Source organism: Dendropsophus ebraccatus, chromosome 2 (assembly GCF_027789765.1).
Source record: "Dendropsophus ebraccatus isolate aDenEbr1 chromosome 2, aDenEbr1.pat, whole genome shotgun sequence".
NCBI classification, from domain to species: Eukaryota; Metazoa; Chordata; class Amphibia; order Anura; family Hylidae; genus Dendropsophus; species Dendropsophus ebraccatus.
Window position 1 is genome coordinate 143,926,363 of NC_091455.1, and position 66,347 is coordinate 143,992,709.

At 44.2% G+C, this 66,347-nt stretch overlaps 1 protein-coding gene across 1 annotated transcript; it reads right to left on the reverse strand.

The window, feature by feature from the left end:
- Positions 1 to 27,361: 27,361 nt before the first annotated feature.
- On the reverse strand, positions 27,362 to 49,517 carry SFRP4 (secreted frizzled related protein 4). The gene is made up of 6 exons (XM_069960347.1): positions 48,678 to 49,517; positions 37,067 to 37,147; positions 36,812 to 36,877; positions 35,299 to 35,497; positions 30,615 to 30,678; positions 27,362 to 28,387 (listed from the first exon to the last, which is right to left on the reverse strand). Exons 1-6 carry the CDS (start codon positions 49,117 to 49,119, stop codon positions 28,208 to 28,210), a joined length of 1,032 nt encoding a protein of 343 aa, XP_069816448.1. The 5' UTR covers positions 49,120 to 49,517; the 3' UTR covers positions 27,362 to 28,207.
- Between the last annotated feature and the right edge of the window lie 16,830 nt (positions 49,518 to 66,347).

Here is a 66,347-nt window from a genome sequence, read left to right on the forward strand (position 1 = left end):
TTTACATTGTTGATCGGGCCCTGCTCAGCCCGTGGAATAGGACCCTTAGACTCTGGATTGGTATTGGCACTGCTTTGCAAGGACTCTTCTGATGATTGCTGGCTCTGGGTTTGACTACTGACTGCTGTATACCTTGAAATTTGAATGATTTCCATTCCAAAATGAAATCTCAGCTGGTATTAACCTGAACACTGGGTGCTACTGGGAGCTGCAACCTTTCATCCAAACCTGGTAAGATTGCTACCTCTGCCACTGGCCATACCCTGAAAGGGACCAGACTTCTTTGGATGCCTTGACATGCCATGACATGCCTTGACATCCTTGCAGAGGAAAATTCACGCAGGAGAACTGGTTTATTTGACTTGAACTTAAAGTGACACATATTGTTGTCACTTGAACTAATAGGGCAGGGGTGGGGAACCTTTTCCATGTCGAGGGCCAGTCGGGCATTAATAAAATCATTCGAGGGCCGCCTACCGTGTGTGGCAGTTAGTAGCGTGGGTTTGCAGCACCCGGGGCAAGGCAAAGTATTGTTCCCCTAGTGCCCCTGCTATTGTAGTTAACCCCCAGTGATGCCCCTGCTATTGTAGTTTACCCCCAGTGATGCCCCTTGTAGTCTAGTTAACCCCCAAGTCATGTCCCTGGTAGCCTAGTTAACCCCCCCCAGTGATGCCTCTGGTAGGCCTAGTTAACCCCCATCAGTCATGTCCCTGGTGGCCTAGTTAACTCCCATCAGGCATGTTCCTGGTGGCCTAGTTAACCCCCCATCAGGCATGTCCCTGGTGGCCTAGTTAACCCCCATCAGGCATGTCCCTGGTGGCCTAGTTAACCCCCATCAGGCATGTCCCTGGTGGCCTAGTTAACCCCATCAGGCATGTCCCTGGTGGCCTAGTTAACCCCCATCAGGCATGTCCCTGGTGGCCTAGTTAACCCCCATCAGGCATGTCCCTGGTGGCCTAGTTAACCCCCATCAGGCATGTCCCAGGTGGCCTAGTTAACCCCCATCAGGCATGTCCCTGGTGGCCTAGTTAACCCCCATCAGGCATGTCCCTGGTGGCCTAGTTAACCTCCATCAGGCATGTCCCTGGTGGCCTAGTTAACCCCCATCAGGCATGTCCCTGGTGGCCTAGTTAACCCCCATCAGGCATGTCCCTGGTGGCCTAGTTAACCCCCATCAGGCATGTCCCTGGTGGCCTAGTTAACCCCCATCAGGCATGTCCCTGGTGGCCTAGTTAACCCCCATCAGGCATGTCCCTGGTGGCCTAGTTAACCTCCATCAGGCATGTCCCTGGTGGCCTAGTTAACCCCCATCAGGCATGTCCCTGGTGGCCTAGTTAACCCCCATCAGGCATGTCCCTGGTGGCCTAGTTAACCCCCATCAGGCATGTCCCTGGTGGCCTAGTTAACCCCCAAATAAAAAAAATAAACATCCCACTCACCTTACCTCCGCTCCCACGCTGCCCATGTCCTCTTCTGTCCCAGGTCCTCTGTGCCGGTCTTCTCCTGCAGGCGGCGCGCGATGAAATGACGTCATCGTGCGCGGCCCGCAGGAGACTGAAGACACGCGCCGCTCTGCTGGGGAAGAAGCCGGCATAGACAGCATCCTCCTGTGTCCGGCAGCTGTCACAGACACCGGAGGATGCTGTGTATGCCGGCTCCTTCCTCCTCCAGAGCGGCGCGCATCACAGGGGAGCTGCGGGGTGCGGGCCGCATCGGGAGGTCTCAGGGGCCGGATGCGGCCCGCGGGCCGGAGGTTCCCCACCCCTGTAATAAGGGATACAAAGAGGGCCACACAAGGGAAGGTAAAAGGGTGCTTGAAGGGGGATTGCAATGTGTTTAATGGTTTATTAGAAAGAATATAGATTTTATACGACCCACCAATGCCCACTGCCATCCGGGGGAAAATAGATTATATACCACTGAGCCACTAACGTCCACTGCTGTCCAGGGAAAAATGTTACAATTTTTTAATTTAAAATGTTTCAATATTTGGCATTGTCACAACAATAGCTGTTGTACAAAACACTACTTTGTAATATACCCACTACTGTAGCTACAATGGTTTGGCTGTTTTATTGCAATTCGTTTGGATGAGATTCGCGAATATCCGTGAAACAAATTTGTGACTGCTTCACTCAGCTCAAAATATTGGTAGTTGCATCTTCCTGTGTAAACGTGAATATTTTGGCAACTATCATAAAATAATTAGGCCGCACAAACGATACAGCAATCACATGGCCCTGGCAAACAATTGATTGAGCCATGTAAAGGCCCTGCTTATTGGCGCCGATCTTGCTGATAATAAAAAACACTACATGACATGTCATTTTCTGATGATACATTTGGCTTTAATATAGAACACATCACAAGAAACATTCTTTTCTTATTTACTAATAAAATCAACTTTGATTTTACACAATTTTTTATACAGAACAATTGTACTGTTTGTAGAAATATATCAAGTGTTTACCAGCAGAGAGCGTCAGACGATAGAGGATATAGGAACTGCTTGATGCACAAGTCTACAAGAATTTCTTGTTATCATTAATGGAGTATTGCTATCTTATAAAGAGATAGAATTACATGTAAATATAAATGCTTGAATTATTGTCTATATATAAATTTGTACACCTACAAGGAATATTTAGGACCCTAAAAATAAATCAAAATAATGGCAATTTGAAAATAATATGAAAACCTTTATTGTTACACCATCTTATATAGTCCCAACTGATCTCAGGGAGACGAAATACAGATAACACTGCCAGCTGCTGGTTAAACCTCTCAATACAGTGAAATTCTAGGTACATTGCTCCCTGGGATATACAAATATGGAAAAAAGAGCCCATGGAGCCTCATTTAAGAGTCTAGCCTGATATTCCAGACCAACACAGGACTAGCCTGATATTCCAGACCAACCAAGGGGTGGCCCTTGTTGGAAAACCACCAACACTACCATATTAAGTGGCCCTATGAGTCACTGTAAAGACACGGCAGAAACCAAGGCCAGGTATCCATGCACAGACAGCTGTTTCTCCCTTGTCTTTACATTGACCCATAGGGCCACTTAATATGGTGGTTTTGGTGGTTTCTCTACAGGAGCCACCACTTGGCTGGGTCCTTCCCGGAGGGATATCGGCTAGTCCAGTGTTTTAAGACTCTTAAATGAGCCTCCACTGGCTCTTTTTTGCATATTCATATTTCCCAGGAAGCAATGCACCTAGGATTTTCACTGTATTGAGTGCTTTAACATGCAGCCGACAGTGTTATCTTTGGCTGGTCTCCTTGACATCAGTGATCTTTTTCCGGTATGGCTCTACTAGGCATTGCGCCCACCTAGCCAGAATCCTGCTCTACAATGATGTGGGACAACACCCTGAAACAGATGTCTGTGGATGGATACCTGACCTTGGTTTCTCCTTTGTCATTAGATTGACTCATAGGACCAGTTAATATGGTGGTATCGAGGTTTCTCTACAGGAGCCACCCCTTGGTTAGGCCCTTCCCAGAGAGATATCTGGCTAGTTCTGTGTTTTAAGACTCTTAAATGAGGCTCCACAGGCTCTTTTTTGCATATTGGAACTTATCCTGTCAATAGAAAGTGCAAGTGCATCAAACAAGTAAACCAATTCACTCTTACAGTGATAAAGTGCTAGTGCAACAAAACCATCATGCTACTAGTATGCTGAAAAGGGCTATGGGATATACTATTACATAGATACACAGCTAGTTACATCAATATACAACCTTGTGTCCCAGTCCATTAGCCCCTACCTTACACTCCAACGGCTTGTCACTTCCTGCTTCCTCAGGAATTAATTAGGGGGAGGCTCAGGGGACATTATTTAGCAGCCCTGGGCCTTCGTATCTGGTGGTCTTCACACTGTATCTCTGTACATAACCGTGCGGAATGGTAAGTAGCATCATCCTGAACTGCCCCCCAAACTTTGGCTGAGCATGCATGGTGGACTGCACATGGATCGGCGGCCATCTTATCAAGGGGCAAGAGCATGGGAATCTAGTATAATATATTGCAGTAGGCTGTACATATGCAAATGTGTTTTAAAGTATAACAGTGGTGCACAGATTGGTCTGAGCAGATACTAAATTGCAGCAACCAGCTGTATAATTTTATACTTGCAGAATAATCTGCTGAATGTGCAGTCCGGCAGAGATCAGATGGACTTGAGATATAGCCTACTGCAATATATGATATCAGGTGCCCATTCTCCTGCCCTTTTATAAGAAGGCCACCGGGAATAGTGCAGTGACGTGTAGGGGTGTTTCCGACTTACGGCCTGTTTTTGTTCTGCCCAGCGCCGGATGGAGGTGTGGAGGTATATTGATGTTACTAGATCAGTGCTTCTCAAACTGTGAGGCGGGCCTCACCAGTGAGGCGCCCCCTAGTTGTTGGTGTGGCCCAGCTGGGGAGACAGTTTTCATAAAATAACTATGATCTGCACAGTTCTTTTGCTGTTTGCAGAAATTTAACAACATTATTCATTTATTTTGTACTTAATTTATTAGTATATAGAGCTTGGGAGACAGGTGAAAGGTAGCCCTAGCATTATTGTCAACTTTTAAATGGACTTTTACCACAGATAGTGAGGCCCAGGTGCCCTCCTGGTCAGTCTGGTGAGGCCCAGGCATTGCTTTGGTCTGTTGGGTGAGGCTCCAGTAGAAAAAGTTTGAGAAGCACTGTACTAGATAACTGTGCATCTATAGTATATACTATACCCTGTTCAGCATACTAGTAGCATGATGGTTTTGTTGTACTAGCACTTTATGACATGTGCAGCAACCCAAGGGGGCCAGGTGTTGGGTGGCAGGGCTGGTTACTAAATGAGGCACTTGTCACGGTGGTCAGCAGTGGTATGTTTGCCAACCCCTGGATAGACTGACACAAGACTTTTTGAAACAACACTGGTGTAGTGCAGGTGTCGCACGCTAATGGCCGCCATTTAATGGCAAATAATTGCCGTTGTTTTGAAATAATGGCTGTTATTTGACATTAACCCCTAGACGACCCTGGACGTAGGGTTACGTCATGGAAGTCTGTCCCCAGACGACCCATGACGTAACCTTACGTCATGGGTGTTATTCCCGCTATGAAGCGCGCTCCGGAGCGGAGCGCGCTTCATAGGAGGTGGGGGCCGGCTGCAGTGAGCAGCCGGGACCTCACCGGTAATGACACGCTGCAGCGATCGCGCTGCCGCGTGTCATTAACCCCTTAAACGCCGCGATCGTGGTGCGACCGCAGCGTTTAAGTGTAAGTGACAGGGGGAGTCCCCTGTCACTTACCGATCGGGACCCCCGCAGTGTGACTGCGGGGGTCCCGATCGTTGAAACGGACTGCTGGAGGTCTCTTACCTGCCTCCATGCGGTCCGATCGGCGATCTGCTACACTGAGCCTGCACAGGCAGGCTCAATGAGCAGAGCGCCGATAACACTGATCAATGCTATGCCTATGGCATAGCAATGATCAGTGTATAAATCAAAGTAATGTATGTACAAGTCCCCCAAAGGGACTTCAAAAGTGTAAAAAAAAAAAGTTCAAAACACTAACACACTACCCCAAAACCCCTCCCCCAATAAAAGTCTAAATCACCCCCCTTTCCCATTATATAAATAAAACATATAAAAATGAATAAATAGATAAACATATAATATACCATAGCGTGCGTAATTGTCCGATCTATTAAAATATAACAAGCGTCATTGCGACCGGTAAACGGCGTACACGAAAAGAGGGGAAAAAGTGCGCAGATTACCGATTTTATGTTACATTATATATTAAAAAAAATCAATAAAAAGTGATCAAAACGTCCGATCTTCACAAATATGGTATTAATAAAAACTAGAGATCATGGCGGAAAAAATGACACCCCATACAGCCCCGTCGGTGAAAAAATAAAACCGTTATAAGCGTCACAATAGGCCCATTTTATTCATATTTAATTGCCAAAAAAAAGGATTTCATAAAAAAAAATATATATAACATTAGAGAATCTGTGTAACCTGCATATGGCTGTGTTCGGACTGATCTATAGAATAATAGTGTCATGTCGCTGTTACCATATAGTGCATTACGTAGACACAGGAACCCCCCAAACGTTACCATATTGCATTCTTTCTTACGATTTCACCTATTTATATCTTCATAAATAATATATTTTGAAATTCCATCATACATGTTATGGTAAAATGAAAGACGCCATTACAAAGTACAACTATTCCTGTGACAAAAAAGAGGAACATGGCTTGTAGATAGAAAACTGAGAGTGCTAGAGCTCTTAGAAGGGGAGAAGGGAAAAACGGAAACACTAAGATCAAAATTTGCGCGGTCCACTGGGTCATTTTGGGCCTGGTCCTCAAAGGGTTAAATGATCCACTTAATTTCAACAGTGTGTGAACATAGCCTTCCTGTGTTTTCAATCCACTCCTGGTTCTGGTAGCAAAATACTGAGCAAAAAAACTGTGTGTGAACATAGCCTTAAAAATGATACAATAATGAGGGGGAAAAAAGGCAGGTCTCTGGACAGGTGAGTTACCCTAGACCACAGCGCCAACATATTTGGGTTCACAGATTCAACAATATCTGAGTGTTTCTTTCAGTCATAAACTGCCTACAGAAAACTGATCTGCAATCAGAGACACTGAACAGCAGGAGGCCAGGCTGCATTGAGTATTCATGAAGAAGAGGGAGGAGGAAGGAGTGGTGGGGCGTGCCAGGGCGTGTTTGACTCTTCATTACAGTAAAAGACCTGAGATTGTGCATAATCAACGGCATGGACAATTAACTTAACGGTACCAAGCTCACATGGGGATCGCCAATTGCAGCACACTGTCAGCACCTTAGGTAGGGCTCGGGAGCTGACAGATTCCCTTTAAACAGTTAAAGTCTTTACTAAAGAAGAACTTTGTTGTGCAATACAGGTGTGTGTGTGTGTTTATATATATATATATATATATATATATATATATATTTATTTATTTATTTATATTTTGCAGAAGGTACCGTTATTGCAGTTAACAGTTCTTTTACATTTTAGGTATCTCAACAGTACAATAGATGTTTGTAATTTGAGTTAACTAATACACAGCTGGCTTTGCTGAGATACAGAAGAAGATAAGAGTTGCTATGTCAAGACACAGCATGGTTGCTGGTAGAGATATAGATAAGAATTGACACAGTCTCTGTATACTATAGACACTTGTAGTTGGTTAGACCTTGACGAGAACAACTTAGCTGGGATTAGCAGTAGTTGTAGTTTTGGGAAGTCTGCAGGCTATAGACCGGTGACCTATCCAGACATGAAGTACTAAGCTGTGGCCATTAGAAGAGAGTCCCTTAACCACAGGAATGAACATCCATCTGAGCTATCCTGTGGGCATGGAGTGACACACGATCAGGGATTACAGGACAACCAAGTGGGTAGAGCTAGCTGTTGAGGGTACCCCTTAGGACCCTAGCATGTTGGCAGTAGACATCAGTTAACTCTTGGTAGTTTACCTTCAGCTGTGTAAACACAAGGTGCAAAACACAGTGAGACCTGGTGGTGGGAGCAGCATTCTACAGGCTATAACCCACACTACTGATCTATACGTGAGGCTACAAAAGCAGTGGACACCCGCTCTGGGACACTGCACATGCGTTTATGCTGTAGGAGGGAATTTGTTTACCTGTTTAATGCACTAGCACTTTATATTAACAGGATAAGTCCCAGTAGCATGGCCTTCCCAAGTCTTGTTTTTAATGTTGTAATTTGTGATGGTGTAACAATAAAGGTTTTTCATATTATTTTCAAATTGGCTATATTTTGATTTATTTTGGGGGGACTAGATATTCCTTGTAGATTTATTAGTTTATGGTAGTTTATCTGTACCAACTAGTAGTGATTGTTTGAAACATATGTTCCTCTTGGAAGTGTAGGTGTTATACCATATATAAATTTAGCAGATGTTCCTGGTCCTGCCATTATGGAACACATGCATGCCCCTAGTTTTATTGTGCACCATCTTAAATTTGGCTTAGTTTTTGGTGCATTTCTGGCACATTTCTTGTGCAGTCATACCAGGCCCAGTTTTATGCAAAACCATGGCTACATTTTGTCAGATACAAGACTGTATTCTTTTTGTCTACTTTGTTTAAAAAAAATCTAACAAACAGCAGATTCTGCACCATAATTGTGACACGCATTCTTTTATTTATTACCCCTAATCCCTGAAATTGCTGTGGACGGGATCTAAGATGTATTAAATGTAGATGAATTCCAGGTGCAGTTTATATCCAAGATGAACTTTGTGACTTGATTCATTTTGTGTGGCAGGCATAAGAGCAGCTACATGTTCCATGTGCATTAAAGCATCTTTGATATAAGATTTGGATGCTTGTAAAGTCTATTGTTTGTTTTTATTTTTAGGCGTCCAACACAATCTTCTCAATTTTAAACAGATTTGTGGCCAAAACTTATTGGACAGTATCAGTGATTGTCATAGAAACATCTTTAAAATTCATAAAGTTGGTAGACTGACACATTTTACAGATATATCAAAATTGTTTTTGATCTCACTGACCTTACAGTTGCCAAATGCTATTTGTGTACAACTCCCTTTTTATTGTGTTTTACAGTTAATATTCTCTGAAAGGGGACTATGAAATGAACTCTCTCTTTATCTAGCTATCCTTTCTTATTCTTGCCAACTATGATAATAACGATAACTAGTTCTTGTTAATTTAACCCCTTAACCCCTTAGGGACCAAGCCTATTTGAGCTTTAATGACCAGGCTCATTTCTCAAAATCTGACTTGTCTCACTTTATGCGCTGATAGCTCAGTGATGCTTTAACATATGCTTGCAATTCTGAGATTGTTTTTTTGTAACATATGGTACTTTATATTAGTGGCAAAATTTTGTCACTATCTTTTGTGTTTTTTGTGAAAAACATAAAAATATCATGAAAAATGTGAAAAATTTGCACTTTACAAACTTTGAAATTCTCTGCTTCTAAAAAAAGAAAGTCGTATCACATAAATTAGTTACTAGGTCACATTACCAATATGTCTTCTTTATTCTGGCATAATTTGGTAAACATATTTTACTTTTCTTGGGTGTTACGGGGCTTAGAAATGTATCAGCAAATTATCAATTTTTCATGACATTTCCAATTTTTTTAGGGACCAGTTCTTTTTTTAAGTGTGTTTAGGAGGCTTGTATACTTAAAATCCCCATAAATGACCCCATTTTGGAAACTACACACCCTAAGGAATTAATCTAGGGGTATAATGAGCATTTTAACCCTTCAGGGGCTGGAGGAAAGTATTCACAATTAGGCCGGAAAAAAATGGAAAATAGAAATTTTCAAATAATATGTTTGTTCAGATCAAAGTATCTCATTTTTACAAGCAATAGGAGAGAAAAAGCACCCCAAAATTTGTAACGCAGGTCCTCCTGAGGACAATGGTACCCCATATGGGGGCTCAGAAGGGAAGGAGCGCCAATTAGCATTTTCAGTGCAGATTTTGCTGTACAAATTTTCAGGCGCCAAGTGCGTTTGCAGTGCCCCTGTAGTGCCAGCAGTGTGAAACCCCCCCCATAAGTCACCCCATTTTGGAAAGTTAACCCCTTAAAGAATACGTCTTGGGGTGCAGTGAGCGTTTTGACCCCACAGGTATTAGAGGAAAGTATTCAAAATTAGTAAAAATGAAAAACTAGAATTTTTCCAATAATATGTATGTTTAGTTTGAAATTTCTTAATTTCACAAGGAACAGGAGAGAAAAGGCACCCCAAAATCTGTAACGCAGGTTCTTCTGAGTAGGAAGGTACCCCATATGTGGGCATAAACCACTGTATAAGCACACAGCAGGCCTCAGAAGGAAGGGAGCGCCAATTAGCATTTTCAGTGCAGATTTTGCTGTAGAAGTTTCTGAGCGCTAGGTGCGTTAGCAGAGCCCCTGTAGTGTCAGCAGAGTGAACCTTCCCCATAAGTCACCCATTTTGAAAAGTGCACCCCTCAAAGAATACATCTTGGTGTGCGGTGAGCATTTTGACCCCACAGGTATTAAAGTAAAGTATTCAAAATTAGACAGTAAAAATAAAAAACTAGAATTTTTTCAATAATATGTTTTGTTTAGTTTGAAATTTCTCAACTTCACAAGGAACAGGATAGAAAGCGCATCAGAAATCTGTAACGCAGGTTCTCCTGAGTACAACGGTACCCCATATGTGGGGATAAACCACTGTATGGGCACACAGCCGGGCTCAGAACAGAAGGAGCGCCAATTAGCATTTGCAGTGCAGATTTTTATGAAGAAGTTTCCGAGCGCCGGGTGTGTTTGCAAAGCCCCTGTAATGTCCGCAGAAGAGAAACCCCCCAAAAGTCACCCCATTTTGGAAAGGGCACCCCTCAAAGAAGTCATCTTGGGGTGCAGTGAGCATTTTGACCCCACAGGTATTAAAGGAAAGCATTCAAAATAAGAAAGTAAAAATGAAAAAAAAAGAATTTTTTCAATAATATGTTTGTTTAGTTTGAAATTTCTCAATTTTACGAGAAAACGGAGAGAAAATGCACTACAAAATTTGTAAAACAGGTTCTCCTGAGTACAACGGTACCTCATATGTGGGCATAAACCACTGTATGGGCACGCAGCAGGGCTCAGAAGGGAAGGAGTGTCATTTTGCTGGTGCAAAACCGCAGCTAGTATCGGTTCTTAGAATAGCGCAGTTGCTAAAAAATTTTTTTTCAAATGAGATTACAGGTAATCTGGGGTAGTGACGGGCAACCTGGGAGTGTTTACTTGCTATCTGGGGTGGTGACGGGCAATCTGGGGTGGTACGAGCAGTCTGTGGCAATCTGGGGTGTTTATGGGCAATCTGGGGGTGTTTACTGGCTATCTGGGTTGGTTACGGGCAATCTGGGGTGGTTACTGGCAATCTGGGGGTGTTTGCTGGCTATCTAGGAGTGTTTACTGGCTATCTGGGGTGGTAACGGACAATCTGGGGGTGTTTACCGACTATCTAGGGGTGTTTACTGGCTATATGGGGTGGTAACGGACAATCTGGGGGTGTTTACTGCCTATATGGGGTGGTAATGGACAATCTGGGGGTGTTTACTGGCTATCTGAGTTGGTTACAGGCAATCTGGGGGGGGGGGGTCACAGGCAAACTGGGGTGGTGATGGTCAATCTGGGGGAGGAGTGACAGGCAATCTGGGATGGGTATGGGAAATCAGGGGTGGTTACGGGCAATCTGGGGTGCTTTCGGGCAATCTGTAGTGGTTATGGGTAGCCTGTGGCAATCTGGGGTGGTTACAGACAATCTGGGGGTGTTTACTGGCTATCTGGGGTGGTTACGGGTAATCTGAGCGGTTACAGGTAAACTGGAGTGTTATGAATAATCTGGGGTGGTAACAGGTAATCTGGGGTGGTTACAGGTAATGCAGAGTGGTTACAGGTAATGCGGGGTGGTTACAGGTAATGCTGGGTGGTTACAGGTAATGCGGGGTGGTTACAAGTAATGTGGGGTGGATACAGGTAATGCGGAGTGGTTACAGGTAATCTGGGGTGGTTACAGGTAATGCAAGGTGGTTATAGGTAAACTGGGGCACTAGACTTTTTATCCCGTCACCGATTTTTGGTGATGGGACAAAAAGTGCCGGCAGCATTTGGAACAAGTGATCAGTGGTATATAGTATATACCGCTGATCACTTGTACCAGGACCACATCGGCTAGTCCCTGATCATTGCCCCATGCTCTCTGCCACCTCTGGTAGTGGAGAGAATGAGTTTGATGTTTTTTTAAGGGTACAAACACACTTGCTGCATCCGCAGCGAGTTTCTGGCTGCGTATTGTCAGCAAGACTTGCTGAGGATCCCGGCCATGTGTACTCAATGGCAGACAAACTCGCAGCAGGGATGTACATCCCTGCTGCGAGTTTGTCCGCAGCTCGCCCCGTTAACTCCCCGGCCGCCAGATACTATATGTCACCTGATCCCGGCTACGAGGCTCCCCACGTCTTCACGGCCCATTCAGCCAATCAGTGCTGCGGTGGTGCAGAGCACTGATTGGCCAAGTGGGACGTTCCGGGAAACAGCGAAGGACCAGATGATGTATAGTTGGGACCAGGTGATGTATAGTCTCCGGCGGCCGGGGGTTTACGGGTCGGCCTTTGGACAAACTCCGAGTTTGTCTGCCATTGAGTACACAGGGCCAGGATCCTCAGCAAGTCTTGCTGCGAACACGCAGCGAGAAACTTGCTGCCGATGCGGCAAGTGTGTTTGTACCCTAAGGAATTAATCACTGTGAACACTAAGGTTATTCCGGGGGGGACAGGGAGGGGACATGTATTCATCTCCTCTCACTGTGGATTAACGGTGAGAGGAGATAAAAGCATGCAGTGCCCGTTACCGGTGGCCGATCGTCGGTGCGGGGACTGGCCGGGACTGAGCCCACATTCTGCCCCAACTTCTCAGCGACCTCCGGTAGGTGAGAGGAGGGGGCTGCGGGCATTACTGGCACCGCTGCACTATTCTGCACCATCGCCATAAAGAGCTGATGGCAGCAGAATAGAGCCCATTAGTGATCGCCGTAAAAATTCATATCGGGGGTCACTAATAGCATAATACATGTATTCTCTGGGTCACTAAGGTTATGGCGATACCACATTTGTGTAGGTTTTTTAACTATTACCACTTTGGCGCAATAGAAACTATCTTCCTAGCCAAAACCCACAAAAACTGTCGCCACATTGCAAGATCCATAGCGTTCTTATCTTTTGCGCGAAAGAGCTGGTTTTGGGCTTATTTTATGCGGGAAGATCTTTAGTTTCTATTGATACCAAGTTTTATATGTATATGACTTTTTGATCTCTTTTTTTAACGTATTTTCTAAAGCAGATTGATAAAGTACAGCTATTCTGGTACTTTTTTTTTTTTTTTTTTACAGCGTGTGTCGCGCGATATAATTATTGATATTGTTTTATAGATTGAGTCGTTACGGACGTAGCGATACCAAATATGTATATGATTTGTGTTTTTGATCACTTTTATGTAATGTTTTATAGTGTATGGGGAATGTAATGCATTTTTATTATGGGCTGGGGGGGATCGTGTTTGGTGCACTTTTTTTTACTTTTTTACACTAGTGTACATTACTGTACACTAGTGTAAGACTTACATTACATTATACAATACACTGTACTGCTTCTGCAGTACAGTGTATTGTATCATGTGACCATCCTGCTGACAGGCAGAAGCACAGCCACCCCTGTCAGCAGGATGGCTTATCCATGGTAAGCCCGGGGGCCTTCATTAGGCCCCCAGAGTTACCATGGAGACTTCGGGGGACCGGACGGCGCCGCGGGACCTCCGATCACGAAAGTGGACCTGCAGCGCCGTCCGGTACACACCGGAACCCGTTAGATGCCGCTGTCATTCTTTGACAGCAGCATTTAACAGGTTAAACTGCCCACAGCGGAGAATCCGGGCGGCGATTCATTCCGATGCGTACGCCGTTAAAAGGCCCATTAGTGGCCACCGTGAAAAGGCAGCACGGCGGTGACTAAGGGGTTAAGGACCGGGCTAATTTTCGTTTTTGCATTTTCGTTTTTTCCTGTTTATATAAGGCCATAGCAGTCACATTTTACACCTACGGACACACATGAGCCCTTATTTTTTGCGTCACTAAATAAACTTTGCAATGACAGGCTAAATTTTTGCATAAAAAATGCTGCGAAACCAGAAAAAAGGTATATGCGCGGTGAAATTGAAAAAAACGCAATTCTTTTTCTTTGGGGGGGGGGTCTTTTTTTACGCTGTGTGTCCTATGAAAAAACTGATATGTTATATATGTTTCTCAAATTGGTATGATTAAAATGATATTCAACTTGTATAACTTTTATATTAATTTATAGCTCATAAAAATATCTATCTATCATAGATAGATAGATAGATAGATAGATAGATAGAGAGATAGATAGATAGATAGATAGATAATAGGACATAGATAGGAGGGAAAGAGGTAGATGGAAGGGAGGATAAAGAGCTAGAGAGACAGAGGAGAGAGAAGCATTAGACTTACAGCAGGGGCACAGGATCCTGGAGCTGCACGCATTGCTGAGGAGGAGGAGGGAGGACGCACATGGCTGGGCAGAGGTCACAGGTCAGCACACTGATGGGACCTGAGCACACAGCAGGGTGCAATGTGGCAAGTAAAAAGTCAACATTCCACACGTGGTGGGTGCCGGGGCGGGGCTTGTCGTGGGGGCGAAGCTTACCGGGATCAACCTGGAACATTACTTTGCCAGGTTCCTAGCCCGTCTATCTTCTGGAGCGCCCCAAACCAACCCCTATGCAAAGAGGGCAGGTGGCCAGCTAGGAGGGCGCTCTGGCAGACAGACATTAATTTCTGAGTTTTTGTTTTTTCCTCCTTGTGCTCAAAAGGCCATAGCACTTGCATTTTTTCACCTAGAAACCCACTAATTGTACTTTGCAATGACAGGCTGAATTTTGTCATAAAGTACACTGCGAAATCAGAAAAAAATTCAATGTGTGGTGAAATTGAAAAAAAAAACGCTTTTCTTTTATATGAAGGGTATTTTTTTACGCAGTTCGCCCTGGGGTAAAAATGACTTGTTATATATGTTCCTCAAGCCGTTACGATTACAACGATATGCAACATGTATAACTTTTATATTATGTGATGGCTTGTTAAAAAATTCAAACCATTGTTAACAAATATATGTTCCTTAAAATCGCTCTATTCCCAGGCTTATAGCGCTTTTAACCTTTGGTCTATGGGGCTGTGTGAGGTGCCATTTTTTGCGCCATGATGTGTTCTTTCCATCGGTACCTTGATTGCGCATATGTGACTTTCTGATCGCTTTTTATTACAATTTTTCTGGATTTGATGCAACCAAAAATGTGCAATTTTGCACTTTGGGATTTTTTACGCTTACGCTATTTACTGTGCGAGATCAGGAATCTGATAAATTAATAGTTCGGGCTTATAGCGCTTTTATCCTTTGGTCTATGGTGATGATGTGTTCTTTCTTTCGGTACCTTGATTGTGCATATACCACTTTTTTATCGCTTTTATTACAATTTTTCTGGATTTGATGTGACCAAAAATTCTTTGGGATCTTTTTGCGCTTGCGCCGTTTACCAAGCGAGAGCAGGAATGTGGTTAATTAAAAGTTCGGGCGATTAAGCACGCGGTGATACCAAACATGTTTATTTTTTTTATTTTTTTATTTTTATTTATAACATGGGAAAAGGGGGGGGGGTGATTCATACTTTTATTAGGGGAGGTTTTTTTTTTTTATTAATGACACTTATACTAGAAGCCCCCCTGTGGGACTTCTAGTATAAGCACACTGATCCCTCATTGAGATCTATGCTGTTTAGTAATTCAGCGGCGGTTCAGAGCGCGGCCGCCGTTGCCTAGGGGTTAAAGGATAAGTCTGGTGAAAATTTTTATTAAAGTATTGTATTGTCCCCCAAAAGTTATACAAACCAGCAATATACACTTATTACAGGAATTGATTATGAAGTGCTTTTTCCCCTGCACTTACTACTGCATCAAGGCTTCAATTCCTGGATAAAATGGTAATGTCACGACCCGACTCCCAGAGCTGTGCGGGCTGTGGCTGCTGGAGAGGATGATGGCAGAGGGATGCTCAGTGTCCCTCCAGTGACCCTCCAGTACCCTTTGTCCCCCTACCATCATCCTCTCCAGCAGCCACAGCCCGCACAGCTCTGGGAGTTGGGTCGTGACATCACCATGTTATCCAGGAAGTGCAGCCTTAATGCAGTAGTAAGTGCAGGGAAAAAAAGCACTTTATAGGCAGTTCCCATAAGTGTACACTACCGTTCAAAAGTTTGGGGTCACATTGAAATGTCCTTATTTTTGAAGGAAAAGCACTGTACTTTTCAATGAAGATAACTTTAAACTAGTCCTAACTTGTGTTTCTGGAGCATCACATTTGTGGGGTCAATTAAACGCTCAAAATGGCTAGAAAAAGAGAACTTTCATCTGGATCTCGACAGTCTATTCTTGTTCTTAGAAATGAAGGCTATTCCATGCGAGAAATTGCTAAGAAATTGAAGATTTCCTACAACGGTGTGTACTACTTCCTTCAGAGGACAGCACAAACAGGCTCTAACCAGAGTAGAAAAAGAAGTGGGAGGCCGCGTTGCACAACTAAGCAAGAAGATAAACTCATTAGAGTCTGAGAAACAGACGCCTCACAGGTCCCCAACTGGCATCTTCATTAAATAGTACCCGCAAAACATCAGTGTCAACATTTACAGTGAAGAGGCGGCTGCAGGATTTTGGGCTTCAGGGCAGAGTGGCAAAGAAAAAGTCATATCTGAGACTGGCCAATATAAGAAAAAGATTAAGATGGGCAAAAGAACACAGACATTGGACAGAGGAAGACTGGAAAAAAAGTGTTGTGGACGGATGAATCCAAGTTTGAGGTGTTTGGATCACAAAGAAGAAAGTTTGTGAGACGCAGAACAAATGAAAAGATGCTGGAAGAATGCCTAAAGCCATCTGTTAAGCATGGTGGAGGTAATGTGATGGTCTGGCGTTGCTTTGGTGCTGGTAAGGTGGGAGATTTGTACAGGGTAAAAGGGATTCTGAATAAGGAAGGCTATCACTCAATTTTGCAACGCCATGCCATACCCAGTGGACAGCGCTTGATTGGAGCCAATTTCATCCTACAACAGGACAATGACCCTAAACACACCTCCAAATTGTGCAAGAACTATTTACAGCAGAAGCAGGCAGCTGGTATTCTATCGGTAATGGAGTGGCCAGCGCAGTCACCAAATCTGAACCCCATTGAGCTGTTGTGGGAGCAGCTTGACCGTATGGTACGCCAGAAGTGTCCATCCAACCAATCCAACTTGTGGGAGCTGCTTCTAGAAGCGTGGGGTGCAATTTCTCCAGCTTATCTCAACAGATTAATAGCTAGAATGCCAAAGGGGTGCAATGCTGTAATTGCTGCAAAAGGAGGATTCTTTGACGAAAGCAAAGTTTGATGTAAAAACAATGTTATTTCAAATACAAATCATTTTTTCTAACCTTGTCAATGTCTTGACTCTATTTTCTATTCATTTCACAACGTATGGTGGTGAATAAGTGTGACTTTTCATGGAAAACACTAAATTGTTTGGGTGACCCCAAACTTTTGAACGGTAGTGTATATTGGGGATTTGTATAACTTTTGGGGGGGAATACAATACTTTGATAAAACATTTTGCCAGACTTCTCCTTTAAAGATGAGTTAGTACTAAAATGCTTGAATGCTCAAATAAAGCTAAGTCCTACACTATCTTTTTCCCTGCTCCAAAAGCTCTCCCTGTCAGCTAACAGACTGGAAGTGAAGCATTAGGTGACCTGGGTCTATATATACACCGAGGACACCTGATGTGGTTGGCCATTTACTGCTGGGCTAGCAGCCAAACATGCAGTGAGGCCACATGCTATTTTACAAAAGTGACAGCCTGGCCTGTTCCCTCCTTTTTTTTCCTAGCAGTCTGCATGCCCAGCCTTTTCCCTCCAATTTCTCCTAGCAGTCTGTATCCCCAGCCTGTTCCCTCTCACCGCTCCTCCTAGCAGTCTGCATCCCCAGCCTGTTCCCTTTCACTCCTCCTCCTAGCAGTCTGCATCCCCAACCAGCTCCCTCCCATTATTCTTCTTAGCAGTCTGCATCCCCACCCTGTTCCTTCCCACTACTCCTCCTAGCAGTCCGTGCGATGCCCTAGCCCCTAGGGGCCACTCCGCAGTGTAGATGGTGTTAACAGGCAGGAACCGGGGCAGCTGTAGGGTATAGGGTTGTCACGGTGTAGGCACGAGGGTGATACAGCTGGAAACCAGACTCTTGACCATGCGGGAATACTGGGCATGCGATTCCTCGTTGTCCTTAGTCAGGGCACCAATAATCACACCAATGCCAAGGTTCAGAAACAACGGTAGTTGTATATTTATTGTAACGGTGGTAACTAGTAGCCACAGTCTCTCCGGTGCAACCGGGAATAAGGCAGACTTGAATAAAGCAGAGTAATGGGTGATGCTGCAATAGGCTGTGAGAGTAGCGTGCTGAATGATGGGAGTAGTAGTGAAACTGAAGTTGAGATGCTGGGTGGAATGAGACTTGAATGAAATACTTGCTGTTGATGATTAGAGAAGATGATGAGAGGAATGACTGAAGAATCGACACCCAGATGAGAATCTTAAGACTTGAGACAGGAACACAGCCAGTGGACTGGTGCAGCAGAGCACACGCAGGCCTCTCTCTTAGCAGGGAGAGAGGACAAACACACTTGTCTTCTGAAGGTGGAGAACAAGACAAGACTGACAGGAACAGCAGAGCAACACACCCTATCCCCTCTGGGGCAGGAGATAGACTGAGGTAGAACAGGAAGTCACATGGTAACCCCAGCCAAAAGCTTGATGACCATTGGAGTTACCATGGAAGCAGGGGCACAGTCACGTGACATCCAGCCATTGCATCATCACATCATCAGGCATACACAGAGAAATATACATGAGAAGTACCATACTTGAACACTGGGGGGTGGCATAATCCCATTAGACACTGATACCTGAATATACATGCAATAAATGAATGGAATAGCAGATCTGAATACTGAGAAGGGTAACACAATACACGCAGTTTGCAGTGGACCATAGCTTTCCAGAACAGAAATGGTTATAATAGTGTGAACATAAGAAGGGCTGTTCTGGGACACTGCATCTGCATTCCAGCCCCCCTCCTACTACTCCTCCTAGCAGTCTGCATCTCCGTCCTGTTCCTTCCCACTACTCCTCCTAGCTGTCTGCATCCCCACCCTGTTCCTTCCCACTACTCCTCCTAGCAGTCTGCATTCCAGCCTGCTCCCTCCTACTACTCCTCCTAGCTGTCTGCATCTCCATCATGTTCCTTCCCACTCCTCCTCCTAGCTGTCTTCATCCCCATCCAGCCCCCTCCTACTACTACTCCTAGCTGTCTGCATCCCCATCCAGCCCCCTCCTACTGCTGTCTGCATCCCCATCCAGCCCCCTCCTACTACTACTCCTAGCTGTCTGCATCCCCATCCTGCTCCCTCCTAATACTCCTCCTAGCTGTCTGCATCCCCATCCAGCCCCCTCCTACTACTACTCCTAGCTGTCTGCATCCCCATCCTGCTCCCTCCTAATACTCCTCCTAGCTGTCTGCATCCCCATCCAGTCCCCTTCTACTACTCCTCCTAGCTGTCTGCATTCCAGCCTGCTCCCTCCCACTACTCATCCTAGCTGTCTGCATCCCCATCCTGTTCCTTCCCACTACTACTATCAGTCTACATTCCAGCCTGCTCCCTCCTACTACTCCTCCTAGCTGTCTGCATCCCCATCCAGCCCCCTCCTCCTCCTACTACTCCTAGCTGTCTGCATCCCCATCCAGCCCCCCCCCTCCTACTACTACTCCTAGCTGTCTGCATCCCCATCCAGCCCCCTCCTACTACTCCTCCTAGCTGTCTGCATCCCCATCCAGCCCCCTCCTACTACTCCTCCTAGCTGTCTGCATCCCCATCCAGCCCCCTCCTACTACTCCTCCTAGCTGTCTGCATCCCCATCCAGCCCCCTTCTACTACTCCTCCTAGCTGTCTGCATTCCAGCCTGTTCCTTCCCACTACTACTAGCAGTCTACATTCCAGCCTGCTCCCTCCCACTACTCCTCCTAGCTGTCTGCATCCCCATCCTGTTCCTTCCCACTACTACTAGCAGTCTACATTCCAGCCTGCTCCCTCCTACTACTCCTCCTAGCTGTCTGCATCCCCATCCTGTTCCTTCCCACTACTCCTCCTAGCTGTATGCATCCCAATCCGGCCCCCTCCGACTACTACTCCTAGCTGTCTGCATTCCCACCCTGTTCCTTCCCACTACTCCTCCTAGAAGTCTGCATCCCCACCCTGTTCCTTCCCACTACTACTAGCAGTCTGCATTCCAGCCTGCTCCCTCCTACTACCTCTCCTAGCTGTCTGCATCCCCATCCAGCCCCCTCCTCCTACTACTACTCCTAGCTGTCTGCATCCCCATCCAGCCCCCTCCTACTACTACTACTCCTAGCTTTCTGCATCCCCATCCTGCTCCCTCCTACTACTCCTCCTAGCTGTCTGCATCCCCATCCTGCTCCCTCCTACTACTCCTCCTAGCTGTATGCATCCCCATCCAGCCTCCTCCTACTACTAGTCCTAGCAGTCTGCCCCCTCCCACTCCTCCTCCTAGCTGTCTGCATTCCCACCCTGTTCCTTCCCACTACTCCTCCTAGCTGTATGCATCCCAATCCGGCCCCCTCCGACTACTACTCCTAGCAGTCTGCATTCCAGCCTGCTCCCTCCCACTACTCCTCCTAGCTGTCTGCATTCCCACCCTGTTCCTTCCCACTACTCCTCCTAGAAGTCTGCATCCCCACCCTGTTCCTTCCCACTACTCCTAGCAGTCTGCATTCCAGCCTGCTCCCTCCTACTACTTCTCTTAACTGTCTGCATTCCCACCCTGTTCCTTCCCACTCCTCCTCCTAGCTGTCTGCATCCCCATCCAGCCCCCTCCTCCTACTACTACTCCTAGCTGTCTGCATCCCCATCCAGCCCCCTCCTACTACTACTACTCCTAGCTTTCTGCATCCCCATCCAGCCCCCTCCCACTCCTCCTCCCAGCTGTCTGCATCCCCATCCTGTTCCTTTCCACTCCTCCTCCTTCTAGCAGTCTACATTCCAGCCTGCTCCCTCCTACTACTCCTCCTAGCTGTCTGCATCCCCATCCTGCCCCCTCCCACTCCTCCTCCTAGCTGTCTGCATCCCCATCCTGTTCCTTCCCACTACTCCTCCTAGCTGTCTGCATCCCCATCCAGCCCCCTCCTACTACTCCTCCTAGCTGTCTGCATCCCCATCCTGCCCCCTCCCACTCCTCCTCCTAGCTGTCTGCATCCCCATCCTGTTCCTTTCCACTCCTCCTCCTTCTAGCAGTCTACATTCCAGCCTGCTCCCTCCTACTACTCCTCCTAGCTGTCTGCATCCCCATCCTGCCCCCTCCCACTCCTCCTCCTAGCTGTCTGCATCCCCATCCTGTTCCTTTCCACTCCTCCTCCTTCTAGCAGTCTACATTCCAGCCTGCTCCCTCCTACTACTCCTCCTAGCTGTCTGCATCCCCATCCTGCCCCCTCCCACTCCTCCTCCTAGCTGTCTGCATCCCCATCCTGTTCCTTCCCACTACTCCTCCTAGCTGTCTGCATCCCCATCCAGCCCCCTCCTCCTACTACTACTCCTAGCTTTCTGCATCCCCATCCAGCCCCCTCCTACTACTCCTCCTAGCTGTCTGCATCCCCATCCTGCCCCCTCCCACTCCTCCTCCTAGCTGTCTGCATCCCCATCCTGTTCCTTTCCACTCCTCCTCCTTCTAGCAGTCTACATTCCAGCCTGCTCCCTCCTACTACTCCTCCTAGCTGTCTGCATCCCCTATCCTGTTCCTTCCCACTACTCCTCCTAGCTGTCTGCATCCCCTATCCTGTTCCTTCCCACTACTCCTCCTAGCTGTCTGCATCCCCATCCTGTTCCTTCCCACTACTCATCCTAGAAGTCTGCATCCCCATCCGGCCCCCTCCTACTACTACTCCTAGCAGTCTGCATTCCAGCCTGCTCCCTCCCACTACTCCTCCTAGAAGTCTGCATCCCCACCCTGTTCCTTCCCACTACTCTTCCTAGCAGTCTGCATTCCAGCCTGCTCCCTCCTACTCCTCCTCCTAGCTGTCTGCATCCCCATCCAGCCCCCTCCTCCTCCTCCTACTCCTAGCTGTCTGCATCCCCATCCTGTTCCTTCCCACTACTCCTCCTAGCTGTATGCATCCCAATCCGGCCCCCTCTGACTACTACTCCTAACAGTCTGCATTCCAGCCTGCTCCCTCCCACTACTCCTCCTAGCTGTCTGCATTCCCACCCTGTTCCTTCCCACTACTCCTCCTAGCTGTCTGCATCCCCACCCTGTTCCTTCCCACTACTACTAGCAGTCTGCATTCCAGCCTGCTCCCTCCTACTACTACTCCTAGCTGTCTGCATCCCCATCCAGCCCCCTCCTACTTCTACTCCTAGCTGTCTGCATCCCCATCCTGCTCCCTCCTACTACTCCTCCTAGCTGTATGCATCCCCATCCAGCCTCCTCCTACTACTAGTCCTAGCAGTCTGCATTCCAGCCTGCCCCCTCCCACTCCTCCTCCTACAGTAGCTGTCTGCATTCCCACCCTGTTCCTTCCCACTACTCCTCTCAGCAGTCTGCATCCCCATTCTGTTCCTTCCCACTACTCCTCCTAGCAGTCTGTATCCCCACCTTGTTAGTTCCCACTACTCCTCCTAGCAGTCTGCATCCCCACTCTGTTCCTTCCCACTCCTCCTCCTAGCAGTCTGCATCCCCACCCTGTTAGTTCCTACTACTCCTCCTAGCAGTCTGCATCCCCATCCTGTTCCTTTCCACTCCTCCTCCTTCTAGCAGTCTGCATCCCCATCCTGCCCCCTCCTACTACTCCTCCTAGCTGTCTGCATCCCCTATCCTGTTCCTTCCCACTACTCCTCCTAGCTGTCTGCATCCCCATCCTGTTCCTTCCCACTACTCCTCCTAGCTGTATGCATACCCATCCGGCCCCCTCCTACTACTACTCCTAGCAGTCTGCATTCCAGCCTGCTCCCTCCCACTACTCCTCCTAGAAGTCTGCATCCCCATCCGGCCCCCTCCTACTACTACTCCTAGCAGTCTGCATTCCAGCCTGCTCCCTCCCACTACTCCTCCTAGAAGTCTGCATCCCCACCCTGTTCCTTCCCACTACTCTTCCTAGCAGTCTGCATTCCAGCCTGCTCCCTCCTACTACTCCTCCTAGCTGTCTGCATCCCCATCCAGCCCCCCCTCTTACTACTACTCCTAGCTGTCTGCATCCCCATCCAGCCCCCTCCTACTACTCCTCCTAGCTGTCTGCATCCCCATCCTGCTCCCTCCTACTACTCCTCCTAGCTGTATGCATCCCCATCCAGCCTCCTCCTACTACTAGTCCTAGCTGTCTGCATTCCAGCCTGCCCCCTCCCACTCCTCCTCCTAGCTGTCTGCATTCCCACCCTGTTCCTTCCCACTACTCCTCCTAGCAGTCTGCATCCCCATTCTGTTCCTTCCCACTACTCCTCCTAGCAGTCTGCATCCCCACCCTGTTAGTTCCTACTACTCCTCCTAGCAGTCTGCATCCCCACCCTGTTCCTTCCCACTCCTCCTCCTAGCAGTCTACATTCCAGCCTGCTCCCTCCTACTCCTCCTCCTAGCAGTCTGCATCCCCATCCTGTTCCTTCCCACTACTCCTCCTAGCTGTCTGCATCCCCACCCTGTTAGTTCTCACTACTCCTCCTAGCAGTCTGCATCCCCATCCTGCTCCTTCCCACTACTCCTCCTAGCTGTCTGCATCCCCATCTTGCCCCTCCTCCTACTACTCCTAGCTGTCTGCATCCCCATCCAGCCCCCTCATATTACTACTCCCAGCTGTCTGCATCCCCATCCAGCCCCCTCCCACTCCTCCTAGCAGTCTGCATCCCCACTCTGTTCCTTTCCACTACTCCTCCTAGCAGTCTGCATCCCCACCCTGTTCCTTCCCACTACTCCTCCTAGCAGTCTGTATCCCCACCCTGTTAGTTCCCACTACTCCTCCTAGCAGTCTGCATCCCCACCCTGTTCCTTCCCACTACTCCTCCTAGCAGTCTGCATCCCCACTCTGTTCCTTCCCACTCCTCCTCCTAGCAGTCTGTATCCCCACCCTGTTAGTTCCCACTACTCCTCCTAGCAGTCTGTATCCCCACCCTGTTAGTTCCCACTACTCCTCCTAGCAGTCTGCATCCCCACTCTGTTCCTTCCCACTACTCCTCCTAGCAGTCTGCATCCCCACTCTGTTCCTTCCACTACTCCTCCTAGCTGTCTGCATCCCCACCCTGTTCCTTCCCACTACTCCTCCTAGCAGTCTGTATCCCCACCCTGTTAGTTCCCACTACTCCTCCTAGCAGTCTGTATCCCCACCCTGTTAGTTCCCACTCCTCCTCCTAGCAGTCTGCATCCCCACCCTGTTCCTTCCCACTACTCCTCCTAGCAGTCTGCATCCCCAGCCCCAAAATCTGCAATTTTACCACAATTTGCATGATTGCAGTAAAATTTCTACCTTTTTACTGATATTTTACAAAATAGCAGTAACAATATGTTATGCAGAAGGCTGTGGGCAGGATCCCAAGCCTGCTCCCTCCCACTACTCCTCCTAGCAGTCTGGATCCCTGCCATGTATCCTCCCACTACTCCTCCTAGCAGTCTACATCCTCAACTAGCTCATCCCATTGGCAAGTTGGATCCCTCATTAGAAATACCATATGCTGCACCCTTAAGGTTATGCTCAAACTCTTCTATTGCTCCTTGCCCACAGGCCTCTTCATTACAACATGTACTGTTGTGGCACTGTTGCAGTACTGTTACATTTTCTTACCTTGCTTTTGCAAAATGATGGGGGGGGGGGGGGGGGGGAGAATCTGCAATTTTACCACCGTTTGCATGATTGCAGTAAAATTTCTACCTTTTTACTGCAATTTTACAAAATACCAGTAACAATGTGGTGATACCACGATGGTACTGCTGTACAGCAACAGTACGCTCTATGGGCAGGTATTGAGTGAGATGCAAGTGTGGCTGGGTGGCCCACATCCCTATCTGTTTCCTAATGGTCCACACATTGATAAAAAGAGACCTGTGGGTGGGGAGACATGAAAGAGTGATACAGCAAACCAGTGTCAAGGCTGAGAGGGCAGAAGAAGACAGTGACTTCACATACATTGGAGCTGAGATAATGAGTGCAGATCATGATGAATGGATGGCATGTGAAATAGAGCAAAGTTTCTCAACTCCGGTTCTCAAGTAACCCCAACAGGTCATGTTTCGAGGATTTCCTTAGTATTTCACAGGTGACATAATTCTAGCCAGTGCATCATGTTCACCAACTCACCACTGCAGTTCTCTATATTCAACACCCTTAAATAATGGCCCCTTGGGGGTACTTGAGGACTGGGCTTAAGAAACACTTACAGTATATAGGGGAGACCCAGAAGACTGCTCTGGAAGTAATTTAACTGGTTTCTGCAGTTCCAAAACTGTAGAAAACTTCTAATAATGGTAAACTGACCAATTAACCCGTGTGCAATAGGGAGTTTATAGCCAAGGGGAAAGTTAGTCAGAAAATAGTATATATACACATTTAGGTTTACAATTTTTATTACAAAGCCAGGAATAAATTTGAAAAGAAGAAGGTCTTAGCCCCTCCCCCCCTTGTTTATTTAATCAGTCATGACAACATCATGTGGCAGAGAGTTCCAAAGGCTCACTGCTCTTACAGTTAAGAATCCCTGTCTATGATGATAGTGAAATCTTTTTCTTTTTTCTGGACATAGAGGATGCCCTCTTGTCATGGTTACAGGCCTAAGTGTAGAAAGATCTACTGTCCATTTATATATTTGTACATTGTTATCAGATCACCCATAAGACGTCTTTTTTCTAAACTAAATAGCCCCAAGCTTAATAATTTGTCATTTAGATTGTCCCCCTCGGCACCCTCTTCGGTAGCAGTTGCATCTTCGCTCAATTAGTATGCCTGCGATGCCTGCGATCCTGGGTGCAGGATCTTCCAGGGAATTCAAGATACATTCCCTGGATTTCCAGGCAATGTATCTTGAATTCCCTGGAAGATCCCGGCCGCAGATTCCCGGGAGTGCAACTATGCACCCGGGATCGCAGGCATCGCACTGGAGTGAGCGGCTTTCGGACCGAAAGTCCGAAAGTTCCGCTCATCTCTAGTGTTCAGCTCTCGTCCCTTTTTTTGGGGGGGGGGTCTCCTTTCTGTTTTCCAGATATTGGTATTCTAAAGACTACTTCGGATTTGGTCGACTATGTCGATGATCAATGGATTTTCTTAATAAAATGGTCAACGAATTGTGGGGATGCTTTTATTTCAGTTTTATAAAATTCAATCGCGCATTGTCTTTTTTTTCCCCGTTATTCTTTAGTAATGGATGTCGTTAGATCAGATGGCTGCTACTACTAAGCTGGGGTTTAGTGTTAGCCAGTAAAATGGCTAACACTAGCCCCCACATTATTACCCCAGTACCCACTGCCACAGGTGTACTGGGGAGAGCCAGGTACCAGTAGTCCCAGTAAGTAAAAAAAAAAAATAGCACTCACGGACTTGACGGTTGAAGGCTGACAATATCAGGCTGTGGAGGCCCAAAATAAATGGCCCTCCCCACCCTGGTATTTCTAGGCTGCTACTGTATAGTTTTTTTACCTGATTGGTTATGTTAAGGAGGTGAACCATACACGGTTTATTTATTTTTTTTAACTGGGGTACTGGGGTAATAATGTGGTGGTTGGTGTTCGTCTGGCTTAGGATGCCATCTATCAGACGACTTCCACTACTAAGTCTATAAAGTAAAGAAAAAAAGGACAATACACAATTGAATTATTTTTAATTGAAATAAGAACTCCCCTTTGTTAACCATTTTTATGCGGGCCGAGCTCCAGCTCCTGTAGTGACCTCTCAGTTAATCAGTGGCACTGCATGAGAGCCAACCCAGAACTCAGCAAGCTCAGTGTGCTGGGTCTGGTAAAGACATCAGATGGAGAGTATGAAAATTTAACCCCCCCCCCCCCCCCTCGAGCCCACCCCAGCAACAAGGGGAGACACTTAATCCCTCTCTTGCTGGCGCAGGTGTGTTTGGGACTGGACACCGTCCAGTCATCCCTACTGGTAAGGTCTGGCTCAATCTGCCTTTATCTCACACTAGGATCACAGAGCTGTGGTACAAAGGAGCTAAAGGCTCCTTACACCACCGACTTCCTGCACACACAACACAGCTTAGCAAAACACAGAAAAAAGTTGCAAATATTATAGCAAATGAGTGATTTCTCAAACATTTGTGACAATTTTACACTAAAGCACTGGGATTTCATGAGCCAAATATACCCCACAACAGAGGCAAGTCTAATAATGGAGTGTTATATTACAATATTAGATGTTTATTATCATAATTGTTAAATATATTTAAACAACAGAGTCCAGCCTGAAGTAAAATAGTAATAAAACTACAATATAGGACACATAAAAGATTAAAGCGACTCTGTACCCACAATCTGACCCCATACCCCCCCCCGCCCCCAAACCACTTGTACCTTCGCATAGCTGCTTTTAATCCAAGATCTGTCCTGGGATGCATTCGGCAGGTGATGAAGTTATTGTCCTAAAAAACTACTTTTAAACTGGCAGTCCCGTGCCCAATGGACGTGGCCTAGATTGTGTATGCATTAGGCTGGCACAATAGCTTTGTCCCTCCTCCCCGCCCTCCTCATCATTAGGAATGCTCCAGGAGGAAAATCTCCTATTCAGCAGCTGTGTGAATACTGAACATGGGCTGGAGAAAATTTTCCAGTGGCATTCCTATTGATGAAGAGAGTGGGGAGGAGGGACGGAGGAGTGGTGCAAAGTTAGGGCACAGATACTCCTGTTGGGCATGGGGCTGCAAGTTTAAAAGTAGTTTTTTAGGACAATAACTGCATCACCTGCCGAACGGACCCCAGGACAGATCCTGGCTTAAAAGCAGCTATCCGAAGGTACAAGTGTTTTGGGGGGGACAGATTGTGGGTACAGAGTCACTTTAAAGCATACTCAAGTTCCTGACAAAAAAATCATGTGTGAACATACCAATATGCTTAAGCAGAAGTGCAATAAAAACATTCATTCAACTTGGTGTATACAAGGCAAAGTAAAAAAAAAAAAACACAGACGCCATCCTTGCACCATGAGCATCAAAGAATTATGTAGATTAAAGAATATTTTCTCATGAATATGGTGCACATGGTTTGCCTGTACAATTCCACAATTTTTCTTCAAACAAACAGCTTTTTTTTCAATACAAACCTTACATTTGTGGGTTGTAGTGGTCAAAGTATAGAAAGCAAACATTGGTAAGTAAAGTGCAGCAAATTAAAAAGTCAATGCAGAATCCTGCAGAATTGTTTCCTTGTGGATAAGTTTAGGAATTGTATGTTCTGCTACTGTAGCCAGCTACTGACTCTCAGGCAAATGAAATGTCTTCTGGAAACATAGAGCAGTTTATGCCTGCATATCTCTCTGGTTCTTCTTGGTTTTAACATTCTTTTTGGAGATTCCCGGAGGGGGGTTATGGTTCTTTGTGCTTGTCTTTGGTGGTCCACTACGCCCAGTTCGTCCAACATTCTTGATCTTTTCCTGTGTTGTTTTCACTTTCTGCTCTTGTAAGGTTTGCTCCCATCTCTTGAAAATAAACAAAATAGCATTATTCATTCCATGCACATCATACAAAGTCCCAAAAGTGGAAGCTAACATTTCAAAATAAAACTTTACCTTTAATGTATAATAGTATAACACATCTGCATCATGCTGGCATTGGTTTGTGACTGGTTCATACACCTCTACCTGCACTTATTTATAAAGATAGTACCATATAGGACCATAGTAACAATGAAGCACTTTGCTCCTCTGCCTTTTGTGTCCCAACCCCCTCCTAATAGTCTGCAAGCTCATGCATGCGAGCAGGGCCCTCATTCCTCATGCATGGATAATTATATGTATATTTCTGTAATGTCTGATTTTTGTCTATGTATGTACCCCCAGAATTGTAAAGTGCTGCGGAATCTGTTGGCGCTATTTACCAACTGAAGTCTACTGTTATAATTATATATATATATATATATATATATATATATATATATATATATATATATGGAATAAAATATTATATACATATACTTGTTCCAAGCATCCACTACTCTTTCAGTAAAGTAATATTTTCTCATATTATTTCTAATTTCCCCCCAACTAACATCAGATTGTGTTCTTTTTGTTGTGTTCAGTTTCTCATATAAAACTATTTTTTATTTAACCAGTCCACAGAAAAAGCAGTCAGGACTGCTAAGTTCGGCTTCAAAATTCTGTCAGAGTAATCTCTCTGTGTAAAGGCACCCTTAGTTGGTGCTTAGTGACGGCAGTGTACAGCAGTTCACAATTGTATCATCCAAAAGAAATGATCAAAGCACTCCTCACATGTTCTCAAATAATATTCTTTATGGAGCAGTGTTCACATTGCAGAGACAGACACATTGCAATGTGAACACTGCTCAATAAAGATTAACCCTAAGAGGACCGGGACAATTTCAATTTTTGCGTTTTCGGTTTTTCCTCCTTGTGCTTAAAAGGCCATAGCAGTTGCATTTTTTCACCTAGAAACCCACATGAGCCCTTATTTTTTGCACCACTAATTATACTTTGCAATGTCGGGCTGAATTTTTTCAGAAAGTACACTGCAAAAGCTGAAAAAATTTTAATGTGTGGGATTTGGGATTTTTTTTTTTTTAATTAATATTTTGGGCGATTACGCACATGGCGATACCAAACATGTTTATTTATTTATTTTTATTTATAACATGGGAAAAGGGGGGTGATTCAAACTTTTATTAGCGGAGGGGGCTTTATATTAATAATAACTTTTTTTTTTTTACTCTTATACTAGAAGCTTCCCTGGGGGACTTCTAATATAAGTACACTGATCCCTCATTAAGATCTATGCAGTATAGTTATACTGCATAGATCAATGACAAATACACTCAATTACTTTTGGCTGCTGCAGCCGAATGCACCTGAGTGCCGAGCCTGGATTAGCTCTATTACGGCGCAGACCCTGATCGGCGCCGGACATGGGGATCGCTCCTCTGCGACAACGTCGCAAGGGGGCTATCCCCCCCACTAGACACCAGGGAAGGCGGACAGCTAGTATTCAGATGCAGCTGTCAACTTGGACAGCTGCATCTGAATACTTAATTAGTGGGCACGGCGATCGGACCGTGCCTGCTAATAGCCGCAATCCTTGGCTACAAGCGGCACCCGGGAACGCGGCAGTTCACTCTTTGAAGTCCTCTTGGGGACCCAGGATGTACGGGTACTCCCAGGGTTGTCTAGGGGTTAAAGGGCAACTCCGGTGCATTTTTTCTTTCAAATTAACTGCCATTAGAAAGATATATAGGTTTGCAATTTACTTCTATTTAAAAATTTCAAGTTGAACGGCATAAACACGAAACCCTTCAACATAAAAGGAATTGCACTTTTTTTTTCCAATTTCACTGCACATGTAATTTTTTCTAGTTTTGCAGCATATTTTATAGAAAAATGAATCTGTATTTGCAAAGTATAATTGGTGTTGCAAAAAATAAGGGCTCATGTGGGTCTGTAGGGAAAAATATGCAAGTGCAGTGGCTTTTTAAACACATCCTTAAAGGGTTAGTCAAACAGAGAAAAGGGTTAAAGGGTTAATCAAACAGAGAAAACAATGACAATGTATTTTTTATCTAGAAATGAACATTGAAAGGCAGAAAAGTGCAGTGTACTGTAAGTTTTATTTCTGGACAAATGTCCCGCTAATGCACCACCTGATATCATGTACAAAATGTTAGGATTATCTTTATAACATGAAAGACAGTAACACTACCTTAAATCTCTTGTTTAATTGATCTTTCCACTTTTCGACTAAACAGCCATCAAGAAGCATCATCCTAAGAACAGAAATAAAGGTTCATATAGAGTATATAACAAAATATCTATTTAGAGGTGTCTTAGGTTACAATAATTGGCTCCAGGATGACCATTGTATGTTGAAACTATTGTATTTTGAGACCAGAACTCTATGGAAAACTAGAAGTAGATTCTGAAGCACCAAATTCTCAAAATAAAAAAAATGATAATTAACGAAAAAAATAACCAAACAGAATTAGTAATAATCACATAGGGGGAGATTTATCAAAGGGTGTAAAATTTAGACTGGTGCAAACTACCCACAGCAACCAATCACAGCCCAGCTTTAGGCAGTGCTGAAAGGAAAGCTGAGCTGTGATTGGTTGCTGTGGGCAGTTTGCACCAGTCTAAATTTTACACCCTTTGATAAATCTCCCCCAAAGTAGTAAGTCTTAACAATAGTCAGAAGCAGCTACTGGACATTGTAAGTGAAGTGCACACTTTTGCAGATATGGACTCTTTGTAGCACTGTATGTTAAGTCTAGTCTCAAGTTACAATTATCCAGGAAAGACCATTACAGTATGTAGCGAAAATATTGTAACCTAAGGCCATTGTAACTTAAGGGATCACAGAAAATCAAGAGAGTCATAAGAGGAACTAAATCAGATAACATATTTTTGTATTGCCTTTAACATTGCCCAGAATGAAAAAAACAAAATGCCGTATTTTCCAGAGTATAAGACGACTGGGTGTATAAGACGACCCTCAACTTTTCCAGTTAAAATATAGAGTTTGGGATATACTTGCTATACAAGACTATCCCTATTCCAACCCACCCCAAATAAAAATTAATAAAAAACATCAGACAGCAGCGAGATCTAAGAGTCAGAGAAGGAGGTACAGTAATACAAGTAGGATACAAGGGCAGGCCAAATGGGTGAAAGAGGTGTTCTACGTTATCTCTTTTTTGCATACCCCACACAACTGCCCTTCATATGGTCGCCTCATACGGCAGCGATGTAGACTTTTTTTAACTCCAATCTTATGCAGTGACTACAGATTCTCAGTTTTTCAGCACCTGCCCTATAAGACGACACCCGGGGTATAAGACGACCCCTGGCTCTTGAGAAGTTTTTCCTGGGTTAAAAAGTAGTCTTATACACAGGAAAATACTGTAGCTCTTATGCTCTGCCTCTGACATTGTCAAACTATATAGCATCTATGGCAAACCACCACAAAATTCTTCCAACCTACTGTATGTGGAAACACACCATTACTCCCTCTTCTCTTGAATGCATCTTCCACTATATCCTCAAAGATCCTACAGGAGGCCTGATCCACTCCAAGGGTCTCCACCTGATCCTATTACTAATTAAAAGGTGTATTTTGTGCCACTGGATCCAAAACACAATTTAATTTCTCACTGAAATTAAACAATCAGTCAAACACACCATCCCAATGGAATACCACTAGAACTACTAAAGGATAAAGTAGTTTTGGATAAAGATTTTTGTGTGTCAAATGAGTCGCTTTTAACCACTGAAGAAAAACAATAATTCATGACCCCTGTCCGATATATAACATTGACACAGACATTATACAGAAGAACTACACAACTCTAGGTACCTTAAAAAATAGGCCCTAGCTCTCTTCCTTCCTCGGGGTATATGCACACTTAGTAAATGTTGTGGATAACTCCACGCAGATTCTGCTGCTTGTCCCCCCTCGCTCCCCCTTGAAGTTCCGCCCGTCCCATAGGATCCACTCTATGCTCGGGCAGATTCTGTTGTTCGCCAAAGAGTTGACATGTCAATTCTTTGGGCGGACAGAGGAAACCATCTGACTATAAAATGGTGTCTATGAGACGGAGAGAGAGCCAAGCGGGAGCGCGCGGGGACGAGCAGCAGAATCCGCATGGAGTTATCCACAACATTTACTCAGCATATACCCTAACACACTGACTAAGCTGCCTACCGAACTGGCAGAAAGGGGTTGGTGCAACTATAATAGCCACAATATAATATATGGCTATGTTATGTGTTTCTTGTCTTTTTCACAGTGTTCAATGCCATATATTGTTATATAACTATCTTCTAAGACGCCTCAAAATTATACAAAATGGCTTCTTCTATGAGGCAAGCACCGAAAAGGCACCTCATAATTTTACAGATTGGGTCATTACAAAAACGGCAATACAAAATATATATAGTTTTTATGTTACAATTCATCTTGTATCGGAAATATGTAACTTTATTATTTGGGGAATAGGGTGGGAAGATTTTTTGTATTATATTTTATTTAATTTAACATTAGTTCCACCAGTGCACCTTCCCATGACCACTGGTACAATACACTGCGCTGCTACTCTAGTGTATTATGCCTAAAACTGACGGGCTATCTGTTATGCCATGCTTTAAGCACAGCTGTAAAGAGACATATACATGGCAGGCCTGGAGGACTTCAGAAGACCCCCTGGCTGTCACAGAAACCCATAAGGGGCCGGTGATCGCATTGAGTTAACGTTATAAACACCATGATTGGAGGTTCCTCTGGCAGTTAATGTAGCAGCCCTGCAACACTTTATTGTAACTACGCTGTAAAAAGGCATATAGCTTGGAATAAGGTGACCGCCGTAAAAAGGTATATTGGCGGTCACTGGAGAATTAGCCTACTTTCACACTGTATTATGCAGCATTAGAAACATATGGCCACTTTCTTCCAAAGACAGAACCACTCTTGTCTCCAGTTTGGGTGGGGTTTTGCCACTCAGTTCCATTGAAGTTAATAGAGCTTAATTGCAAACCACACCTGAATTGGAGACAAGAGTGGTGCAGTCTCTGGAAGGAAGTGGCCATGTTTTTCTAATGCTACATAACCCCTTGGGGCTGGGTTCACACTACGTATATTTCAGTCAGTATTGTGGTCCTTATATTGCAACCAAAACCAGGGGTGGATTAAAAACACAGAAAGGCTCTGTTCACACAATGTTGAAATTGAGTGGATGGCCGCCATTTAATGGCAAATATTTGCTGTTATTTTAAAACAACGGCCGTTATATTGAAATAATATGTTATTTACTGTTATATGGCGGCCATCCACTCAATTTCAACATTGTGTGAACAGATCCTTTCTGTGTTTTTAATCCACTCCTGGTTTTGGTTGCAATATGAGGACCACAATACTGACTGAGATATACGTAGTGTGAGCCCAGCCTAAAAGGTGTAGTTCACCAATGCATTTTTTGTTTTAAATCAACTGCTGCCAGAAAGTGTCAGAGATTTGTTATTAACTTCAATTAAAAAAAATCAAGCCTTCCAGTACTTATCAGCTGCTGTGTGTCCAGCAGAAAGCGCTATTCTTTCCATTCTGGAGAGCAGGAGGGGTTTTCTATAGGGATTTCCTACTACTCTGGATAGTTCTTGTCACAGACAGAGGTGTCAGCAGAAAGCACTGTGTCACACTGGAAATAATACACCACTTCATGGAGGACATACATCAGCTGATAAGTACTGGAAGACATGAGATTTTTTTAATAGAAGTAAATTACAAATCACTTGCACTTTCTGACCTCCGCTGATTTTAAAGAAAATTGTCTTACATGAAAATCCAAGGACCAGATCCAGTCTAGTGAGATTAGGACAACCTTTCCAATAAAGACTGAAAAAGGCTTTCTTGGCACTGGATCCAATCCCACTGGGCTCCTAAAGTGTACCTGTCAGGATGGGTGCTTCCGGGTTAGCGATGATATCGTCTGCTAATCTAGACGTTTGGGTCTCCATGGATACAAAAATGCAATCAGATGATAATTTACATGACCAGCATTGGATCTGATGGTGGTCACAACATTATTTCTTGATTGCATTTCCGTATCCATGAAGACACAAACTTCCAGATTAGCAGAGGATCTCCCTACTAATTCAGAAGTTGACAGGTCAACTTTAATAATGGTCTGTTCGATTAAACCAAAAGTATGCTAGCAACCAGACAAAAGAGAAAGGAGCAGCACTCCAGTAAATCATATGCCATGTTGGATTTATTTGCCTGTATTTCACAAGCAATAATATTTAGTTGTTCCATGGAGCCGTTAGACAACAGCTTCATAAAGGAGCTGAAATGTTGCTGCTTGTGGAACAAATGGAAAAAATACAAACACAAGCTGATTCATAAATTCACAATTTTTTTTGTTCATCATAGATAAATTTCAACCCCCAAAAACCCCGCAACAAAAGAAGGCCTGTGTTGTTATATTGACTGTCTGTTACGAATGACAAGTTATAACATTTATAGTGTGCACTGAGTAACCACAGTAACACACTGATGGTCAAGATGGATATTGTTTATTCAAAGATGGCAGCCAGTTTATATATCCTGGGAGGGCGTTGTTCTTTTACTAAGGCTTGTGTCAGTACTTCATTGGCTGAGGTATGAAAAGAGTTACTTGTGTAGCACTAGTGTTTACTAGGCATGTAAACATCTCTACGTGTTTAGAAGGTCAGCGCCATATTGTAATGACTACAATGATATACAAAATATAACATCTTTAACAGTAGTTGAAGTGATCAATATCGATCCCATACATACTAAGTCATAACATTGTCATATTTTTTGTTGTTAAGACTTTTGAGTAAGATTTCTATGGTGGGATAACAGCATTTCGCACCTTGAGCGCCACTGGTAGCACATGATAAGTACATCTTGGTTAGGAAGTAACTGTGGACACTGGCAAGATGAGTTTGTGATAAGAGGAACCTGAGAACGAGGAATAGTTGTTGAAGATTTCAATGTCTCTTTAACCTCCACCACTGTAGTTATTTCATTGCAGTTGCTTCTAGTGACACTTTTTACTTTTGCATGGATTACTAGAAAAGAAAAAGTTACATTAAACATTTAGAGATTTTGTAAATTAACCATAGAGTACTTGAAAGTGAATTTGTCAGTAGATTTCTTGTTCCAAAATGTTAACACTGACAGATAGAGGTGCTTCCAGAATGCAGAAAATGCTTTTATCCTCTGATTTAAAAAAAAAAAAAAAAAAAAAGTTTGAGAGTAACTGCAATGCTGGAATGTCTCCTGTCTCCCCTCCATGCTTGATTTACACCTGGAAGCCCCAGGTGTCCCAAGCAGGTTCATGTATGGAAGGGGGGAGCAAGTAGGTGTTACGGTATGTTCTCACTACGGAATATGCGCCTACACTTCAAGCGGATTACGCCCCGCGGCCTCTGATTGAAGTTCCGTTTGAAGTTTACACCTATCTAAAACGATCACTTGATTAATCATGTAGGGCTTTGACAGGAAGGAGAGTGTAATGGTGCATTTACTCAAAGGGATTTATCTGACAGATTTTTAAGGGATTTATCTGACAGATTTTTAAGCCAAAAATCTGAAAGTGGCCTTAGTTAACACTTAGTATTAAATTTAAAGTTAATGTACCATCAGATACATCACTTTAAGTTTTTTATATGAATAAACTGGCGCAGGGATGCCACTGCCGCGGTCCTTTTTTTGAGCCACAGCCTGATTCTTGCGTATGTCGTCAGTCTATTCCCAGGCATTGGCCCAGCCTGAAGCCCGCCCGTCTCCGGTGTAATGTAACCCAGTCCCCTCTGTGATGCTGTTCCATTACAATCAATTGATCCACATTACAGAGGGGAGGGGTTTCATCATACTGGGGGCAGGAGAGCTTGGAATAGACTGCTGCCGTGCGTGGAAACTGGGCTGTGGTTCAAAAAAAGAACCGCGGCAATGGCATCCCTGCGATGGTGCCGTTCTTTTCATATGAAAAATTTAAAGGGATGCAATTGATAATATATTAACTTTAAACATTTATGATTATTGATTATGATTAGAGTTTGTATAGTGGATGGAAAATTATATCACTAAATCCACCATTTAATTTAAATACAAAACTAGTTGGCACATTCTGGTTTTTTAATGCACAGATCTGTGAAAGAAGATGTATGTAATATGTTTTAATGTCTCACATGTAAGGACAAGAGTAAGATGTAAGGAGAAGAGGTTAGTGGTTTATAAAGCACAAACACACTGGTGGTCTCACTTACTATTGGGGTAGGCCTTTTACAGCTACTAACAAAATGGAGACCTAATATGGCAATGTTCATGAGCCCTAGGTTTTTTTTTGTTGTTGCTATAAGAACAATATTGCTATCACTTACCATAGCTGTAATTTTTTGCCAAATACATATTTAGGCTAGGTTTCATTATTTTACATTTACAACGATCTGCAAAGAAACAAAACAAGTGTTTACAGTAGCAAAATTTTTAATCTGGGAAGTTAAGAAAACTTAACAAATTAATTAAAAACAAAAATTATTTTTTTTCTAAATTATTAGATTGCAAAAGTTCTCCGTGTTCTCCAGAGAACACAACATTCTACTGGATTAGTTATCATAAGAAAATACAGACTTTACCCATGTTTAAACTCTTGCAATGATTCATTCTCGGTCTTTCTGGTACTATGACATCTTGTGTAAACTCTGTCCACTTTATATCTAAAAAGAACAAGACAAGATTTGCCAATGAAAATATCTGCACTGTGCCAAACACACCAGGAGAAATCTGAGTCTTTAAATACACCTCTTGAACCGGATAAGACTCTCTTTCCACATCTGCAGTATAAATGCTTTTAGTAGTATTAAATAAACCTGGGCTTTTGATGGCTCTATTACTTTATTGTTTTAATAACACTTTTTTCTTTTAATAAAGTTTCACAACTATAGAAGTGACTCAGTTGCATAGAAGTTCTAATGCAATGTGTCTGAGTTGGCCAAACCAAATAAAAAATAACTGATGCACCAAACAACATCCCCTCTTTTGCTAATCCAGTTATTTAAACAGGTGCTGAAGTAATTTCCGATCATTACCTCTCATTATCACACATGTGCGAACTTACAGAAGGTGAGGAAACTTGTGCAACTAAAATTCTAGGTAAATCTAACTATGAGCCCGGGGGTTAAAGTCTCATATACATGGCTGTAAATTGACCATTTTGGGTGGTTATCATTATGCAAATAAAGGATATATTTATCAATAGGGGTGGGCATAGAAATCATACTGACCAAAAACATAAATGTATAAGTTTTAGGCTATGTTCACACAACTCCATTGTGTACTATGGTGAATTGGGATGCGGGTGCACATGGATGCGCCCACATCCCAATTCACCAGAAAAGAAGTCTATCCGGCTAGTACTGCAGTACCGGCTGGGATAAACTTCACAGACACCGGTCGTTCTGTGACATGTGTCTTACGATGTGTAAACCCAGCCTTAGAGTAGCTTCACACGTACAGAATTCCATGTGGATTTCACACTGCGAGTTTGCAGCGAAATCCTGGTAGTGTGAAGGTCTATCGGGTTTCACTTTTATTCCACTGCGGACATGTAAGCCAGCCCCTTTAACCCCCCGCCGCTCGCAGCCCCCGGCCTGGAGGATACATTACATGTTCTGCGCCGCGGCTTTGTGTACGGCTTCAGGCTCCCCTCGCTCCCTATCAGCCAATTAGTGCTGCCATGTTGATGGGGAGCGAGGGGAGCCGGGAGCCTCACACACAGCCACGGCGCCGAGCAGGTAATGTATGCTTCGGGACGGTGGCTGCGGGCGGCAGGGGGGTTAAAGGGGCCGGGTTACATATCTAAATAAAAATTCCACTGCGGGTATATGACCCCATAGACTTTCAAACTACTAGGATCCGCAGCGGATTTCGCTGCAAACTCGCAGTGTGAAATCCACTGCAGATCCGGTACATGTGAAGCTACCCTAAGGGTGCCTTCACACCTACTGACTCGCAGCGTTAATAACGCTGCGAGTCGGCTAGGTTCTGGCAGATCACTGTCTGAACGACCGCTGCGTGTATGTAAATCTGACGGCCGCTTAACCCCTTCTGATGCCAGTCAGCCGCCTCCCGCTCTGCTCTGTATACATACCTCCTCGCTCCACAGGGTCCCGGGGTCCTGCTCTTGCCCCCGGCCAATCAGTGTGTTGCCCTTCCGCAGCCACTGATTGGCAGGGCGGGAGAGCAGGACGCCGGGACCCCGTGGAGCCCGCTGTGTGTATGTACTGACAGTGATCTGCCAGGACCTAGCCGACTTGCAGCGTTATTAACACTGCGAGTCGGTAGGTGTGAAGGCACAAAGATGTATTTCATGTTCAGTTTAATTTGCATAAGATGTGTGCGGCGGGCAATATCTTAACATGATGCACACCCTGTGGAGGCATGCGGTTTGGACTAGAAATGCCAGGTCATAACTTTATTTACACTTCTCCAAATAAAAAAATTTACAATTTTTTTTTTATTGAATTGTAACTCCACTTGGTGTGACCTACATAGGGCTCAGTTTCATATCTGTCTCTAAATCTAATGGTTCCCTTAATAAAATGCAACATAAACTACCAACAGCTACCATTCAGAGGAGCTTTGTGTATGTAAATGTAGACAGCTACCTTCACATTCAATAGAAGCACTAAGCTCCTCCTAGTGGTGGCTGTAGAAAAATGCTAGGTCGCTATATCAAGAAACAGGGGTTTACAGTTGATGCTATGTCTGCGCACTCAAAGCAGGGGGTGCCAGTTAAAGCGATTATCATAAATACAGGAATTTCAACTGACCACCAATTGCCATGAATTTTTATATTTTTATTTTACGCACTTAAAAGATTTTTTACAGTTTCCAGTACAGGTAGCGAGGATTTAACATACGTTTTGGTGTACCATTTCACTGGACATTTACGACCTTTGTTAATATGGTATACTGTGTTTAAGAGTTATAGGAGACACCATGTGTGGGAACTACATAGGAGTAAGTGATAGCGGCCGGAGTACTCTTAGATGTGTTTTATGAGCATGTTTCAAACTGCAGATGTTGGGAATGAGTCTGGGGTATTGCAATTAGAAGAACTGGTACAGCACGAGCATAGGATGATGGAAGATGGTAGTTTTAGATTATTAGCAGAGTGAAGCGCATGTGTTGGATGGTAGACTGAGATGGAAAGGAGGTCTACAAAGGTTCAGCACTATGGAGACTTTTGTGAAAGATTTTGTGTTACAACTACAGGGGAAGATGCATTTAGGATGGACTGGAGAGTCTTTATATATAATGTAACAAAAAAAATGGTAATCCTGGCACTTTTTTAGCTCTTTTTGTTTACGCCATTCACTGTTAGTGATGACGCTTATATTTTAATAGATCGGACAATTATGCACGCTACGGTATATTATATGTTTATTTATTTATTTATTTTTATATGTTTTATTTATATAATGGGAAAGGGGGGTGATTTAAACTTTTATTGCTGCAGCCTGTCATTAACATTGAGGTGTCGGCTGCTCACTGCAGCCGGCCCCCACCTCCTATCATAGCAAAGGGCGTATCGGTAAGCCCAGGGTCGTCTGGGCACAGACTTCCAGGTCGTCTAGGGGTCTGGTCTAAACTGCCCGCAGCAACCAATTGTAAGTGGGCACGTTCTCATAATGGTCCACAGCAGATGGAGAAGAAAATGAAAAGGGAACTCTGATCAGAAAAGACGTCCCCTGTGAGTCACTTGATATAACTGCACTGTAATTTACATAGAGTACAGAACCTGTGTAGAGCTGGGTTTACCTCTAGATGACTGTATGAGGTGATATTGATCATTGTACAGTGGATTTTATTCAGTAGCAGCAGTAGTGTTAGTCAGTATGTGGTGGTAATATCTGTAATCTGGTACTGTGTCTTAGTATACTGAATTTGGTCAGTAACAATATGGTTGTGATGGTTGTGGTAGTGGTGTGGCGGTAATTTTTACCCCTTGCAGGAGTGGGCTGGGCCAGTGGGCAGGGGGGCATTTGCATCCTGGGCCATCTTCCCCAGTACATTATAGGGCTGCATAGCTGCCACTGACTGACAGCTGGTTGAATGTCTCAGGGCTGCCCTGCAGCTGCTTACTGCCCCAGTGCTCTTGTCTCTGGCACCTAAAGAGTGCTTAGGGGTCAGTCTGTGCTGAGAGCGGCCGCTGAAGCTCCGCGCCACCCACAACGTCAAAGCCTGCCCCCTGTACTGATCCCTATGCTTTTAACTAAGCCTATGAGACTTATAACTAAAAGTAAATTGCGCTGCTTTCTTCCTCCGGCCACTAGAGACCGCTCTCTCCTCCCAGCTGTCACTTCTGCATCTGGCTAGAGGAGCCTGAGGATAGAGAAGATTCTCAGCAGGAAGCCAGGTAATAACTGTATAGAGGAGACCTACACAGGCATACATACAGGATACATATATATACAGGAGGAGACCTACACAGGCATACATAGAGAATATATACTATATATACAGGGGAAGCATACACAGGAGTACATAGAGGATAGATATATATAGAGAATACATATATATACAGGAAGAGACCTACAGAGGAGTACATAGAGGATACATATATATAGGGGTACATAGAGGATACATAAATATATGGGTACATAGAGGATACATATATACAGGAAGAGACAGATATACAGGAGTACATAGAGGAAAAATATATACAGGGGTACACAGAGGATACATATATACAGGAAGAGACATATATACAGGAGTACATAGAGGATACATATAAGTATGTGTGTTTGTTGTTTTGTTTATTATTTTTACGGGGGTGCACACATGAGGGGGTGTTCTAAAAGGAGGAATGAACTATGAGTGGGGGGTTGCCTATACCCACAGGGGGATTGCTTGGGGGGGGGAGGCATTTTGACAGCAAAAGTGATAAAAAATATGGTGAAAATCTCAGTTTCCCAGCATCTTGTATAGTGGTCAGTATGACGAAGGTCACCCACCTTTCCCACTATCTTATATTTAGTATGATGAGGTCACTCAGCTTTACCACCATCCTATACTCAGTATGATGTGAGGTCACCCACCTTTCCCACTATCTTATATTTAGTGTGATGAAGGTCACCCAACTTTGCCAGCATCTTGTAGTCAGTATGATGTGGTCACCCAGCTTTCCAGCATCTTGTGCTCAGTATGATGGAGGTCACCCAGCTTTCCTAGCATCCTGTACTCAGTATGATGTGGCCCTCCAACTTTCCCAGCATCTCGTACTCAGTATGATGTGGTCACCCAGCTTTCCAGCATCTTATACTCAGTACCATGGAGGTCACCCAGCTTTCCCAGAATCTTACACTCGATATGATGTGGTCACCCCGCTTTCCAGCATATTATACTCACTATGATGTGGTCACCCAGCTTTCCCACCATCCTATACTCAGTGGCTGATAGCTTTGGGGAGCTGCACAGTACATCTATACTGTGCAGCTGAAAACCATAACAGCACAATTGTGCTAATTTGTTCCCTTTAAAGCGACTCTGTACCCACAATCTGACCCCCCAAACCACTTGTATCTTCAGATAGCTGCTTTTAATCCAAGATCTGTCCTGTCCTGAGATCCGTTTGGCAGGTGATGCAGTTATTGTCATAAAAACAACTTTTAATCGTGCAGCGATGTGTCTAACGGCCGGGGCTTACATTTGTATATGCATTAGGCTGGCACACCCTCTCTGTCCCTCCTCCCCACCCTTCTCAACATTGGGAATGCTCCAGGCAGATTGCTTCCTATTCCTCAGCTGCGTGCATAATGAACATGGGCTGGATCATTAATACACCTGTGCAAAGCCCAAACAGCAGTAAATGTTCCTGGATCATTCCTAATGCTGAGGAGGGTGGGGAGGAAGGACAGAGAGGGTGTGCCAGCCTAATGCATATACAAATGTAAGCCCCGGCCGTTAGACACAGAGCTGCAAGATTAAAAGTTGTTTTAATGACAATAACTGCATCCCCTGTTGAACGGACCCCAGGACAGATCTTGGATTAAAAGCAGCTATCTGAAGGTACAAGTGGTTTGGGGGGTCAGATTGTGGGTACAGAGTCGCTTAAGGACCTTTCCAGCCCTTACCTATTATTAATCTCCCCATATCAGTGCAGGGAAGGTAGATGGCACCTGTACTTTTCCAGTGGCACTGTTCAGACAGTTCGGATAACGTCTCTGGTCATATGTTACCAGGGAATTCCTAAAGTACAGACAAAAATACAGAAAGTGCAATAGCAACCCACAGGTGCACGCTCTGCTGAAACCTTAAAGTGGTGACATGGTGCACTCTGTTTGATCAAATAGTTTGCTAAGATCAGCATTTTTCAATATCTCCAGAGCAGGTTTTTATCGTGTATACACCGGGGCGAGTATATACGGTAAGAGCATGCACCTGTGGGTTGCTGTTGCACTTTCTGTATTTTTGTCTGTACTTTAGCCACATGCAGCATGGAACCTGCAGTGTGAAAAGAAGCATAAAGGTGCTGCCATTTTTTTTTTCTCTCTCTCTCTCTATATATATATATATTGAACCCAAGTGTAATGTTATTCTATGGTGCAAAGCTGAAGACAGGTGTCATCAAGGGGTTAGAGTATAAAATATTGAACTACGCCCCTTCCCAATTCAATTCACAACATTATTCCAGACTCCAACCAGACCTGTAAACACAGAAAATAGACCCCAAAATTAATTCTGACCCCAAATTACACTAAAGTAACCCCATTTCTCACACACACACAAAATCCGACTCTCCTGTGTAGCATTTACTACACAGCAATGTGTAATGCCACAAGATAACCTCTTGCCCAGCAAGACTAGAAATTCAGAGGAGGAGTCTGTAGCACATACCTGCTATATTGCTGAGTGAATATCATTACTTGTGTGGGATCTAAAATTCAGGGACTTTACATTTTGGGAGTTTAGAGAAAAGCAAATTGTGTTTCACTGTATTTCACAGTGTTGCCTGATAATTATTTTTCATAAAACTTTATAGGTACATGGTAAATTTGACATTATCTATCTTATACTATAAACAGCACGCCAGTGCTGCCATAGTTACATTTGGATGGGGGAGCCCAACCTTTGTGAACAGCCCCGGGCCTATGGTAAACTTAATATGCCCCTGTCCACAATGTTTTTATTGTTCTTAAAGGTGAAAATCTTTCAAATCAACTGGTTTTAGAAAGTTATATACAGTAGCTTTGTAATTTATTTCTATTTAAAAAATCTCAAGTCTTCCCATACTTATCAGTTGCTGTATGTCCCTCAGGAAGTGTTGTTTTCACTCCAGTCTGACACAATGCTCTGCTGACATCTCTGTCCATGTAAGGAACTGTGCAGAGCAGGAGAGGTTTTCTATGAGGATTTTCTTCTGCTATGGAAAGTTCCTGTCTTGGACAGAGATGTTAGCAAAGAGCACTGTGTCAGACTGAAAAGAATAATTTCCTGCAGGACATACAGCAGCTGATAAGTATGGGAAGACTTAAAGAGGATGCACCGTCAGGTACATCCTTTTTAATCTGACCTAGGGATAGAACAGCGCAGTCACGGGGAAGCCGATGCCGCGGTCCATTTTTTGAACCGCCGGTTCACGTGTACGTCACTGTTTTATCCACGGGTCCCGGGCCGGGGTTGAAGCACAGGTTCCTGCCCCCTGTGGGAGGAAGCCCGTGCCCCTGTATGACGCGGCTCCATTGATTCTTATGTAGCCGCATCATAGAGGGGAGGGAATTCCCTCCAACTGGGGGCGGGCTGGCCCGCCTCCTGTGCTTGAGCACTGGCCCAGGACCCGTGGTTAGAACTGCGCTGTACACGGAAGCGGCCGCGGTTCAAAAAACAGCGGCACAGGCTTCCCCGTGATGGCGCCGTTCTATCCCTGGGTCAGATTAAAGAGGATGTACCTGATGGTACTTCCTCTTTAGGATTTTTAAATAGAAGTTAATTACAAATCTATATAACTTCCTTAAGCCAGTTGTTTCATAGAAAAAGATTTTAGCCGGATAACGACAGTGTTCCCACATTGCATTTTTAACAGTAGAGCAATGTGGGAAAACACACACTAACACTTACCCCACCCCTCTCCTGTCTGTAGAAGCTACAGTAAAGATGAAGACACAGCCAGGAGTGGTGAAGGGTAAGTTAAAGGAGTTATCCAGTGATTTTTTTTTTTTCCTTTAAATCAATTGGTTTCAGGAGCTTAGGGTGACTTTTACACAGAGAGATTTATCTGACATATTTTTGAAGCCAAAGCCAGGAACAGACTATAAACAGTGAACAGGTCATAAAGGAAAGCCTGAGATTTCTCCTCTTTTCAAATCCATATACCTGACTTGACTCCTTCCTCACTGGGCCGAACACATTGCTGTCCACCCACTATGCAATGTGCACTTCACCTGGTCCAGCAATGAAGGGGTTAGGTCACTTAACCCCTTTCTTGCTGAGCAAAGTGCAGTGTCCTCACCAGAAAGTGGAGGCCAGGATGACCTCTAGAGGGTTAAAGGGGTTATCCAGCGAAAATCTTTTTCTTTCAAAACTTATATAGATTTGCAATTTACTTCTATTTAAAAATCTCTTTTCAGTCTGACACAGTGCTTTCTGCTGACATCTCTGTTTGAATCAGGAACTGTCCAGAGCAAACCTCTCCTGTTTTTAAAGGCAAAGCCAGGTAAATTGACCCCTTCCTCGCTGTGCTTGGGACAGTGCCATCAATTTGCTGTGCTGAGTGCACAGTGCCCAGCTGAGCAACGAAGGGGTTAAGTGACTTACCAGTTATTTAGGGAAGGTAAGTGTATTGTTTTCCAACATGTGACTCTCCAGCTATTCCCAGACTACAACTCCCATGATGCTGTACCATTAGGACATGGTGGGAGTTGTAGTTTTTCAGCATTTGGAGAGTGACAGGTTGGAGAACACAATAAACAATCCCCCCTAAATAACTATTCCCTTACGAGTGGCTCCTCAGCTGTTACCAAACTACAACTTCTATTATGATGTGCCAGCAGAGTATAATTGGAGATGTAGTTTTGCTGTCGTTTGAGAGTCACAGGTTAGAGATCACTGCACACCGACATCCCCCTTAGCATACTTACTAGTCTCAGGACCCATACTGCTCTGCTGCTAATTGCACTGCCTGTATCACAGAGGAAACACTGGCTGGCCGGACAAGGAGATGAGTGTTCCCTGCTCAGGCCAGTCCTAGACAAACACCCCCTTCCCCATCCAGTCTCCGCAGCACTTCTCTCCATGCATGCGAGTCCTCTTCTCCTTCCTTCACCCTCTTCTGTGGGTGGAGCTGATCTCTTTACTAACAGCCTGCTCCACCAATGAGTAAAGAGAAGTGTGAGGCTTTGTAGTGACACCGACTTAAAGTATGACTTAAAGTAAGTTAAATTAGTGTCACTAAGGAGTTAATTCGTGCCCCCCCCCCACACACACACATTTTCACCAAGAAGTGTGCGGTTTTGTGGGGTGTTATGTAACAAGCTTCAGATATTTCCTGTGTATCATTGGGATCAGAAATTCTCTCTCCACACAAACAGTAGTGGGCTCAAACTTTACATGTGGAACTGGGGTGCCTCCAAATGTCCAAATGGCAATTCATAGAGGACATACCTACAGTGCAGCTTACAATATAATTAGACCAATGATCACTTTATAGAAACAAATCAGGCACCAACATGATTAATAACTGTTACAGTGTACCTTTTACTACAAATAACTTTAGGCGTGTCATCGGACATTTCAAAAGTTATTGATCACAGTAGGTCTCACTGCTGAGACCTGCTCTGATCAGAAGATATAGCCATGGAAAGATTGCGGCAGCACAATAAACTCCCCAGCCACCGCTCATTCCGTCAATATTTTCTCAATGTCTCAAAGTCTATCAGAAAATAGTGACAGAATGAACGGCCAACCAGGGAGTGGGTCACGCTGCCACAGTCTCTTCAGAGCTATGTCTTCTGATCAGAGCAGGTCTCAGTAGTGAGCCCTGCTGTGATCAATAACTTTTGACATGTGTGATGAATGGGCAAAGTTTTCCCACTACAGGCGCTCATACTGGTAATGCACTTATGACATGATGATAAATAAACAATTACACTAATTCCCTAATCATGTACAACAATGCAAAAAAGTGGTCAGTATCCTCTAATAAACAACAATCTCTCACAATATAGTAAATACCTAACAAGAGTAAAGGTCTATAGTGCTAGAAGATTATATATAACATAAACCGAAAAAAGAAAAAAAATGCTAAATTGGAGTTGAAAAAACAAATGCAACAGCGTTAACAGAAAGTAATAGATAAAATTCAACAATACAGAGGACCACTATACAGACTTCCATGGGAAAGAACTTGACAAGTATCATCACCCTTTGGTGACTTCCTCAGGAGTTCTCTCTCCAACACTGGTAAGAGCAGCGTGTGGCTTTCAATGTCAACAGCATGGTGAGTGAGCGAGGCCAATGCAGGACAACTGACTGGGCTTATGCCACAACTTATAGCCACAGCATTCAAGGCAATCCCAGTCTATAAATTAAGTGGGAATAAAGAGGGGTGCAATGAAAAAAGCATTTTTTTAAGGTATGTTTTTCATGTCATAACAACTATCTTACATTATCTTATTATAGGATATTGAGTGCAGATTGATGGTGGAAAATTCGTTTTGTTTTCTTTCATTATAGTACATGGCTGCAAAATAACAAAGGGTGAAAGGGTCTGAAGACTTTCCAAATGCATTCATTTTTAATACTTAAAAAAAAATAATAGCTGGTCCTTGACTTGGCTTCAGCTACATTGCATCTATAGTGGCATAGCATCATATATATTACATTGTTGTAACAGGACCTTATGCACAGAAATTGCCACTTTGGTCACTACAGACACAATGGCCCAGATTTATCAAAGTGTGTAAAATAAAAGCGGGTGTAAATTGCTTTCATTTTACTAGATTTCTGTAGGTTATGCCTGTTTCTATTTTACAAACTTTGATAAATCTGGGCTAAATTAACACATTGAAAGAGAGACTGGCAGCAGAGGCACAGAACAAGAACTCTAATACAAAGCACATTGCAGTGTCTTTTTTATATTCATAAATAATCACTGTCATAAGAAAAAGATGTGACGTAGGGACATGACAGAAAATTTCATTGCTCAGGGTTGGTGTCAGCGGTTTTTACATATAGCTAGTCTGTACTAAGCACATTTCCTCTGTCTGCACAATAAGAGACAGACTTCAATGGGCCCATCCGCTGCCTGACGCACAGAAAACGGCGCCTAGCAGTGAGCTTCCCCCTGCAGGTTCTAACATTTGACATATTCCTATAACATGTGAATTTTTTTTTTTTTAATGACAGGTATACTTCAAGTCCTTTGGTTTTAGTAAAATATAAAAATTTTGGACAACCCTATTATTAAATGAAATGTATTAAATGATACTAATTATAACAACATTTGTGTATTTATTTAAAGTTTATTTCATCTACCTTCACTTTATAGCGTGTATTAAGGTATGTTCACACTGAGTAATTCAGGTGGAATTCTGCGGTGGAACTTTCCACTGCGGAATCCCGCCTGTCTCAGTATGCTATAGTCTGCCTATGGGAGAGCGTGTGCTCCTCCGCTGCCGCTGCTCTTCACTCAGAGAAGTGACATGTAACTCCTTTGAGCGGAGAGCCACAGCAGCGGAGGAGCACGTGCTCTCTCATAGAGATGCTATGAGACATTAATGAAGGCTGAATTACGCCTAAATTAACATAGCCTTAGGATGACCTGGGGCTCAAAATCTTTTGTATTACCTTTGACACATTCAGGCAAGTTCACACATAGTATTTCTGTCAGTCTTTTGCTCAGTAATTTTTCAACCAAAATCAGGAGTGGAGCTGACAGGGTAATTATCATGGAAAGATTTGCACAACTTCTGTGTTTTCAACCCACTCCTGGCTTTGGATGAAAAGACTGACAGAAATACTTTGTGTGAACATAGCCTTATAAATGAACAAATACATGACATATTTCTTTCTGTTCTGCGTGCATATCACTGCATTTTGATAAGAAATTCAAGCCATTGGCTATAGGAGATTAACATACTCTATGTGGCACTTGAGCTCTGTTGTGTACAATGCATGCACTACTTGAAGAACATTATTGTATCTGATATGTGATTTCTTCCCATGCAGAATATGGGCTCCCCTTACCTTCTGGGATGTCAGTGACTATGGCTTCAGGAGAGATGCACACACCACGGTCATAGATTGGCAGGTCATCACATGCCAGGTTCTCTGGCCAGCTGTGATTGTATCTTTTCATGATGGGTTCACATCCATCTTTGGCTTTCTGGCACACAGACTTGCATGGTTTAATAGGATCATGAAGGAACTCCAGAGTACATATGGGTGCATACATGGCACAAAGGAAGAAGCTCAGCACAGGACTGCAGTTAATGTCCACCAGCTCCTGGTACTGTTCTATAGCCAGTATTGCATTCTCTTGGGTGCTGTGGTGGAGATGGTTGGGCATCCTGGTAATGTTCCATGGCATATCTCTACACATGGGTATCCTGACAGTTTCACAGGGTGCTGGCTGGACCCCTGTGCCCAGCATTAGTAGACAGAGGGCAGCTATAGGTAGCAGCATCATGATACAGAAGATGTAGTGCACTTGCAGCCAGCTGTGTCCTTGTGATGTCAGGCTGTGCTCAGCAGCAGATCAGTAGCTGACAAACTTCTTCCTAGCAGCAGCCCCCTCTGCCCTGTGGATCCCCCTGTGCATTGTACAAGTAACCACCTTTATAGCAGTGCCACAAGTGACGTGCTGCACATTGATTTCTTACATGGCTGCAGCATCCTATTCGTTTAATCCCACAGCGACATCACTACACTACTTCTTTTCCAAGTTCACTTACAGTCTCCTCCTCCCAACTTTTCTGTTCTTGAACTTACATTAGCTCAGAAAGCAGTGTCTGTTCCACCTGTTCCAGTAGCAGCAGCACAAAGCTAAGAAAATTAAAGGATCCTTTAATAGTAAAGTATATAGTGTCCAAGATCAGCTCTCAGGTTCTCTCCTCCCTAGACTGGGCACAGGGAACTGTGTGCCATACTAAAAGTTACCACTAGAGGGACAGCTGGCTTTTTGCAGCTTTTACACTTCTGAATACTGTCATGATTTTACACCACATAGGCAGCATTCGGGCTCCAGACTCAAAAACTATGGATATTAATATGCAGTTGGTTTCCCTGGGGCCTTTTTAACATATAGGCTGGATTGTAAGCTCTGAAAGGGGTGTTTCATTAAAATAAATAAAAATTATATACATATATATATATATATATATATATATATATATATATATATATATATATATTACTTTGGCTAACATGTAAAGAGTTGCTTTTTTTTAAGTGAGTGTTTATTTATTTCTTTTTTTGTTCAAAAACAATTTTATTAGATTTCATGAGGTAGTCAGACAGAGAAATAAATAAATAAATAGGGTAAAGTGACAATTATAAAACCAAGCTAAGTAAGATAATGTTACTGAAAAGTCCACCAGACGTATCTTCCAATGATCGTACGTTAGAAATTTCCGGAGTTGAGATGACCTTCAAGTAGAACTCTGGGTATGAAATCTCGACAATGGAAGATGTATGATGTTGGATATATAATATAATACATCAGCTAAACAAAACATAAAAACTACCCCCCTATATTAAATAGAGTAGGTTATGATAATACTCATTGGTGATAAGTTCCTTAGGTAGGAAAATTTGGTACAGTACAGTATGTATGAATTGGGTCATTGGAGATTGTTTTTCAGAAGTGGCCAACATCTCAGTTATTACTTTTCTCAACTTGGCGAAAAAATAACATTTTTACATATTTTAATATATTTTTAAAATTTTTATTAGTTAATGTACGTATGTACACATCTTTGATTTGTGTAGTGTGTATATGCATGACACATACACAGATGCTTTATGACCTACCCAGGATATAGAGGACCCAGGAGGGATGGCTGCCTAGCCTATCTGTTATGCTAGAACTGTTTTATGGTACTTTTACACGGAGCGATAATTCGCCCGATCGCCCGATTAACGATTTTGAATGAACAATGTTTTTTTTACAACGATCAGCGTTTAGACGGAACGATACATCGTACGGAAAAATCGTTATGCGATCGCTTAAGCCTATCTCACACATAGGTGAAATTGTTGCAAGAATGTTTACACGAAACGATCTGCAAATTTTTTGCGAACGACCTACGATAATTTGAGAACATGTTGAAAGATCAAAATGAATGATTTCTCGCGCGTGATTTAATCGTTCGCTGCGTTTACACGTACGATTATTGTTCGAATTCGACCATTATCGTGCAGAAACGAACGATAAATCATTCCGTGTAAAAGGACCATTAGTTGTGAACTGCACAAACTCAGTCCCATGAGCAGTTTACAAAAGAAAGAGGAGAGAGAGGAGAAGCAAGAAAGCTGCTGCTGTAGATGAAGTGCTGCAGTGGCTCCTGGCACAAAATGCATGAAGCAGCATCACTTCGAAGGCATCTTTGTAGATGTATGGTCACCACTGGCATCAGGCTATGTAGGGCATCAGGGTATGTTCACACCGAGCAAAAATCGGGGGAATTCCGCAGAGAGCAGAAGCGCACGAGTCCTCCCATAAACACGCTGTTAGACATTGAGGCAGGAGGGATTCCACGACGGAGAGCACCACCATGGAATTCCGATGATTTTGCTCAGTGTGAACACACCCTTACTTCCTCAAGAGGGAGGAAGTTAGAGAGTTATGTCAAAGGGAATACAGGATAATCCAATGTCCAAATGGATCAGCACTCCACTGGCTGGTTGTGGTTCTCCCGGCAATAGGACAATCCCCAAGTATTGTGAAATTGAAGAAAGCCCAGCAGTCATGACAGGACAGGCCAAAATGTATCCTGTCTGAGTGATGTATACTATATGATGGAATAAAAGCATAACTGCAAAAAGAAGAATCATGAGTGCAGGGCTTCCTCCTTTTTCCCAGTACTAATGGACTGCAGGAGACATTAAACAGGCTGAAGAATCTGTTGGCGCTGTACAAATAAATATTATTATTATTATTATTATTAGACATTTTTCAGACTTTAAGGAAAAGTTGCACAAGTGTCGCATTGCACTTCTAAAACCTTTCAGGGTTTCAGGTTTGGCCTATAAACATTATGGCTACCATGTCACAGAATATTTCAAGACCACAGCTCCACTACTGTGAGTAAACTTTTGCTAGATTTAACCCACTGAGAGCCAACCAATGAAGGTAACTTTAGTAAAGATAACAAACATTACAACCTGCACCATAGGAGAAACACTAGATAAGAGTATAGGTTGCCCAAGACTCTACATACTTTCTGTTGCATCTTTACTAAAGGGGTACCTGCTCATTCCAGCTGCTGCACTAGATTGTACTATCATAGGGGGCTGTACCTTAAAAACATCTATGGAAGAGTATCTGCCTAGTTTATGACTGTTTATTATGTATCTCTGTCTGTCAGTCATTATCAGGAAATATGAATGCTTAAAAGGAAGAAAAAGCACCCCCCCCCCCCCCCACACACACACACACTAACCACGTAACACTGTGCTGTAGATGTGGGCAGTATGATAAAAGTTGATGGGCCTCCATATCAGCCAAATTTAAAGAAATCCAATCCAAGTTTAAAGAAAAAGTTTTAATGTTTTAAGTAGTAAAACAAAACAAAACAAAAATTACTGTATTTTTGAGACTAGTTTAGATAACTGAGATTTTGATCAGTGCTGACATCATTAAAACAAGCCAGAAGAAGCACTAGACAGGTTTTATTATAAGTCTATGCTGTCAGTCTTTTGCAGCTGGATGGAAAATGCAATCTAGTCTGCCCTTTTACTATTTACTTTATTATCTTAGGAAAGATATATGTTTATCCCAGTCATGTTTAAATTTAGTTATGGTAGATTTATCTACCAAATCTGTTTTTCAAAGCATCTACTACTCTTTTAGTAAAGTACTATTTCTCATGTTGCTTTTGATCTTTCCCCCCAACTAATCTCTCACTGTGTCCCATTGTTATTGTATTTTTTTATTTTATATTTTTTTTTATTTGCTACTGGCTAAGGTAGGGACTATCTGTATTAAAATTATTGTGTGTCTGTCTGATGCAACAGAGCTGTGTATTGTGCATGTTGCAGAGCTGTGTATGTATGTGTATAGTGAGAAAAGCAGCAGCACAGTAATGAATAAGGATATTGGTCAGTGCTCGTCCAACTAACCCAAAGCTGGTAACTCAATCCAAAGAAAAATGCAAGTCCACGTACCCACTTTTAATATTACACCAGTGCGCAAAGTTTTGGCTAGAAAAAAACTGCTGTCTCTTGCATTTCTCTTTGTATGTGAATACTACACTATAAAAACGATTGTGCTGATATTGTTCCCAGCTGCACAGTATAGAGCTAGTATAGAGCCCCCCAAGGCTACTGGCCGTGTCTGCAGTGGTAACTTTACATCGGGAGAAAAAAATGAATTTTATTCGGCTTACGAGGCCAGGAGAGAGGCGGCAACTAGTCACCTAGGTGGGGAGCCTTCTGTGACTAGCCATGGCTCTCTGCCTATCAGCGTGCAGTGCTGGGATGGTTGACAGGCAGAGAGGCCACTTACTGGTCTCCTTTTTCCCCCGATGTAAAGAACTACAACTGCAGACCCAACTCGGGGAGCTGCACAGTAGATTTATAGTGGGAACCATATCAGCACAATCATGCTAGTTGGTTCCCTTTTAAAACACTTTATTCTAATGGTCTCTGGAGCAGAGTACTGAGCCTTTTTTTTTAAATGACAGATCATTTAACCCCTTAAGGACCGGGCCTGAAATGGCCTTAAGGACTGGAGCAAATTTTATGAATATGACCTGTGTCACTTTATTCATTAATAACTTCGGGATGCTTTTACCTATCCGGCTGATTCTGAGATTGTTTTCTCATGACATATTGTACTTTACATTTCTGGTAAAATGGAGTCGATACTTATAACGAATCTTTGTGAAAAAAAACAAAATAGCGTGAAAAATTGTGAAAAAATGCATTTTTCCAACTTTAAAACTTTTCTGCTTATACAGAAAATGGTTATACCACATAAATTATATATTAAATAGCATTAGCAACATGTCTACTTTATGTTGGCGGTATTTATTAAACTATCTTTTATTTTTTTTAGACAATAGAAAGCGTAAAACATTAGCAGCAAATTTCCAAATTTTCATTAAAATTTCAAAATCAGATATTTTTAGGGACGTGTTCAGGGTTACAGTGTATTTGAGGGGACTGTGTGTTAGAAAGCCCCACAAAGCACCCCATTTCAGAAACTGCACCCCCCAAACTCTGCAAAAGCACATCCAGAAAGTTTTTTAACCCTTTAGGGGAGTCACAGAAATAAAAGCTAAGTGTGTAAGAAATTTGAAAATTTAAATTTTCTGTGCAGAGATTTTATTGTAATCCAATATTTTTCATAATTATGAATTATTACCAGAGAAATGCACCCCAATATTTATTGCCCTGTTTCTGCAGTTTATAGAAATACCCCCTATGTGGCCCTAATGCGCTATTTGACGCAACCACAAGCCTCAGATATAAAGGAGCGCCTAGTGAATTTAAATGGCTCCGTTATATTTGGTCATTTCTGACTGTACCACTTGAGCTTGGCAGAGGCTCTGGGGTGCCAAAACCTAAAAAACACCCCTAAAGGGACACCATTTAGAAAACTACACCCCTCAAGAAATGTAACAAGGGGTGCGGTGGGCATTTGGACCCCACAGGTGCTTCACAGATTTTCCGAACAATGTGGTGTGAAAAAAGACAAAAGTATTTTTTACACTAAAACGTTGTTCTAGCCTTCAATTTTTCATTTTCACAAAGGGATAAAAGGAAAAAAAAAACACAAATCATGTAGCGCAGTTTCTCCCGAGTACAGAAATACCCCACATGCGGACATAAAGCGCCAAGCGGGCGCAGGACGAGCCTCCAAAGGGAAGGAGCGCCAATTGGCTTTTGGAAGCTGGATTTCACTGGAATGGATTTCAAGGGCCACGTCGCATTTACAGAGTCCTCATGCTGCCAAAACACTGGAAACCCCCCACAAGGGACCCCATTCTGGAAACTACACCCCTCAAGGAATCTAACAAGGGGTGCAGTGAGCATATGGACCCCACTGGTGACGGGCACAAATGTGGAACAATGTGACGTGAAAGTGAAAAATTTCATTTTTTCACTTTCACGGCACAAATGTGCTCGTCATCAAGGGGTCCATATCCTCATTGCACACCTTGTTAGATTCCTTGAGGGGTGTAGTTTCCAGAATGGGGTCACTTGTGGGGGGTTTCCACTGTCTTGGCAGCACAAGGGCTCTGTAAATGCGACATGGCGTTCATCATCCATTCTAGCCAAATCCAACCTCCAAAATCCAAATGGCGCTCCTTTCCTTCGGAGGCTTGCCCTGCACCCACATGGGCTTTATGTCCACATGTGGGGTATTTACGGACTCAGGGAAAATTGCTCTACACATTTAGTGTTTTTTTTATCTTTAAACCCCTTGTGAAAATGAAAAAATCAAGACAAGATCAATGATTTAGTGTAAAAATTAAACATTTTTTACACTAAATGTTGGTCTAGCCTTGATTTTTTCCTTTTCCACAAGGGGTTAAAAAAGAAAGTGAACACAAAACGTGTAGGGGAATTTCCCCTGAGTACGAAAAAACCCCACGATATAATGTGCCATATGGGCATAGGGCATGCCACCAAAGGGACAGAGCGCCATTTAGAGGCTGGAATGGAGGATGGAGGCCATGTCGCAATTACAAAGCTCCTGTGCTGCCAGGACAGTAGAAACCCCCCACAAGTGACCCCATTCTGGAAATTACACTCCATAAGGAATCTAACGAGGGGTGCAGTGAGCATATGGACCCCACTGGTGACGGGCACATGTGTAGAACATGTGCCATGAAAATAAAAAATACAATTTTTTTCATTTTCACGTCCCAAATGTGGCCGTCACCAGGGGGCCATATACCCGCTGCCCCCCTTGTTAGATTCCATATGGGGTGTAGTTTCCAGAATGGGGTCACTTGTGGGGGGTTTCTACTGCCCTGGCAGCACAGAGGGTTTATAATTGCATCATGGCATCCTCTAATGGGAATGGTGGCCATACCTATTTAGCTGGGGAAAAGGGACAAATCTAATTTATTTGGGGGTATTAGGCCAATTATTAGTTTATAAGGTTGAAAATGACAGGTGTCCATCAAATTCAACCTGTGTTGATCCAGAGGAAGGCAAAAAAAACTCTTGTAAGGCAGACGACAGTAGCCTCATCACTGGGAAAAATTCCTTCCCGACTCCATAATGGCGATCAGAATAATCCCCGGATCAACGTGACCCCTGAAATAGGAATAAGGGACAGAATTTAGATAATGTAGAACCCCAATGACGTGTGGTGCGCCTTGAAGCGATCCAGTATGCAGAGGTGATCAGGACAGGCATCACACTGGAAAATGGCGTCCTTCCTGATCCCCCTGTTACGCCACACTCTGCACTTCTTTAGGGGTCTCCCGTTCTCCTGTGTGTGTGGGACGTCACCTGGAAAATGTTGCCCTGGTGCAATACGTGGTCCCTCATATCCAGAAGCGCTGGGTCCGCTCTATGGCGGCTAAATATTAGGGCTCTATTACTACTTCTGATATTTTCGGATCGTGCCGCAAGCTACAGTAGCTCAAGCAGCGAGGGACCAGAAGAGGGGGTGCTGGTATAAAAGTTATCCCCGTACAGGTGGTAACCTTTATCCAGCAGTGGGAAGATCAGTTCCCGAATGATCTCCCCACTAACTCCGAGGATGGGGGGGGCATTGTGGGGGCTGGATTTGTGTGTCCCTTCCTTCATATACTCTAAGGCTGTGTTCACACTACGTATATTTCAGTCAGTATATGTATATTTCAGTCAGTATATTTCAGTCAGTATTGCAACTAAAACCAGGAGTGGATTAAAAACACAGAAAGGATCTGTTCACACAATGTTGAAATTGAGTGGATGGCCGCCATATAATGGCAAATATTTGCTGTTATTTTAGAACAATGGCTGTTATATTGAAATAATGGCCGTTATTTACTGTTATATGGCGGCCATCCACTCAATTTCAACATTGCGTGAACAGATCCTTTCTGTGTTTTTAATCCACTCCTGGTTTTGGTTGCAATACTGACTGAAATATACTGACTGAAATAAACGTAGTGTGAACGCAGCCTAAGGGTACGTGCACACTGCGGAATGGCGAAGGATAACCCTTTGTGCATTCCGCAGCTGGCACCCACCGACGGACTGATGCGGGCGCGCGTCTCTGTCCGTGTCATACTCTCACAGAGTTAGTAGAATTTCACGCCATACCGTCATCTCTTATTGGGACGGTACTGGCGGAAAAAACGTGTCTGGGAGGCAGCGTACGCTACGCTACCCCCAGATACGTCACTGGAGGATGAGGATGAATGGAGGAACGAAGGATCCCCCCATTCATCCTCACTGGCTGTTTCGGTGTCGGAGGCAATAATAGCATATGCGTCCGATACCGAAAACACGCCGGGGGCCGGGGTTTTTTACGTGTTTTTTTACAGTAAGTATAAAAAAAAAACTACGCCCAAAATGGTGTTGCTGATAAATGCCGCACTTATGTGTATTACCCTTATCAGTCGCTAGGGGGCAGCAGAGCGCAAGATCCGAAAAAAGATGACGCTGGAGCCGAAAAAAGCCGAAAAAAGCCGAACGGGACGTCACGGAAGGAGCCGAAGACCCGACCAGGAGACGAGGACGCCGCGAACCCGGAAGACGCCGATCGAACCCCAGGACAGGTGAGTAATGTACAAATACCTGCTCTGGACCCCTCAGCTACCTAGGTATTTATAACTTTTGGGGACTTTGGCTGGTACCGGCCGGCCATTCACGGCGATTGGGCCGGTGGCACCGTGACCACTATTACTTTTTACAGTAATGGCGGTCGGTGCCGTCCTCGGACAGGAAAGGTTCCGATCGCCGCTATTGGCTGATCTGCACTGATAAGCCAATAGCGGCGATCGTTGGCATGGGGGGGTTAACAACCCCCCATGCCGACAGGGAGAGATGGCCTGCAGTGTATTTCTGCAGGCCATCTCTCCCGATCGCATGCGGCCGGTCCGCGGCGCCCTCTTAAAGGACCCGCGTACCGGTACGTCATGGGTCCTTAAGTGACAGTGATACATGACGTACCGGTACGTCATGGGTCCTTAAGAGGTTATAGCGTAACTGTCATGTTTTTTTTTATTGCAGAAATCAGTAGTATAAGCGATTTTAAGAAACTCTGTAATAGGTTTCATCAGCCAAAAAAGCCTCCTTCTGTACTCAAGAAGCAATCTCCCAGCCTCCCCCCCCCTGACTTCTTATATGTGCATTATCAGGCAAACACGTCTTCATTACAGAGAAGCCAGTGAAGACGGGCTCTGCTCTCTCCATTGTAAGCCTATGAAGGGGGAGGGGCTGAGGGAGATGAGGGAGCAGGAAGAGGTGACAGCTGTTTGTAGACTGTATGGGCACCTAAAACGCTGGATTATGGGGTCAGAAAGGTCAGTGCTTATCTAGGAATTACTGAGAGAAGATTGCAGGGTGTTGTGCTTTGCAGGACTGCTCCGTGCTCAGTCACTCCTAACAGCCCCTTCCTTCTCCATAGCCACATAATGGAGACAGAAATCCTGCTTCTTCTGATGGCTGCAGGGGTCCCAATCACTCAGTGACAGGAGCTTGTCCTGTCACGGAGTACCTTAAACACTGTGATTGCTATAGATCGCAGCGTTTAAGGGGTTAATGAGAGGCAGCTGCGGGATCGCAGCTGCCTCTCATTATCCTCAGCTCCCGGGATACTGATGTTTGCGGATCCGCTCTCACTGCAGCGGTCCCCCACACATCAAACCCCTTCACAGTCAGGAACAGGAACAGGGTATGTGCAGTAGAAACGTATATATACGGATTGCTGAGGTGAAGGGGTTAAAAAAAATAGTCACTACCCTACCAGTAGCTAGAGTGATCACAATTTTGTAGAAGAATGGTGGATCACACATAGGTGCCAAGTAGGCTAGAGTAAGCCACTCCTGCAATTTGTGTGACTAATTACAAAAATGTGACATTATGGTAGCTACTACAAACCTTCAGTCCCCACCCTAAGTAAGTTCCCAGTTGGGGCTCTTAAATCTGGGAATTTGAGGTGATGAACATTACAGCCACATTTCTCTCCAGCCTGACTCTAATCTCAGAGATTGGTGCCAGGTTGCAGTAGAAAGGAGAGGACTGTGCATCTATTAATTGGACACTGCACTGAATCAGTGCTTTGCCCAAACATAAGGGAAGCAGTAAGGCCTTATTCAGACGTTCTGTAATTTACGGATCCGTATTTCCGGATCCGAGTTAGTGCACATTGAAGTCTATTGGGCTATTCACAAGATCAGTAGCAGAAATGGATGAAAATCAATCCGTAAAATGCGGACCGCGGACCGGGTGCGGACCCATTTTTTTTTGCGGATCCTCTCATTGAAATCAATTGGTTACGGATTGTTTACGGATTGTAACATGTTGGCATCCGTATTTCCGCAAAAAAATCCGGATGAAGTGCATTGAAAAGCAATGAGTAGTAAAAAAATGGAATTACGGAAATACGAATGGAATACGGATGGAATACAGATGGAATACGGATGTCCAATCCGCAATTTCTCACGGGTTGTTTCAGGACCAGAAAAAAATACTGAACGTGTGCATAAGGCCTTATAAGCAGTGCACCGGTAACTGCCACAGCTGTTCGTTGTATGGGATATCCGCAAAACATGAACTGTTGGAGGGTCTTGAGGACTGGAGTTGAGAAACACTGGTCTAGCTGAACTGACTGTAAACTAAAAATTCTAAACAAAAATGAAATAGTGGCTAAAGCGTAACTTTTAATCTGGTTATTTAAAGTGTCTCTGTTGTTATAATTTTCAAATTCTAGATCAACAGTAGATGTGATATAAAGCAAGTTTGCAATATACATTCATTGTTTTTGCTGTTGTTATGCTGTAAAACAAAGCTGAACTTACCAGAAATCCAGGTCCAGTCTGCTGGAGGCAGATTTTTTGACTTGTGCTGGTTGTAAAAAGAGTCACAGCTCAATGTTTCCATCAATCACATGACTGCCTTCTCTCTATGAGCGCTCAGATGGCTTGGGATACACAGGACTTCCTGTTTTCTGACTTTTTCAGAAAACAGGAAGTGCTGTGTTTTCCATAATAACTAAAAAAATATTAAATGTAAATTGCAAACTTAGTTTATATCACATCTACTGTTGACTTAGATTTTGAAAGTTATAATGACAGTGACACTTTAAGATCCACCAATAAACAGTGTTCCCAATACCAAAATCATACTCATCATCATCATCATCAAGTTTAAAAAGGAGAGCTCATGCACATTCGGATTGCACAGCTCCTAGTACAGACAGGCATCTATAGGTACAGTTTTAGTCGTCACTGTTATGCAATGTATTGCACTATAGTCTTGGATTTCCTGGCAGGATGGGAATTGTGGTTTTGCAACAGCAGTTTGGAGGCCCATGGTCTGAGGGTTAACTGATGCTGTTTTGCTGGTAAATGTTCAACCAATCACTGGTGCAGATACCACAGACACTCCTGACCTATTACACTTCTTCCTTCTTCTGTCTTCAGTATGTCCCCACTGTCCCCACTGTCCATCCGAGCTTTGTAAAGGGTAGCATAATGTGTGGATGCAGGCGCAGGTGAGGCAGAAAAAGATCTGCAGTCCAATACAAGGAAACAGGTGTGCTTCAGGAAGTGGCTAGCTTCCTATTAGTGGGGACTAGAGATGAGCGAACCTCGAGCATGCTTGAATCCACCCGAACCCGATCGTTCGGCATTTGATTAGCAGTGGCTGCTGAAGTTGGATGAAGCTCTAAGGTTGTCTGGAAAACATGGATACAGCCAATGACTATATGCATGTTTTTTACATAGCCCTAGGGCTTTATCCAAGTTCAGCAGCCACCGCTAATCAAATGCCGAACGATCGGGTTCGGATGGATTCGAGCATGCTCGAGGTTCGCTCATCTCTAGTCCCCACTAATAGGAAGCTAGCCACTTCCTGAAGCACACCTGTTTCCTTGTATTGGACTGCAGATCTTTTTCTGCCTCACCTGCGCCTGCATCCACACATTATGCTACCCTTTACAAAGCCCAGTGCCAGTGTGTCCAGGGGTGAGTATCACCACTCCTGGCCACCACGACAAGTGCCAAAGCGCCCCAGTGAAAACACCAGAGCCCACCTGCTCCAGGCCAAGACACAAGAACCTGTGATTATGTCATCAGCTACTTGTAGATAGAGTTTACACAGTAGGAGGTAATAGGGAAAGCAAGCAGGGTGGGGGAAAGGGGCAGTGAGGAAGGGGAGGTGGGAATAAAGGAAAGTCCATGTGAGGAAGAGGCATGAGCAGCAGACTGGAAAACTAAATGAACTAGTATAGAAAAGATGGGTGGCCTTGAGGAGCAGAATATGGGAGAGAGAGGGACTATATGGAGCAGTATATGGGAGAAAGGGGGCCAAGGGGAGCAATATATAGAATAAAGTCTGCCATGTAAAGCCATATGGGGGGTCTTATGAACAGTGTATAGTAAAAAACCATGGAGAGAAATGTGGAGCCTTTTTTTGGTCTGATTTGCGGATTCTATCCTAAGTTTTAATATTATCCGCTATCCTCGGTAGGTAGAAAATATATACCCATTAGATAGATGTTCCCGTTGTCTGAGCCCCTGGAGAGGTGCAGGTCTTCTCCTTCATGCTGCTCATGATAAAATGATATCATTAGCTGTGGCCTGCAGCAGAAGCTCTGCGCTGCTGTAGAGTACAGGAGCAGGAAGTCCGGACAGTACTAGATTCCCTGTTTCTGTGCAAGCATACATTCTGTAGTGTGCAAAGGAATGTATGTATAGGACATGGGACTTCATTTTCCCGTTGGACTCTATAAATCTATATATGTGTACTTCCCAACGTTCCACCACTGAACTGAAGTGTAGAGAGCTGGGTACCTCACATACAATGTTAGGCAAGCCCTAAGGAGGCAAGACGGCAGCAGGCCAAAGGAGCCCATAATCCATACCATGATTTAATTATGGTATGTCCATTAGCCTAGATTGTTTTTTTTTTCCCTATAGGCCGCATATGGAAAAGAAGAGCAGAGAATGTCTACAATAAGAGAAAAATAATCACTGGATATTAGTTCTGTATTCTGTGACAGCATGCAATCAGGTTAGAACTGCCCTTAAATGGCCATAATACAGAGACGTTTTAGGATGATTTGGTTTATTTCACATGGATTGACATAGAAAATATTCACTATAAGACTTCGATTTGGGCCTTATGGTACCGTTGTGTTATGGCTTTGGATGCAATTCTCTTCACTGCTATGTTAGGCCATAATCACTTGGTGGTTGATCAGTAACTGAGAACTGTGTATACCGTATCAAAAAACATATTGCATAAAAGGAAACAAGTAGAACCATCCCCAGAGGAAAGTTTTGACAGTGGTTTACCTACCCAAAATGGGTTAAGGGGCAATAGAATGCAGGAAGAAGCAAAAAGGTGGGCATTATTGCAGTGTGGTACATTAAAAGGAGAACTATCACTGTGTAAGGCCTAGAGGGACACAAGTGTCGGTATTAATAATCACTGTTGTGACGTATTTGAGGTACAAAAGGTGACACTATTCGGCTATGGAAATGTAATGACTTTGGCTGTGGCACGATTCACGCACCCAAAGGTCAATGTGTTGCTTTCTCTGAATCATGTTGCATATATCAGCGCATGAAGGTGAATGGGGTCCTGGATGAATTTACTGCATTTTGTCATGTTTTGATCACAGCGGTTTAGCGGCCTCACTCACATTAGCTGAGATGCAACATGATACAGAGGGTATATCATGGCAATTTTTGACCATGTAACCTGTGGGGTCCAATTGTAATTTTGCCCATGGTCACAATTAGTCTAAAATTGTCCCTTGTTACAGTAGCTTTTCTTTGGGAGCCTTCTCTATCTATGTAAATTATAGAGCCCTGAGCATCCATGACCCTCTTGCTGATTTACTGGTTATCTTTTCTTGGACTATTTTTAGCCAATGCTTTGACCCAGTTGTCTCACAATTATAATTTGGCCCTTTGCCACATTACTGCATTATGCTTGCCAATTTTTGCAGGCTTTAACATATCAAATTCAGCAAGATTACTTTTGTCAGTGGTCTAAGGTACAAAACCCCTGAAGCTAGTGGTGAAATGGGTATAAGTGCAGCTGTGTGAACATAGCCAGTGGGAAAGACCAAAGCAGAAGCGCTGGAAGTGGCAAGGATTAGGTAAGTGACTATAGTTTTTTTTTTATTTTATCATACTCTCAGGGGTTGGTCAATTCCAGACAATCACTTAAAATGCAACTGGTCTGCAGCTTTTTTAAAGTGAAGCTGCTGGCATTGTGTTTCAGGTCACCTAATACCTATTCTATACATGTGTATGATATGTCTGTCAGTGGCATCGCTAGGCATAATCATTCGGGGCCACAAGTGCGCCACAGCCGGCTGTAGCAGCGCCAAGCTTCTCCCCCAGGCTGCTGAACGGGGGTGAGTATAGTAAACCCTGGGGGGGTTACTATGTGTGTTTGGGGTGGGGGGATGGCGGTCTGCTGGGATAGTGTGTGATATCAGGTGGGGGAGTGTGTGGGGAATAGTATTGGCGGCCGGGGGGCGGGGGGGTTGGCAGTGTGTCGGTATGGTGACCAGGTAGTACTCTGTGTGTGTGTGTGTGTGTGTGCGTCAGGTGGGGGAAGTGCGTGTGTAGGGGGGGTCAGATGGGGGTAGTGTGTGTGTAAGGGGGGGTCAGATGGAGGTAGTGTGTGTGTAGGGGGGTCAGATGGAGGTAGTGTGTGTGTAGGAGGGGTCAGATGGGGGTATTGTGTGTGTAGGAGGGGTCAGATGGGGGTAGTGTGTGTAGGGGGGAGGTCAGATGGGGTAGTGTGTGTATGGGGGGTCAGGTGGGGTAGTGTATGTATGGGGGGGTCAGGTGGGGGTAGTGTGTGGGGGGCAGGTTTATTGTAGGCAGAGGGGGGAACTTTATTACTATGGTGGGTACAGTAGATGCTATATTACTATATAGAGGGCACAGCAGTGGGGCATTTTTACTATGGGGACACAGCAGGGGGCATTATTACTGTATTTAAGTGCACAGCAGGGACATTATTACTATATGGGGCACAGCAGCAGACATTACTATGTGGGGCACAGTAGGGGCATTTAACAATGTGGGTTAGCACAGCAGGGAGCATTATTACTATACAGTGGTGCCTTGGATTACGAGTATAATTCATTCCGAGAACGTGCTTGGTTCCCCCCCCCCAAATATAATGATCTTTTTATGCTGAATAATATGTAGAACAGATGAAACAATAAGAAACAGCCGGATATGTGATATTATAAGTTACTGTACAGTATAGCAATCAGCATGTGGTGTATAATGTATAGTAAGTGCATAAACCTGATAACACAATAACCTAAACAGAATGCCCAAATAATCAAGTCCTAAACGCACAAAAGAATATATACCAAACCAAAACAAGGATCCACAAGGGATCTCAAAAAATGCAGGACAATCATAAATAAATATATTTATAATCTTTATTCAAATATTTCTTATTTAAAATGACATAAATATGAAGGGACTGAAACAGAACCAAATACATAAATTAGTGAGGGGACATGAAAAGATGTTTTGACTTCCGGTTCCGGCGCAGGGATGTGAAGACGTGCGGGACGCAGCTCCTCCAGACTGCCTCACTATACCCGCATTTAGACCGACGCCACCGGCTGAATTCGGGACCGACGCCACTGCTGGGAGTACCCTTACCAGCCCTGCACCTGCTCCACATGGATCAGTTCGTGCTGAGAGTCCCTGCAGGCACCACAGCGACGGCCATTCCGACTCATAAAATGGCGGAGGCTGCCGACACAGCCGTTCCCGCTTCTACACAGGCCAGTCAGAACACGACAGCTCACAACTTCCCTGAGACCCCACAGGGACAACCAGGTACGCCTGACACCGATTATGTGCTGCTCTCTCAGGACTCTCAAATATCGCTGCAAACACTGAATTAGATGCTGCGCCACAAGCCGCCATGATTGCTATAAATTACAAGCACCAGGCCATAGCGGTGGCTGACCGCCTAGCACCCGACCTGAGAGAAACTTTAGTCACCACTATAGGTGCATCACTGCAAGCCCTACAATTAGAGGTGCAAAAACACACAGTCCGTCTGGAAGAAATTGAACATAGAGTGCACCAGACTGAAACTGTCTCCTCATCTACTGTCGCCCAGGTGCGGTATCCCACAAGAGAGACCGCGGTGCTAATGGAGCACCTGGAAGATCAAGAAAACCGGGCGCAATAATCTGCGACTGATTGGACTTCCAGAGGCCATAAAACCCCAACAGCTTAAACAGTTGTGCGAGACTACATTACCTGAGGCCTTGGGTTTATCTTTCCCTAAGAGAGTGGAACGAGCCCATCGAGTGGGCCCTGGTGGTGCACATCTTGAAGATAACAACGGTCCTCTCAGGACCCGCCCGTGACAGGTTATCATGCGGTACCTGGACTTTAATGATAAAGAGGATATCCTCAAAGCCTTCCGAGCTAGGAATACCCCTCTACTCCTGCACGATGCCAAAGCGATCTTGTTTGCAGATTATTCCGCAGAAACCACCCGTAAACGCAGAGCGTTTAGCACCGTCTGCTCTGCGCTATATAAGAAGGGGATAAAGTTTCGCCTGAAGTATCCTGCCACCCTGAAAATCATATACAGCGACGGCAGCTTGCAATCCTACACTTCTCATGAAAAGGCCGCTAATTGCCCACTCTTACAGCCTGCACCGACGACATCTGGCCCCCTGGAGGGCATGGTTCAGGAATCTTCGGAGGACATCTTGCTTGTGAGCCCTGATAAGAAACGTCGCAAGCAACGTCACCTGTTTTATACTGAGGAAGCTGTCGCGCCTCCCTGAATGCTTCTCCCTCCCAGTGTGGATGTTAATCTACAAGAGTGATGATGTCTTGATCCGTACACACTATTGTTGATCTTGTTTCAGCCCCCTAGGCTTCCTCTTCCTATGTGCTCCCCGGCACATATAGCACCCCCACCTTTCCCTACCCTTCCCCCCTCTATCGCTCCTTCCCCCCCTGTTACCCCTCCCTCCCTCTCCTTCCCTCTCTCCCCCCCCCCCCGCCCCTCCCCTTCTCTATCCCTCTCTATTCCCCTCTATTTACCCATGTTCTCCCTGGCCATCTTTGTAATTATGAGGTTCTGTCGGCCTGGAGGACCGCTCTTCCCCCTGAAAAAAGGAAGTCGAGAGCGCCCTTGTAACTTGGCCAGCAGTCCTGCACTGGCCTTTTCGCCAACTACTGGCGCGGCCAATTTCACACAGTTGGAATAATGTTCTGTTTTGTTCTTTTTTTTCATGTTTATATTAGTATTTGCTTCTCCCATGTGCGGACCCAGATGTGGCTGTAAGTCAGTGACCGATGTTGCATGTCCAGTAAGTCATAACTGGCACTACAGATGTATCTTTTTCTCTTACCTTTATGCGTATTATATCATGGAATATTAAGGGGCTGCGCTCCCCACATAAGCGCTTGATGGTGTTACGTCATCTCAAAAAGCTAAAGGGTGACATCGTCCTGCTCCAGGAATCTCACCTGACGATTTCTTTAGAATGAAAAAAATGTG

Coding starts and splice junctions, on each gene's coding strand:
- SFRP4 (XM_069960347.1), bottom strand. CDS start 49,119: ATGATGCTGCTACCTATAGCTGCCCTCTGTCTACTAATGCTGGGCACA. Junction 37,148..48,677: donor AGTCACTGACATCCCAGAAG/GTAAGGGGAGCC, acceptor TGTTCTTTTTAG/ATATAAAGTGGACAGAGTTT. Junction 36,878..37,066: donor TTGCAAGAGTTTAAACATGG/GTAAAGTCTGTA, acceptor GTTTCTTTGCAG/ATCGTTGTAAATGTAAAATA.